Source organism: Lissotriton vulgaris, chromosome 11, assembly GCF_964263255.1.
Source record: "Lissotriton vulgaris chromosome 11, aLisVul1.2, whole genome shotgun sequence".
Lineage (NCBI taxonomy): Eukaryota > Metazoa > Chordata > Amphibia > Caudata > Salamandridae > Lissotriton > Lissotriton vulgaris.
In genome coordinates, this window is record NC_141699.1 from 745,837,934 (window position 1) to 745,910,022 (window position 72,089).

Below are 72,089 nucleotides of genomic sequence, written 5' to 3' on the forward strand. Positions count from 1 at the left end.
CAATCCTGGGTCCAGCGACGCCGACAGCTTCTATCTTCGTGGGACAGCTCGCTCCTCCATCCTGGTCGCCGACAACGCCTCCTGGTCCGTGAGATCTCCGAGCACAGCGTCACCCACTCACCTTGTCGAGGTGGCTACCATCCGGTGCCCTCCTGGTGCCCACTGACTACTGGCTAGTAGTCACAAACTTGGTCCCCTCTGCTTTCAGGTGTCATCTTCCATCGATCCAGGCTTGGATCCACCGAACTTTCTTCACTGGTCGCCTGCCAGCAACTTCTTTCTCCCAGGCTCCTGGTCCGGCAACGAGGATTCCCGACGTCTTTTGAGTCCTATGCAGCTGCAGCCCCTGGGCTAGGTAACTTCGGCATTTCGGTGCCCCAGCATAGCCTCACTATCCAAGGGTCAGAATCCACTTTCGTTTTCCTCCTACCAGGTCGGGTTCGCCCGAGAACACTAACTTTGCAATTCCTAGCTACCATAGACTTTGTCCCGCATCACGCGTGAGAGTGCACACTCTGCACCCGAGTCCCCTGGGTCTCCTAGAAGTAATCTAACGATTCTATAGTCAAGTCCTAGCGATTCCAAAGGCTATTAGTACTGTACTTACCTGCTAGTAATTTCGCATTCCACTTTTCAAGTATATGGTTTTCCGTGCCCCTCGGGCATTTGTATATACTGTGCTAACTTAAGTATTTTTGTAAGAGTTTTGGTTTGTGCTTAGTACCCTGTCCTCATAAAGAGTACAGGGCTGTTGTGATTCTTAATAAATAACTGTTTATTTTCATAACACTTGTGTGGTGTCCTTTCACTTGGTGTTCAAGGGGTATATGTGTGGTATAACAGCTGGCTTAACACGCCCTCTCGAGTCTTTAGCCTTAGACTGCTCGTATCCACGCTACTAGGATAGCTGGTCTATAAGGTTGACTTACAACCAATCATCAATAAGGGTTGCTGGACTGATACAGTGTTCACTAGAATAGTGAGCACTGCATATCAGGCCACCTTCTCACACACACCACCAGCCGTCAGTGCACGCTTCTATCAGGCGCACACACCAGCAGTCAGTGCACACTTCCACCAGGGACACACACCACCAGCAGTCAGTACACGCTTCCACCAGGCACATACACCACCAGCCATCAGTGCACGCTTCCACCAGGCACACACACCACCAGCCGTCAGTGCACGCTTTCACCAGGCACACACACCACCAGCCGTCAGTGCACGCTTTCCCTGGGCACCGCACCACCAGCCGTCGGTGCACGCTTCCACCAGGCACACGCACCACCAGGCGTCAGAGCATGCTTTCACTGGGCACACTCACCAGCAGCCGTTGGTGCACGCTTTCACTGGGCACACGCACCACCAGCAGTCAGTACACGCTTTCACCAGGCACACGCACCACCAGCCGTCAGTGCAACAGGCAGGCTCTACTCAGAGTTTCTTGGTAAATAGGAGTTTGATGCCTGGGAGGGAGTAGGTCGAGTTGCCTTAAACATGCCGAGTATGCAGGTGCAGTGCATGAACTCCTGTGTGAGTGAGTCATGCTGCCTGGGGCTCACTCACTCCACACTTGTAAATTGCACCTGCACCAGGCTTTTCTCATTTGCAAAGTTCGGCGCACAGCTAGGCAGCCCCCACGCCCCCGGGAATGACTGCTTCCTACAACCAGAATGGAAACAGCATTCAGAGCAATGAAAACAAGTTTGTTTGATGCAAAGAACCGATAACAAAAACCGTGTCCAGCTATTGTAGATCTGGCAACTTAAACAAAACAGCAACAAGCAAAAAAAATAAGCATTGGCTTAACCAATAGTTCTCGCTTTTTGGACCCTGTAAGTATTTAGTTATGCAGCAGAAAATCCTTGGTGCAACAACACCAACTGTTGCATGGCTAAACACTTATAAGGTCCCAAATGCGAGACCTATTGGCTATGCCAATGCTGGTTTTTGTTGTAAGTTGCCACTTGCTGAGTAGTTGTGCAATAGAAGTTACAGAAAGTATGTTAGTGTTATGACTTGTTTTTGTACAAAAAGGCACTATATTGTTGTTACTAAGGTAATAGCAAAATTTCAAAAAATGAAATGAGGGCAATAATAAAATGAATTGATGCAATAGCAATATTATGTGTATAGAGGAGTTCTAGCAACTTTTCGGCCTAGTGCTACTCCACCTGCTGCACCATTCAAAGCATGCCCCTGTTGTCAGCTAGGTAACTGCCCTTGTGGTTAGCTGTTTAGGAATAAAATATATTAGGTGTTTAGTGAGGTTCCTGGAGCTTTAGGTCCCAGTTTGCTGCACCATTGAAATCATAACACTAGTGCTCGCTAGATTAGTGCACTTATGACTGCCTGTTTACTCATAAAATATAGCAATATTAGGTGCTTAGAGGAGTTTGACAACGTTTGGTCCCAGTGCCGCTGCACCATTCAAATAATGACCATGTTGCCCGCAACTGCACTTAGACTGCTGTTTAGTAGCAACCTACAGCAATATTTAGTGAAGTTATGACCACTTTAGGTGCCAGTGCCACTGCATGATTTAAATCAAGCCCCTTCCAATTCCAAGGTAATTGCGACTGCCGGTTTAGTAGTAAAATATAGCAATATTAGGTTTATAGAGGAGTCCGACAACTTTTTTGGCCCATTATCACTGCACCATTCAAATCATGACCCAAGTGCCAGAAAGATAGCTGCACTTATGACTGCCTGTTTAGACGTCAACTATAGCAATTGTAGGAAGGTGGATATCTGACTATGGTTACCCCCAAACTTTTTGCCTGGTGTTTAGCTGGTTTTTGACTTAGTTGGCCTGGGATCCTGCTATTCAGGGCCCCAGGCTGATTGCTCTCTCCTTAAAATGGACTCCATGCACCTTAGGTGCATAACACAATTGGAACTGGTTCACCTTATTGGCCCCTGTAACAGTGTACCCTAGGTACCCAGGGCATAGGTGTTTCCAAGGCCTACCAGGGGCTGGAGCATGTATTGTGCCACCCCTGGCCTGGCCTCCATATTTGACACAACTGGCTGATCACTCAGCTGGGGTAAGTTGGTGTAATCACCTCTTACTTAGATATAGTATCCCTATATCTAACCCTACACTGGACACATATGTTCCTATCAGCCACTCCTATGGAAGGCCTCATCAATCCTGGAGGCAGATTGCTTGGAAATATGTGAGATGGTGCTCTAGCATGAGCTGAGCCTGTCTGCAGCTGTCGGGAACCACTCCCTGAGCTGTTCCGGGATATTGCCATACCATATACTCTTAAGTGCATTATAATCCTCGCGGTTATTAGCTAACTTTGGTTTGGCTTTATCAAAAAAGGGTCGGGTAAGGTGTCATACGAATTGGAATACTATCCCCTCGACAGTTCTGTCGACGGGGATAGCATTCCACCCTTCTAGAGGGACACGACATGTGTGTAGCCTTAACCCCGGTTAAAGTTAACCAGAGCCTCAGCATCACAAAATGGATGCTGCCACCACAGACACGAGTCTGACCTCCTGCTGCTGGGAGTCCTTCCAGCGAGGGAGGCTTGGACAAAGGGTTTCCTGCCTTGGGAGGTGCGAGCACCACCCCAGACAGGGTTTTGTGTATTGGGTAGGACAGGGCTGAATAGAAACAGACATGCCCGGGGCACACAAGGTGTCCCCGTGCGTAAGCCAGTCCAAACCGGTCCTGGGACTTTCCAGACCCAGGCCTGGCGAGGAGCTGGACAAAGGAAAGTGGGTGTAACCGCCTCCCTTCCTGGTTCCTCCCAGAGGAGGGACCTAGTAGGTGATCCACCCCTCAGATTGGGAATAAGAGTGGGAGCAGTGCCATTGCACAGCAGATAATCCGGAATCAACTTTAAACAAAGAAGAAGACTGGACTTCGACATTCTGCTGCTCAGAAGACTGAAGAGAATCTCCCTTGTGGCCTAGGAGTGGCCACCCTGTGAACACAGGCACCAACCAGCAACTCGACGTCTGCTTTACCGCCGCCTCCCGCCGGAGCCCGAGCCCAGAGCCTGACAAGACCCAGACTCCCAGACCTCTCACAGCCCGATCCACAGTCCCTGCAAAGAAGGGACCCGTGGAGGCACCGAGTGACGTGGGACCGGACTTCTTGGAAGACACTCGAAAAGCTGACTGCGCAGCAACCGAGGCATCCTCGACGTTGTGCTTTGGGGACTGAGAACCCCCACCACCAAGCAGCCCTTGCACCGAAGACGAGCCCTCCAGCATCTCCACGATCTGCGTGGGGCCCTTTTGCATTGTGCCATTCGACGCGCCATCCCGGCCACTAGCCACGGGGTCAGCGGCCATCTTGGCAACAAAACCGACGAACTACACTGCGGGTCTGGCTGCTCCAGACTTGCCCTAGCTCCTGCAGAAAGGAGCACCCGCTCTGACCTTACTGGTCCGAGTGATAAGCATTTTTCGATTCCTGCGTGGCTTGCATTAGCCAAGGCCTGTTTGTTCCGATCAAGTTGCCAACACCGCCAACAGCGAGAAGCCTGCGTGGGACAGCTCGTGACCGACTCCTGGACGTCCTCTACCCCCGGTGTCCACGTGGCTGCAGAGAGAAGCTACACCTCAACGCCTGTTTGCACCCGACATCGCCTGGTTCCAATCTGGTTCCACAGTAGTCACTGGCTAGTGACTTTGAACATTGTCCCCTCTGCTTTCAGGCCTTCACATCTTCAGATCCACCGGAACTCTTCACATCGAGTCGCCTGCAGCATCTTCAGCTCCAAGCACCAGCGACCAGCGTGACGAAACCTGACATTACTTCGACCCTGTGCACCCGCTTCCTGTGGGTGAGGTAACTCAGCTCCGCCGGTGTTCCTACACTGGTACACATCTCAAGGGCCTGTGTCTTAAGTTTCAGCGTTCTAGGTCACTCGGAAGGTTCCGAACTAACTAACTTTGTACTTTTTACGCACCATAGACTTTACATTGGTGAGTGCGTGCACTTTAAACACTGCACCCGAGTCCCGCGGGCCTTTCCCGACTTAGTCACTGCTAGTCTCGAATAGCTCCAGCGATTCCCAAGGCCCTAGGCCTGTTTCCGTTCTGATTGGTATCTCTTATACCACTTTCTTAGTATATGGTTTAGGTGGCCCCTAGGGCTCATCCATATTGTGCAACTTTTGTGTATTTTAAACTGTCTTGTGTTTAACGCTTGTGCTTCTGTGCTCATAAAGAGTCCAGGGGATACTTTTAGCTAATAAATCAATATATATTTTCTATATATCTGTGTGGTGTCCTTTCATTTGGTATTCAAGGGGGTTGTGTATGGTGATACAGCTGGCTTCACATGCCTTTCAGAGTTTAGCCTAAGACTGCTTTGTCCACGTTACCACTAGGATAACTGGTCTACAAGGTTGAATTACAACCAATCATCATAAGGGTTGCTTGGCATGGTACAAAGTGATCACTAGAACTAGTGAGCATTATATACCAGGCCAACTTCTCACAGCAATCATAGGTGTTGGCCCTGGTGTCACTGCATCTGCTGAAACATCGAAAGCATGACCCTCTTGTCTGCAAAGTAACTACAGCACTTGTGACTGCCTGTTTAATGTTACATATTAGCAATAATCTGGGTTTAGTGGGGTCCCTAGAGCTCTTGGCCCCAGGGCCACTGCACCCTTCAAATCATGACCCTGTTGTCTGCAAGGTAACTGCATTTGTGGCTGCCTGTTTAGTAATAAAATATACCAAAGCTCTTGTATATAAACTCTTTTTAACACACAATATTTATTACAACATTTAAGAAGTTAGTCATAATGACCAAACAGATTAAGTTGGGAGAAAAAATAATCCGATAATGCTTACAAAAGGTCAAAGAAAGGTACTGAGGCATGAACAGAAAATGCCACACAAGTTTTAAGGTTAAAGCATCTGCTTTAAAACAACTATGTAAAAAAGCAGGCATTCCAGGATACTGTTGGAAGCCATCTGCCTCATCCGTGAAAAGAGATCTTATCTTGACAGTGAGTGGGGCTTAAAGAGTGAACCGCTTTAGTAGAAGTATCGTAAATACATGCAGCCAGGGGAAAAGTAAAAAAAAAAAAGTTTCACACTAAAGAACACAGTAATTTGGCTATGCGAACTGATTGGTGCTCCCTTTTAAGATGTATAAAATCAAGAGATTTCGCAAGCTCTGTGCATGCAAAACCTAAAAATAAAGCCCAGATAAGTTGGCAGGAATAGCTGATCAATGAACCAACATAATCAGCTTCGCATCCGCAGCAATTACCAATTTAGAAATGCCCCTTAATGATATCTGGGACTCCCTAGCCCGGCAGCTAAACCAAATGCCCTCCAATTCTATCATCATCTTAGGTGGTGACCTCAAACTGCCAATGGATTGAACGTTAGATCTGCAGTCCAGGTCAGTACTGCATCCTCCATGGTCGCATAAATCATTTGTCAAACTAAAGTGACAGATTCAGTCTCCTTGACCCGTGGTCTAATTCTGTCGCAGCTCGACTTCGGGAATGCGCTATTTTTGGGCGCACCCGAAGCGACTTTTAAAACCCTCCAGCAGGTGCAGAACGCAGCCGCGAGGGTTCTGATGGAAGTGCCGCGAAGACAAGTCAGCTGCCCCCGCCCTGAAAGCGCTTCACTGGCTCCCTGTTAAGGAGCGGGTGAAATTTAAGGCGCTATGTACGGCCCATAAAATTTTGCAGAGCAGGGGCCCTTCTATTCTGTCCTCTATGGCACGCCCCTACAAGCCCACACGCCCATTGCGCTCGGATCAAAGACATCTGATGCAGACTACAAGAGTAAAAAGAGCTCGCTCTGGGGGCCGACGTTTCTCGGTGCAAGTGGCGGCACACTGGAACTCCTTGCCCCTTAAGATCCACGCTGAGCCCAATATCCTGCACTTTAGGAAACTATTGAAAACACACTTGTTTCCGGTGTAGGACTGAGTGAGAGCCTTCCTTTCCTGTGTTCACAGCGCTGCGATGCCCCTGGGTAACTGCGCGTGTTACAAATTTTATATAGATAGATAGATTGATTAAAGCACCCTGACACTACAGTCTATACGTTCTAATCCAACCCCCATAAATCTTACTCTAGAATCAACTACCCATTGATTTCTAAATCCCACACACACACACCTATTAGATCAGAAAGACATCTTGCCCAGGCTGATCTTGGGCACGAAGGTAAGAGCTTCTTAAAAAAAAAAAATGTGGAGATTCAATGATGAATCAAAGACGCTGTTTCCAGGGCAACTATTGAATCCGTAATAAACAACTACCTGCTATACACTGGGATGCGCTCAAAGCCAAGATTAGGGGTTGCTCAACACTGAGCATGATGCAAAGACATGAATTGCAGCAGCTCCCGAAAATCCACATTGAAATCAATGATCGTCCGGCCATAACTTTATGATGGAGAGACGATGTGAAGTGTAAAACCAATACTTAATAAATTTAAGATGATGTACCTTAATACTGGATGCATTCATGGCTGAATGAAACAATATATTACTAAACCGAACATCTGCACATGTGATTTCCATGTTAAGCACAGTACTCCACAAACTATCTGTCACCTGAAACAAGTTGTCCATCTGATTAGAAGATGAAAAATTGATTGGCTTATAGACCAGCCCAATATTGCTCTTAAATAGGACATTCCTAATACAGTTGAGACAGGAGCTGACCATACAACTCAAGTCCTCTTCCTTAAAGCTGAAGATAAAATACCACATCTGCAAATATTTTGATGGAAGAGGAACCTGTTGTTGTAGATTACCAAATGAGGGGGAAAACGTGATATCAAATAGTTGGCCTGAAGTCATGATATTAACCTTTCCCAAGGTCTCCCTGAAACCCTTCATGAATAAAATTGTAAACGCATTTATTTAGCACTTACTACCCCTGACAAGGCATCAAAGTGCTTTTTCAGAGAGTAGCACACTACTCTGGAACCCAAAAGTGGTTAGTGATGAATTAGTATAAGATATGAAAATTCATTTGAGCAGTGGACATGTGAGTTTATTTGGATTAAAATAGGATAGTGGGGGGAGATAGAAGAGGGATGGGTTTGCATTTATAGATCGCTTGCTACCCCAGATGAGGTGTTGGTGTGCTTTTTGGCAAGTAGAATGCTACCCCAGAATCCAAACAGGATTAGTGGGGAATCAGTATAAGGAAATATAAAATTCATTTGAGCTGTGGACATGTTAGAGTAAAAGGGATAGTGTAGGAATAAAAGATGCAAGGGTCTAGAAAGTGTTCGTTTTTTTTTGGAGCTCATAGCAGGTGGAGATGGTTTGGGATGAGTAAAGGGAGGGGGAAGTCATAGGGAAGGCTTTAGAAAGGTTTGTTTGGTAGCTCTGGAATGTAAAAGGTATGAGATGATGCAAGGAGTTAAGAGTCTAGAAAGGGTGTTTGGGGATCACAGTAATAGAATGGGATTTGGAATGAGTCAGAGTGGAGGTAGAGGATACACAGAGGTATAGGACGTGAAATAGGGTAACGCACTGGAGAGAGTAGTGGTGTGAGATGAGTTAGAGAGTGGAGATAGAGAACACATTGAGAGTTAATAGAAGATTCTCTGGTCACTCGGGCAATCACTAGTTGAGGTCGCGGTTTCAACAAATGTGTTCTTTATTGTACTTCCATACATCCATCTTTTCTGCCCTGGACAAGTTATTTCATCTTTTGCTGGACAGCAACAGCAGACTTAGTCAGGAATAATCAAACAAGGATGTGCAAAGAAGGATAACACCAATTCTCACAAGCACCCACTGCCTAATATAAAGCACTTGATGTGTGTAGTCTGAACAAGCCAGTTTTGTAGGAGAGTACTCCTGTGGTTCAATCTCAGTATTACGAGAGGTGTAGAATAAGAAATCGGTTAGTGCATTTGTGATACTGAATTAGAAAATAAAATATAAAGATACACAAGTACATAGAAGGTATATATGTATTAGGAAAGTAAAATATGTAGATGTAAGTTGTATTTAATAAACTCAGACAAGTGTTGTACTATAAGTTAAACTTTTTTTATAAAAATCTATAGTGAAGCAATTGTAGTTATAAAATATTTACTTATTTATGCAGTCCCCTATATACACATGTTAAATATAGAATAGAACCATAACTGATATATACATTTGTTAAGCAGAACTAATAAATATATATTTATAAACAAGTATACACATTTATACAAAGCAGTACACATCTATAGTCCAAATAAATGCTTATATACAGAGGGATATGTTGTAAATTTTGGTTCGAGTATAATGGTTATGTGGGGAAGCACCAACTCTGGAGTAGTCTTCAAAAGAAAAGGTAGTGATCCTTGGATCTTATGTTTGGGGGTAAAGAGTTCCATAGTTTGGCAGCTTGCACAGAGAAGGATGTGCCACTTGTGGTTAGGACGAGGGACCGTTAAGCTGCGAAGCAGCTTCCGGTCAGGAGATCTTATGTTGTGTAGTAGGTAGTTTAGAACCGCCTCTCAGCTCCGTTCGCTTCCATTGGCTGGCTTCCTAAACAGAGGCCAGCCATTGGAAGAGAAGTGAGTCACTCCAAACAAGCCCAGTCTTTTTTGGATTCGGGGGCGTAAGTTTTGCTGTTCTTCAGCTCGTGACGTCGTCCGTCACTCAGGACAGCAAAACATGCCCCCGAATTCGAAAAATTCCAGAAGCTTGAGGCTGCCATTTTTTTTTGTCTGTCGCCGAGTCTTCAAGTGCAGAGGAGAGCCTCCTCCTCGCAGCACCGCAGTGAAGGTGAGCAAACAGCGCTTTCAGGAGCTGCTCGCCTCCCCCCTTCCCTCTGCCCTCCTCCGTGTCAGTCGCCGAGTCTTCAAGTGCAAGGTTGTCTCAGAGGCCTGTTCGACAGGAACATATAGCAGGACATCTCAAAGCGTGTTCGTCAAGCAAGGCGTGTTTTCCCGAATAGAGTTCATTATATAAATGTACAGTCCGGCGTCGGTGGGTATAAAGTTTGCCTTTTTTTGTGCATCTTCTAATGCAGACTTGAGCTGTCAATCACCCCCCCCCCCCCCCCTGTCTCCTTTTCTGCTGGTACTTTGGCAGGCAATAGCAATGGTGGCAACTGGCTCAATGGTTGTCATCCGCCATCTGGGTAACAAGGTGTCTTGATCGGTGTGAGCCAGTCATTGTTGGGAATTGGTTGCCACTCTTTATCCGCCATCCCAGACTGAGGCAGCACGACTACTCTTTTATACCTTTCTCCCTTGTTTGGTTGTTTGGCAGTTGGAAACCATGAACGTAAATGAGGATCAAAAATAAAAATTAAAAAAAATAAGACGTGAAAGGGGAGGTTGGATGACATTAGTTCCGTTTTAAAGGTATGCTGTGATCCAGGCGAGAGCAATCCCCTCTATGCGGGCTTTGTAGAGTCTTTGAATTAGTGTGTCATGGTCAATCATCTCAAAGGTGGTTGAGAGGTCCAAGAGAAGTGCAGCAACTCCATTCTGGTCAACTGGGTTTTTAAGGCCACCGCAGATGGCAGATTCTGTGCCTCTTCCTGGATGGAATCTTGTTTGAAAGTATGGAATTATCTTCAATGAATTGTGACATCTGGGCGACTGCTGCTCTATCAGTTTGCCCAGGAAATGTTCATTTGAATTCGGTCTGTAGATGTTGGGGTCAAGCGGTCCAGGTTTGTTTTCTTTAGTGATGGGTGTATTTATGACTTATTTTCAGTTCTGCCAGAATTATTCATGTACTTAATGAATTGTTGAGGATTCTTCTTGCTGGTGTGGCAGCAGAGGTAATTAGCAGAATTTTCTTGGAGGTCTGTAGTGGACAAGGGTCAGAAGGACTGCCGGTAAGCCTGCTTGCTTTGACCAGGTACAAAAAATTCATTGTGTGATATTTGTTCGAAGGAATGGAGAGGCTGGGTTAGCGTACTTCTGGAGTATATTGATTTGAACATCAGCACTGTTCATATACATTTACATTTTTTGTGTGCTAGGAAGAAGAACATTGGGCACTCCTCCAGGGCTAGCATGAATGTCACATAAATCCTCTCACTTTTAAGTCCGAGAAAGAAAAATAAACACCAAGCTCCCTGGAAGAGACAGCCTGGCATTTGATCTCAGTCTCTGAATGCCCAACAAGATTTAAAGGCCTGCTTACAGAAAGCAAGCTTGTGGAAGAATACAGTAAACAAGGTTTTGACAATAGAACGGACAAACACAAGTTGGACAGCCTAAAGCAAATAGAGAGACATAAAATGTATGTTACAAAGCCAAATGCTAAACAAGCGGGATGCATTCTTAGGTCAACTTCACTAAATATCCCAATGATTCCTTTAGCAAACCAGACAGCTGTGCTGTAAGATAGGCTGCGACCTAAAAGGGGTCCCTTTGGAAGATGTTTTCAATAAGATGTTATAGATTGCTTTTTACTCGTACAGCCTTTTGTTTACTGTATTGACGATCTGACAATCTGCCTTTTTCTTTCAATTGGTCTTAACTCAAACACTTGTAAGCTTTTCAATTTCTAGCCCGGAGTTGGGTTGCAATCCTCAGTGTTCAGTGACAACAATAAACTAGATTTAGCAGTTTATGGTTCCTCAAAGTCTTCCTCTGCCCAGTTACAGCACTGTAAACAGTCTTCTATTCCACAGATGTCTATGAGCTGAGAGAGACTCAGTTTCTGGCCTTCTGTAGACAAAGCAGATTGCAGTTCATACAGCAACTGCTGCTCTATAAAGTACTTCAATTCTGTCAGATTATTCTTTGACTTGTATGTTTTGACCATCTTTAGCCTTCGAAGCTCTTCTTTCTCTTGAACGTTCTTCACAAGTTCTCTTCTCCTCCAAGAGATCTCCGAGCTGAACATCGGTGCCCAAGGAAATATATGAAGAATTCAACAGACATCAGATCCTGGGCTTAAAGGAAGGCTGGTCTTGCTGGGGAATGTTCTAAGGGGTGGCGTCAGCAGATTTTTCAGCAATGCTTTCTTGAGGAGCACTTATTTAACAAAAACACATCCTCACAAGCTGTAGTGTCAGTTTCTTCAGAGTCCACTTTAAGACGCTTTACCATAGTAGATACTAACACCTTAGCAGCTATGGAACGTCCAGCTCCAGTGCTGAACGTTCCATTGCGCAGGTGAGGTTCGAACGTCCAACGGCAGCACTCCCGAGGTAGTGGTGCCGTCGGCCGTTGGACTAGGCGCAGCACTTATGAGGCTAAACTAGTGTTGTGTTTTCCTCAGCCGCTATCCTAAAGCTGCACTCATAGGCTGTTTAGCAGAGAGATTAATCTGCAAAGGAGCTGGAGACACGCACAGGGGGGTTGGGTGCTGCAAACCAATTGAGGTCCTAGTAATGGGCTTTCCATTGTAAAGCCAGATGGTCCTTCACTGCATGGGGTATTTGCTTCTGATGGTTGTATTAATTCGGTGTAACCACTTCCATAACTGGAAACCGTACTTGGCACAACCAGTCTCACGACAATCAAATTCAACCTTCTGTTAAGAAAATGGTGACTGCAAGAGAGCGATTTGATCCATTAACATGGCCCAAGCACTTTAAGATCAAGTTGTCTAACAGTAGCACTTTAGATCTTTATTAGCACTTAAACATCAGAACCGCCCTTAATCTGACGGAAAGCTCCTAAATGTGTGTACGATTGTCTTATCTCACAGTGGAGGATCGGTATACAACTCTATTGTTAGGATTTACTTTTTTTAATTAAATTTTAAAAAGCGTTCTTGTTTTTTTAATCTGCTGTGGAGCTGAAGCAGAAATTTGAGAATAACCTGGAGTACTACTTCTCAGCCTCATGCGGGAGATTTTTTTTCCAGATGTAATTTTATACAGGACAGCCGCCTGTACACAAAGATGAAGAGCTTCCTCAGCTTTGTTACAACCACGACACTTCAAATTACAGGCGTTCCAGACCATAAAATCAACTTTGCTGCCTGAAGAAACTTCTATAAAGCAGGCAAACATTTATTCTCCTTCTACTGACAGAAAAAACAAGCATTGGCAAAGTCAAAAAGTTTCACCTTTGGGACCTATTGGCTTTGCAGGCGGTTTTCAGACATGCTGCACAGCATTCCAACATCAAATTACCACAAGAAAACTGCCATTATAATCGAAAATAAACCATTAATGTTCCAATTTAATGTCTGCACACAAAAAATCCTACCTTGGGCTGGCAGAAGCAAGTGTGAGTAGAGGACTTACCCCAACGCCCCTATGTGTCTATAGGTATTTATTCATCAATTCCTTTCAATACAAGAGGCAGACAAAGAAACCAAAACAGTCTTCAGGCCAGTGTGTTTGAATAAACATTCAATTAGCTTAAACCAGATGCACTAAAAAGGTAACTGGAGAGCAAAAAAAAAAAAAATTTCTATAACAAAAAACATGTCAACCAGGGCTTCAGTTAATTTATTCCTAAATTTTGGTATGGTGAGCATAGATTTTTGTCCAATTCGTAGACGATAGGATAGCATAGCATTTCACTTTTATCAAGTATATAAATCACATTTTCTGCCAACTGAAGAGCAAATGGCACAATGTAACAATTCTTCTAAAATGGACCAACGAAAGGATGTAGCAATTTACAAAGTGAGGGGCTGCCCCAAGAAACACCCCAATATTTGGCAGACCTGGGCAGATTGGGGCATGTCGCTGGAACCGGCCCGCATTCACCACCACCTGATTTATGATGAAGTCTGGTCATTCAGGCGAGATGAGTGGGTGGAACAATTCAATAAAAAAAATTGGATTGTTTTATGTTTCTATGTCAGTCTTTGGGCAGAGGGTGGTATGGGTAAAGGTGAGCAGGAATTAGTTTTATTGTTGAACATACTATGCTACAGTTGTGCATCTCAACTTCAAAACCCAATAAAATAGGTTTAAGAAAAAATTCCAACAATAAAATACTGATGGGCAGAATACGTTATGCACAGCTGGTTGTGCACAAATGTTATTTGAACTTTTTTTTTACATTGCAACGGGGTGCAAAAGTTGTACATGCAAAGGCATGTCTTTTTTACATACATTTCTGGTATTTGTAGTTGCGTTGTGAGCTGGAGTTAGTTTCCTTCATGGATAAAGTGCCCGCACTTTTCATAAAGGCAACCTTTGTGCATCATTAAAACGCACTACAAAAAAATTGTTTACTAACTCTAATACATGTGATAACCAAATACAACCATATGTGCAAATAAACAGTACAGATACCACATTTGTATCAGTTATGAAAGCATACCTCTCCGAACAAGTAAATTATATCAGATTGTTTTAAGAAAAAGGTTTCCATAATGCATTTTGCATTCAATTATCTGAATCGCTGAAAAAGAATGCCCATTTTCTCCATTGGCCAGGTAATCTTTTTACGATTATTTTGACAAAACAAATGGTCTACGTTCATGAGAGAAAACCATGGAATATGAAAATAGCTCAGTTTGGTTGACAACAAATGTTTTACAAAGTGAACATTAAACCACGCTGAAATTATAAAATATAAATAACTGCACAGCAAATAAAGACAAGAACACTACACAGCATTTTCCACCATTTACTCTTATTATCAAAAATAGTTGATTCTTCTTGCAAAAACGGAAAGAGGGTGTGGGTAAAGTACAGACTCAACATATACATCACATTGTTATTCTTCCTATGGCTTTAACCCTCCCTCCCACCAGAAACAAAATAAAACTACCGGACCACATTCACAGAAATGACACCAGGGTATACTACAAAACAGAAGGTGGTGCCATCCCATCTGCATCCAAACATTCCACCTGCAGTTTATAGAGGACACTAGTAACCATCCATGTACATGCTGTGTGCGAAATCAAAACATTTAAGTTTTCAGTGTTCCTGGGCAGGGAAAAAAGTCATTTTCAAAGAGAAAGGGTGGTGGGTGCTCAGACTCACAAATTTTGGGTTATTAGGTCAGGCGCACTAGAGATCTCAAAAAGACTGTCAACTGCACTTCGAATGATTGAGGCATAGGAACTTATCTTTGGGCATTTGAGAAACTGACTGCTTGCAAATCCATGCATCGAGCATGGCATCTACTTTATAAAGTTAGGTTTTACATAAAACATCAGCTGTGGATTAGCGCACAAAAAACAGGCAATGTAAATTAAATGTAGTCATTTCTTCAGGAGTATTGACAATCGACAACTTTAATTCCCATGAGTGATAGAAGACAAGCAATGGGGGCTGAAATTATACAAGAGCGATCCATTCATGGGACAAAGTCTACAGTACACAAGCTTTAGTTATTAGCTGCTGAAAATGTAACCTTCTACCAAGTCCAAATAGATTCCCCATGGTACTGGCAGCTAAATGGCTTCAAATCTGAAACTTTTTCAAAGGGTCTGTAATTCTTCATTTCTTAGCTACGCACGCATTGCTTTTCAGGTCAACCTTCAATTTCACGTTTATTTTAAAGCCAAAGATCCATTAAGTTTGCTTGGAGATTACAAATTTGTTAAAATGACTCACTGACCCAATTAAGAAGATTCCATTTTTTTTTTTAAAGGTGGTTAATGTATCTAAAGACGAAAGTCACACCTGCTAGGCAATAACTTCCAACTGACAAGCATACCAAGTCAACATAATTATAATGTGAAGCCAAGAAGAGGGTCAATCTGGCATTTTTTTCTAGAGCTAGTGGAGTAAGTTACCAACATTTGATCCGAAAGCAGATCACCAAAGCAGTTAATCTCTTTTCACAATGAAATGCATTGGCCCAACAAGAACTTGCTGGATTTAATTAACTGTGTCAGAATGTTTGATTGAGCCTTTACATTAACCACGAGCACACTTTGGTAGGCAACGTCAAAAAATAAAACCTCAATTTGCCTGTGTCAATCACCTGTGCGCTTCACGTTAAAAGGCATGAATAAAGTTATATGTAAAGGATGCCAGGTTGCATTGTAAAAATATCGCTATCGACCTTAATAAAAGTGTTACAATTCTTAAAACTGATTTAAAGAAACTGTTACGAAAAGTAATTGGCGAGATCAGCAGGTTCTCAAGTTAGTGTGGTAAAAAGAGCAGAGTTCATTTTGCTCTACTGTACAATAATGAAAACTATTTGCAAATGAAATTGAAATGAAGCCCATAGATCTAAAGAAAGAAAAGCTATTGTAGACGTTATCACCGGTGTTCAAAATGCCCAAGTCTAAGCGCCAATTACCGCAAATGCATTTACAAAGGACATGCTCATGGATGTTGGCTCTTACCATGCAAACTTATTCCTCAAATAGCAGGTAGACTTCCTGAGGAACACATTCTACATTACTCTATTAATACATGTTCATTGATTATGCACATAGCACGACTGAGGGTTTGGGGGTATGGAGCAACAATATTTTCCTTGCCAAAGATAGTTGTGTATAAATCATTTGCATCAGTATTTAAATATTACCCAAAGGGTTTTAAAAAAACGCTAAGATTCTTTGCAGTAGTGTAATACCGTAAAGGTCACAATACACCAAGTTTGCTGGTCATGCTTATTTAGAGTGCGCTGTGTGTAAATTCAAGACGTGTTCACTCTAGATAATTTATCAGAATATCGTAGATTTATGTAGGACAAGAAACAATACGGTAGCTCATAACCCATCAGTATCACCTCCTTTGCCTCACAGACCTGCTTTCAAACAATTCAAGCCCCAACCCTTCTGTTCAAAAATGGATATGTTCAAAGAACTAGGGACACACAGTTTATGGAATACCTCTGTTACCAGCAAACTATTCCCCACCCAAACACTAACATATAACTTAGCAATGAACACACTTGATACAAGTGATCTATAAAGCAAGAGCTTCGGCAAGTTAAACAATGAAACCATAGCTGCCATAAAACGTGTAGCTAGTTCCCCTAAAACCACTTTATCCATCCCGGGGCAAGGAAAATATGACAACCAGTTCAACAGTCATATCTCATGTCTATAGCTTCATCCAGACTCTTGTCATCGTGTGCAGTTGCAGCCAAAAACGTTGCTACTGGAGATCCGGCTGTTACGTTAATTACGCCAGAGCTAGTGCCAGCAGCACGCACTGCAATGCTGGTCACATTAATACCCAAAGTGAGCCTGGTTTGCTCAAGAGCCTTTTCAGGCACAGCAAAAGCCTCCAACTTCTTCTCCCCATTCGCCATGTACGAGTTTTGGCAGCCGCGGCATATGCAGTCCAAGCAAGCTTTGCGGTTAGAATAGCAAGGACAACGCTGGCCACGGCATGTAAGTACACTTGGATTTTGGGTAGCCCGACCACATTTGCAACCTTTTTTCTCTTGGGGCTTTTTGTACACAGTTTTGGTTGGGCTTCCTGGCATCATGTTATTGCATGTGGGAATTTTTACTTTGAGTTTATCTTTAGTCTTCAATGTTCCCGATTTGGACTTCGGGTGCGATTTCTTAGACAAATGATCTGGATTTTTCTTCAGACTTTTAGACAGAAACAGTGTTTTGCCTATTTTGGGTGTCGAACCCCCATTGGGTACAGTCATGGGCTGTAGGGATATTTTTTCCCGCTTCACCATCACAGGAGCAGGGGTGCAAGGTGTCGGACCACACAAAATTGTAGAAATAGGCAAGGGCTGGACTTTTTCACTGTCGCTTTCAGAGCGCGAGCGCTTTCGGTTCAACTTGGCTATCTTGGGTGTGGCAGCGGTGTATGAGATTCCATGAGGGGAGGTATGGGAGACGGACATGAAAAGGCTGTGATGGCCAAGTGTGTGTGAAGATAGATCAGAAAATGGCCTGCTGGTAACCTCTGCTTCCAAACTGTGATGCAAATCTGAATCGCATACGTCCGAATTAGAAACTGTTTCCAAACTACGGAGCACTTCCTCCACACTAAGCAACAAAGAGTCGCCAGATTTGATATCATCATCAAAAGCACAAATGTCCATATCCTCTGTGCAAAGGTCACTGGCTGAGACTGCATCACAGACGCTTTGCATGCCAGAAAGCTCTTCGGTTTTGATATCATCTCCAGCACTACTACAAACATCAATTGTATTCGAATGGTCTGGGGATGGGATATTTACAGAGAGATCATCTACTGAAAGCCCATTGCAGTTGGGTAAACCGTTGACAGAACAATCAATGTCTAAACTGTGGGTAATGTCGGGTAACTGTGAAGAGCTTGCTTCCGATTCACTTGTAAGTTCCGAAGTAGAGGGAAGCGGGGAATGTGACAAGCACATGGCCAACGTAGAATCTTCCGGCTTCTCCGCCTCTTGAAAGATCGAGCCATCCCTCAACAAGGCCAAAATGTCTGCAGAGCTGTCCACCGCATCCAATATGTCCTGCGCCAAAGGAGTTTGAGTAATATACTCGCACAGCTTCTTATAGCAGCTGACAAGTATACTCAACTGTTGGTTTTCTTCAAACTGATCGTAGTCTTTGCACCAACTGCATGAAGGCTTCATCATCATCTTCTTCCCTTTACAAGCCTTGCAAACATAATGTTGACATGTTGAGTTGATGGGAGCAATTGGATCTTGTAGCAGATTTCCTATAACAAAAGGGAAAAAAAAAGGTAGGTTAGATGTGGAATGAGGTTCTCACACTATGAAGGTACTCATTCCTTGAACATATATCTACAACTGAAAGTAGAGGTGCGGGCCTACGTGAGCTAACTCAGGTCAGAAAAGTATTCATACCACAGACAAGATGCAAATGACTTCACACAGACTGATCTACACACCCAATCTGATGCTCTAACATTAACATATGGGGGGGGGGGGAGAATTAAAACATTTTCATATTCAATTACCTCTCATAGCTCCACATGCAAAGTAGTAAGAGGAACAGCCTCAAAAAAAATGTGGCCCAGTGATACCCACAACTTAGAAATATGAACGGGACAGACAAGGTTGTAATACTGAACATGTTGAGCACAATTATCAGTGTGCCTCGCTCACTTAACACCTTCTGCCTGTAGTGTGCCTATTCTTTGACTAATAAGCGTGCAAGCACGGCTAAAACTTAGTTAAATAAATCGAAGTGGTGGGGGAATGTTAAATTGGTATTACCGTGCGAGAACTTAGATAGTATAGGTTTTGTTAATCCAATGAAATGCGGGAATTGAATGGTATTGCGACACGGATCCAGATCACAAGTTATATTAATTTGTTGAGACAAATGTTGTGTAAGTGCTCACTTGTGGTTGATTCTCTGGACAGTTTTTAACCAGTTACAGGGGGCAAACCCTTCTGAGAGTCGGATCGAAATTCTGATTCTGCCACTAAATCTCGATACTAGACTGTTATAACCTACCTACCCAGTTTAGCGTAGAATGTTTGTTGTCGAGGGTTCTAGCTTAGGTGCATTGCAGGGTCAATCTAACGCATGGCCTATTATGTCTCAATGTGATTGGTGTCATTGTTTTTGTTAGCCCATGTTCTACATTCCATGGAGTGTTTTAGACTAACTAAAAAAATCTTACAGACTGAGAACGGAGGGCTAAATGCCTACAGTGACACTTATATTTGCATCAAAGAATTATAAATTGCTTAACAAAGAGTGCTACTGAATAGACACCGTTTGACTGCACAAAAATGTATGGGAAAATGGTGTGATATAAACCGACTACATGATCATACAGCACGTAGGAAGGGGGAAAAGCTTTACTCTTTCTTGCGGTAGCAAGGGTAATAACGAAGAGAAGGGAAATGTTACTGCCTATGTACAAATTTAAGTGGATGGAAAAGTCGTTTATCTCAAGAGATAATGAATATCAAACAATCAATTAACGTATATGGACTGCTGGTAACCATTTTCGTGCTAATGGAGGCGACAGACCTGGGTGAGTAACGACATATTGCAAAAGGTTTTACAAAAATGATTCTACTACAATATTCATTAGCAGCCCTGACGTTACGTGATCATTAACAGTTTTAAGTTAGTTCTAGACTCAAAGCAAACCGTGGGGAGACACGGCATGGGTCCAACTGGTTCCCGCAATAACAAAACAGAAGCGCCATGCGCAAAATAGAAGCACGATTGTAAACACTGCGATTTCCAGTAGACCTTCCCAGCAGCATGAATGTATACAAATTATTTCAAGGACACCCGCCTTATAAGTCACATACAAATGAGCATTGCTGCTAAAACTATTTACCCACACACTACAGCGATGCAAACAGTTTAGAATCGGCCAACTGTGTTGCAGTGCGAATCCCCTGGATACTATTTCACACCATTCCAAGCTTTCAACTGCACACGTGATAAACATTCGCTCCCGCCCGCCCCTCTGTTCACGTGACAAACCAGCCCGTGTAATTTGTGACACTTTTGAGGACCAAAACGATAAAATGCAGACACATCTGGTGACGGGGTGCTCGCAGGGACCACTAAACGGGGTTCTCTAATGGGGCTATGTCATTATGAAACTTAGGAGAAATGCTTGTAACTGACGTAAAGATTGTATCAAATAAGTGAAAACGTATTTTTGACAAAAGCAGAACTTAAAAAAATGTACGCAAATGATCTTTAGCATAAGTGACACGAGGATTCAATTCAGTCTTGAACATTGGTCGAGCCTTCTTTTTTTTAATAAGCACTATATTTAATGTTTAAAATAAGACATTGTACTATAAAAATAATAAGATACAAGAATACGGCGTTGGCCCGACCTCCCTCTTACAGGTCAAATTGTGATCATAGTTTTATCTGGGTATTCCTTCTATACTAAATAGATGGGCAATTGCCACGGAGCCCTGACACCTAAAAATGCTTATATATATATATATATATATATATATATATATATATATATATATATATATATATATATATATATATATATATATATATATATATATTAAACGTTGGAAATCTGGAGCGTCCCGAAGGCAAAGCAGAGCACCAACATAAATACAAAGGATCAGGTGCCACGATAGCCATACCAGTATTCCCATTAGTTTATTCCCCATTATGAGACACCAGAACATGCTACATAGAAAGCTAAAACGTGATCGTTACCAGGCAAAAATATTATACGTCCATTAGAAGCTACGTGGGTGGCACTGGGTTATGCAAATGCACAACAAGCACTGGAATTATGGAAGTATTTTACAACTCAGATGGAGAAATGACGAGCAAAACAGCAGGGTATTCAACTCTGATAGGGGGGGGACTAGGAGAGTAAAATATGTAGTTCCCAAGAAAAAAAAATTATGTTTTGGTCGCTGCTTGTTATGAACAGTAAAACGTGTTTTTGCGGTAACATTCAGCAGATCTTGCTCAGGCCACTGCATAAACACAGCAGTTATGCGAGGACTTCCAAGGACCCTTCTGACAACTTACGGTATCCGGAGATCAAGAGCATGAGGAAATCGGCCTGACTAGGCCACGTGATACGAATGGGTGCCTGGCTCGTTTCCCCTAAGGAAACTACTTTGCCGATACCGCTTAGTTTCAGTCTTGAGTGCTGCTAAAAACATATATATTGGAGGAGGGGGTGGGGGGGCTAAACAGAGGAGAGAAAGGATTGCTTGAACGACACGAAGTGTAAGGGTACTTGTTTACTACGGTTTAAAATTAAGGTGCATTTAACAAATGATTCGCTCGCTGTTCCCCAGTCAGACTGCGTTTCCTGGTAAAATACCAACGCTAAATAAACGAGGGGCACGATCGGGCCACTGAGACCAGAATAATAAAAACACCGACTTCATTGCAAATTCTAAAAGATTATCTGAAAGAGAAAGGGGGCAATCCTCGCAAAAGCCGATTACAAAGGATTAAAGTTTAAAGATGGAAAAAAGCATTATAGTGCATAGCTGCAGGGAAGAAAACTCCTGTGAGAAGTGCCGCGTGGGTTAACTAACCGGGCAGGAGCCGCTCGACAGTTACCGAGGCAACCAAGCGTGCCGCTGTTCCCGGGCGCAGACACCAACACTGCCCCGTGCTAGACGCTGCGGGCACTGTGCCTCGCAACACAAGCGCCGTCCCTGCCAAGTGGGTTAAACCATCGGCCACTGCAGTTGGATTCAGCGGACATTCATTCCTCTCTAGAAAGATTCTCAAATAGTTTCACGAATGTTGGCTGGGCACAATGCGCAGATGTCAGTTAACGTGACTGGACCCCGAGAGCACAAACATCAGTTTGTTATTATGTGTCAGCAGAGCTTAGTGTGACGCGGCACCCCGTGCACAAGAGACACACCCATCTCCTGCACATCCCCCGCCACAACAAACCACAAGACAGCTCACACTAGCCACCTAGTAAGTTACAAAGCACGAAGCCCTAAATCCACCACATGCAATGTATTCTCCGCGGCCAAACCCCCCTGAACAGCTATAGCTAATTCCACCACCAGCTACAGCTTACGGACTCACCCCCGGACTTCTCTTCCTGCTCTGCATTCCCCAAAGCCGTAACCTCCTGCATCCTCCGGCACATACCCCATCGGGGCGGCAGGTGGCACAGTAGTTATAACCCTGCAAAGTGCATTCAACATTTTATAACACCATTTGCAGCAGACCACGCAGCAGCCACTTTATGCAGTGAGCTGATTCAATGCACTGCACACTCTTGCACAGGGCCCACGCCCACCCGCGGAAACCAGCGACTCCAAGCACAGCAATGCAGATTCTGTTTAACTCCAGTACGCACGCCTCAGCAGCCACCACCGACGCCACACCAGCAACACTCAGCGCCTGCCCCCAGACGAACACACAACAAGCCAACTTATGTACCGCCATGGACAACAATTAAAGCATACATTAACGTGAGAAAAATAAGTGCGCACAATCCACTCAAGAAACCCTTGCACACAGAGGCGACATGCGTGTGTAGATAAAGACATAAGACTTCAAGGATATCGATGCAGAGAGTCCAATCTCCCCCAAAACAGATTGTAAACAGTTGGGTAAGTGATCTTACCGCACACGCAGCAGGCTAGAGACTGGCGGAAGAAGGGCAGTAGTTTGTTGATGTCAGAAAAGTGCTGCGGGTCCCCGGGCTGATAGTGGAGCACCAGGCGGCTCGCGGAAATGTAGAGAGCAGTAGCATTCACCGGGTTCATTGCAGACGCCGCGGCACCGAGGGGATCCAGGGGGAAGAAGAAATTCAGTCAGGCGGAGAGCACCGGGCCCCGAGGGCAGCCCGGGCGGCGGCGCCCCATGCAGCGGGGGCGGGGGCTCAGCGCCCTCGGGGCGGCGGGTCTGCTCGATCCTTGGTCATGGCAGACCCCACGCATCCATGGTCCACAACCCCGGAGAAGGAGGCCCTACGGCCCGAAGAGTTCAGGAGCGGCCTCAAGCCGCGCATCCTCTGGGAGCAGTGGCCGCTCTTCGGTTGAGAGACGCGCCGGCCGGCAAGGCCAGCCGAGCCCTCCCCCGCGGTCCTCGGCGTCAGGCGCCCGTCACATGAGCCCTACGGGAGGAACCGCCCGCTTCCTTTTCCCGCCTCCTCAGTGGCAGCCGTTGGCCTTGGCGGAGCAATCGGCTTCCCGTTCTTTTTCCCGCTCCTCTCGGTGGCTGGGTGATGCGGTCGCTACAAATCGCCTCGAGCGGAATCCCTCCGCCGGCCTCTCCTCCGCGTTCGTTTTTACCCTTCTTTCGCTCCGTACGAAAAGGGGCGCAGTCACGCGAACAACCGATGGCCTGTGGGAATAAATATTTTTACATCCCAAACGATGAGCGTAAAAAAAACTGAAAAGGAGCCCGTGCAGTGGTTTAAAAAACGATAACAAGCAATAACCGGTTGCCCCCTCCCCCGCAGGCGCACTAGTGACCCCCCCCCACACTCCCCTCGACGCAAGGCCTGCGCACTAAAAATTTAGCCCTCGAGAGGAAGAACGCATGCGCTAAAATACGCTAGTCGCGCAGTCTTTCGAAGAGCGTTTCAAGCCTCACTTTAGACTTGGCCACACCCTGTTCTCTTTTTGTTCCCAGAGTAGGATTGGTGGTGATCGGAAACGGAACTACCTAGCTTTCGCAAAGATGTGATTAGAGTTTTGCCGAAGTGAGCCTGCCACGCCTCTTCCGTGGATGATCTCGCGATATTTCTATATATATATATATAAATTCTTTTTTTAAATCCCCTGACTCCATCGTAGATATGTACCGAACTGTTGAGAGTTAAGTGTCTCGCTACTTTTCTGCCTACATTATGTTAAGTAGGTAACTTTCACAAGGAAGCCACGAGGATTGTAAAAACAAGTATTGTTGTTATATTGATACAAGCAGAAACCCACTGCCGCATGTCCAATCTCCAGTAATCCCAACTGAATGCAAAACAGTTGAAAAACCATGGAGAAGGAATGCCGAGCATGTCCTCCATAAAACAGAAGTATATATAAAACGAAATGCAGATTTTCCAGTTTTAATGTAAAGAAAATCATGATTTTATTAAAAAAGGCACATAGGATAATATCATGCATATCCCTTTTATTACTGCCCAAACACAGCAGCAACAATACCATAGAACTTAGAATATTATCAAAACATTCCAGAACTTAGAACATGTATAAGGCACTATGTCAAGCTGCCATCTTCCTCTTTTGTGACTACGAAAAACAATAAATAACAAGTTCCAAAAATTTCCACTGACTCCAAACTTCCTTAAACTCAATTTCTGACTCTTCCTCTTCAAACTGGAACATCCTCTCCATCCACTTCTTCAGCTTCATCCTTCAAAATAAACCAAACAAAATTAATTAATTACAGGGCGGGCACAGCAGAGGGATAATATTAGCATCCGTGCCTTTTTTAATAAAATCCTGATTTTCTTTACATTAAAACTGAAAAATCTGGGTGGTGTGGCTTAGCCGGCGAGCATGGCGGTCGTGTAGAGAGTGAGCTCCGACCGCCTGCAAATATCCTGTTCGATTATCCTGGCCCTGGTCATCATGAACAGTTCCTAACGATCCCACCCGGTGCCCTGTCCTGTGGGCATTCCCCGATGGCGCGAGGAGGCGCTGGGATCGGCTCCCGCGGTCCGAGAGTGTCCCGGCAGAGTACCGCGGTCGGAGCGGGCCGGCGCGGCCTGCGAAGCCGGGGCCTCAATTTTGGCGCAGCCCGACAAGTTGGAGCGGCCGCATCGGGAGCGGAAGCGGCATGGGTCCATTGCTCCCTCGGAGGCCGGGAGCCCCGCGGACAGTGTCTCCTGCGGGACGGCGGCAAGAGGATTGGGGACGAGGCGAGCCCTGTGGAAGCCCGGGCCAGAGACCACCGGAGACGGCCGGAGAGAGGAGACATCTTGTGTGATCGCTGAGACCGGGCTGATCTGAGGAGGGGCGCGCCTGGACAGGCGAGCGGCGCTGCCACTCTCCCAGGTCAGTGCAGAGACTTGGGTGCCCGGTGAGTGGACCAGCAGACGGCCTGGCCACAGGCTGTGGGGGTGCTGCGGCTGGGGGGCCGGAACTCGGGGGTCACATCGGGCCCTCCCGAACATTGAGCCTGGGTGGCAGCCGGGGCCTGAGCTACATAGGAGTGCGCGCCGGTGGGGGGCCGCTCAGCAGCCAGTGGGGGTCGGCGCCATAGCGGACCATTTGAAACCACTGGAGACACCCTTTCCCCCTCCCCCCCTGTTTTTCTTGGACGGGAGACCGGCAGTTGGCGGCCATATTTGAGTTCTCAGCCAGTGGTGGGAGTGGGCCGTTCAAGGGGTGGTGAGCTGCTCCACACATCGAAGGCAGCATGACGAGAGGCGGCGGAGGCCAGGGCAAACAAGGGACGATTGACAAATTCACAGAGGCGGCCGGCGCAAAGGGAGCGCAGACACAGGTGCCGGACAACGCAGCACTCTTGGCGGCGATCACTTAGTCCAGGGACGCGCTGGACGCCAAAATTGGGTCAGTGGGCTCCGATGTCATGCTTCTTCGGCAGGACCTGCGGAACGCGGTGGAACGAATTACAGGCACGGAGACGCGCATATCGGACGTGGAGGATGATGTCTCCACCCTCAAGAAGAGAGTCTTGGCCTTGGAGAGAACTCAGAAAGGCCTTGCTCTGAGAGCTGAGGAGGCGTAGGGACACGCACGGCGTAGTAATCTACGCTTTATAGGTTTTTCGGAGGATTGCTAAAAGGGCAATGCAGAGCGCTTCCTGACACAATGGCTAGAGAGCTGGATTCCACCGGACGTTCTCTCCCGCTGCTTTGTGATTGAGAGGGCCCACCGGGCGCCGACACCAACAGCCCTACCTCACAACCCCCTTTTTAATAATCCCAGCCAGGGAAGCGAATAAAATTATTTTTTCCACTAGCCAGGGATTTTTTAATGTTTTTTATTCACATCACAAGGTCGCAAGGATTTTCTCACAGTGCACTAACACATAGCCTTTCACCACTTAAATAGTGCTAGTTCGTAGGTCGTAGCACGCCCCGCCCCGTAGAGGGACGGGAAGAAGACCCCCATGATGAAGCATGACACTAAGGGGTTCTTAGTGTGTGAGGGGTATTTTAAAAGCACATAGTGCCTTCATCTCACCAATCTGAGGAAGAGCCTTATTTCACACTCCCTAGAAAATTACAAAAATTATAAAATTAACACTTGCACTTTTTTGATAGAATCCTTTTGTTTATGTAGTGTATACGCCCCGCCACCGTTGCAGTGGCCCCTGGTTGAGAGACTGCTATCCCTCTGGGTGGACATGCCCACTGCTCTGTCCATTGTAGGGGGGGATTGGAATGATGTTGTAGATGTCACATGTGATAGACGACGAAGCGCTGCTGGATTTCAGGATGCGGTGGGGAGGGAAGGTCCGGCAACTAGGTTGCCGGCCTTGGTCACAGGTCTTGATTGGGTGGACACATGGAGATACAAGCACGGATCGCGTAGAGACTTTGCATATTTTTACACAGCGCGGGACTCCTTCTCTATACTCAACTACATATTTGTTCCGAGAGGGATGGCGAGTAAAGTGTTGTTCGCAGAGAGCCTGCCACGGGCGCTGTCCGACCACTCGCCGGTTTATGTTATACTTGATACTGGTCGCGCTCGGCAGCCGTTTCGGTGGCGTATGTCACCATGGCAGCTCATGCAAGATGCCTACCGTGCCCACATGACCTGTGAACTTGATCATTTTCTATCCGCTAACGTAGGCCCAGTAGATTCCCCGGCGACGCTTTGGGAGGCGATGAAACCCACGCTGCGAGGCGTTGATATCTCATGGTGCGCGGCAGCACGTAAGGAGAAGCGTAGAGACCTAGTGCGGCGCGAGGCGGACCTAGAGGCTCTGGAGCATAGGGGCCGAGAGGAGGATGGTGGGCCGGCTAGGCGGCAGCTGGCTTTGGCGCAGCAACAATATGCTGCGGTGCTGCTAGACGAAGCCAGACAGGCTTGGCTGGCTACAGGCAGTCATATACACCATTGGGGCGATCAGTCCTGCAAGATGTTGCATCGCCTGTGCCAGGGCATTATGCATGCCCAACCACTGCCCCAGATAGTGGGCCCAGATGGGGAACCTATCTTGGAGCCGGCTGCGCTGGCCGGAAGCTTTGCTACTTATTATGGGGCTTTGTACGCACCCCAGGAGTGCTTGGAGGCAGGGGTCATACAACGATTTATTGATGACCTCCCACCGAGGGCTGTATCAGACGAGGCTCGTGAGATATTAGACCGCCCCCTGACGGATGCTGAGCTGGCCACGGCGCTGGGCGAATTGAATCCGGGGAAGGCGCCGGGACTTAACGGGTTCCCTAGTGAATTTTTTTGGCGCTTCGCGATGCAGCTGAGCCCACATTTTCGCCCGGTCATAGAAGAAGCGCGGGAGAGTGGTACGCTGCCACCGGATTGGCGGCATGCGGAGGTGGTGGTTTTCTTGAAGCCTGGGCGACCTCCGGAGAGCCACGCGTCCTACCGCCCAATCTCCTTGCTAAATACTGAGGCCAAGATACTGGCTAAGGCCCTTGCCAATAGACTTAAACCATACATTACAGATCTGGTTCATCCAGATCAGGCGGGCTTTATGCCACAGCGTGCCACTCGCCATAATATTAGACGTGCCCAGGTCGCTGTGTCGGCGTGGCGACGATTGGGGGAACAGGCGGCGCTGTTTTTGGCGGACATGGATAGGGCATTCGACTCCCTGAGCTGGACATACTTGTTCGTTTTGCTGGGACGTCTGAACCTGGGCCCTCAGTTTTTGACATATGTACAGCTCCTATACACAGATCTCACAGCCGCGGTGCGAGTGGGGGGGGGGGTATCCCGCTCCTTCCAGATCGGGCGCGGGACGAGGCAGGGCTGCCCCCTCTCTCCATATTCTTTTACACTCGCTATGGAACCCCTTGCAGCTTGGGTACGAATAGACGCTCAGCTCAGGGGATTTCGGTGGTCGGCGGACCTAACCGATAGAATAGCACTATACGCCGACGACGTGTTGTTTTTCCTCACTGACCTGGGGCGATCGGGGCCCCGTCTCCTGCGAATTCTACAAATCTTTGGCGAAACCTCTGGTCTATATATGAATCCCGGAAAATCTACACTCTGGATTTTGGGAGGCCCGCAGCCAGTGGGGGACTGGGCGAGGGAGCTTCAGTTGGCCACGGACAGAGTGAAGTACCTGGGAGTATTCTTATCCGAGGACACGACCACAGCCCTGGAGCGTAACATTGCCCAGATCTGGGAGCGCACTCGGGAAGACCTTAAGGTGTGGTCTAAGATGCCACTCTCTATACATGGTAGATCGGCCATCTTTAAGATGGTGGCTCTCCCACGCCTGATATACCAACTGCAAAACCATCCAGTCTTGGTTTCGCTGGGCTGGTTCCGGCACCTTAACTCGGCGCTAAGCCGGTTCTTGTGGGAGGGGGGCGCTGCACGGGTTGCCCTGCGGACTTGCTTCCGATCAACCTATACCGGGGGCTTGGCCACATCAGATGTCCTATCGTATTACCAGGCGCCCCACCTTTTGGTATTAAATGACTGGTGGTATGCAGATAGGAGCGACCCCGCATATGCAGTGGAGAGGGCCTTGGTGGGCACTGCGTCCATCCACACACTGCTATACTCAGCGCCTCTCAGGAAGTCTTTGCCGTCTATTACGCAGGTGGTCTTTCAGATATGGAGACAGGCACTACGTAGGATGGGCTGGTGGAATGTGCTTACCCAAGAAACCCTGTTGTGGCGTAATGGTCGGTTACCTCAGATGGACACACTGATACGTTTCCGGGGATGGAACGAGATCGGCATTTCTACCTTAGGGGACGTTATGTCTGGGTGTGTGCTCAAGTCCTTGGATGATCTGCGGGATGAATTCGAGATGCCGAGAACCCAATTCTATAAATATCTCCAATTCCGTCAAGCCCTGACACCGTATATTGCGGGGCTGGAGGACCTCCCTGAGTTCAGTCCGCTAGAAGCTAAAGTTTTCATGGGGGAGCTGCCCAACAAGAAACTGTCCAGTATCTACCAAACCCTTGTACGCCACTGCTCCACTGATTTGCAACGCCTTAAAACTACATGGGAGTAGGATGTTGGGGAATTGGATGAGTAAGATTGGGTGGAGGCGTTGGAGGGCCCTAGGGGAACTGCAATTTCCACGCACCTGCGACTCATCCAATTTAGATACCTACACCGTACATATTACACTAGACAGCGCTTGTGGAGGGCGGGCTTGATTGCGTCCCCCGATTGTCTTAGGTGTGGCTCGGAGGTTGGAACATTGATGCATACAGTATGGGAATGCAGGGCGTTACAGAGATTCTGGAAGGGGGTGCTCCAGTGCCTGGATGAGGTTCTAGCCTGGGTGCTTCAGAGGGACCCTAAGCTGACACTGCTACACATCATGGCCGGGGTAGGGGGCAACAGGTACAAGAGCCACTTCCTCCTACTGGGATTAACATTAGCAAAGAGGGATATTGCACGTTCATGGAAGGCGCCCCAGGCTCCGTCGCTCACGGCATGGAAAAACGGGATGGACTTCTGTATGGGGCTGGAGCAACCTATTTATGTGGCATGGGGCTGCCCGCAGAAACACTTTAAAATCTGGAAGAGGTGGGCGGACTATCGTGGACTGGAGCTGGATCCGCCACCTGACGACAATACCGACCAGCCTCCCTAATAGCCTGACAGTCATGGCAAAACTGTTGACTTACCGGTGCACATGGTACACTGTATACTGGATGTATATGATACAAGCGGAGCAGGCAGCGGCGCGCGGGGGTGGGAGTTGCGGGTGGTGGTTTTTTTTTGGGGGGGGCTCTTTAGATACACCTTTTGTTTGTATATTCTGTTTCATTATAGGAAATGACTGCATTTGTGATAGTACAATGGTGATTGTCTCTCGGTGACAGAGCATTGCAAAATATGTGCTTACTATGCAATCAATAAAATCTGTTTAAAAAAAAACCCTGAAAAATCTGCATTTTATGTTAAAGGCTCAGAGGCCAACATTATGCATGTTCAAAGTTCTTCCAAAACCTTACTCAAAACATTTTCCACAGGCTTAAAGTAAAACTTTCTAAAAGTCGAATCATTTGACCAATCCGCAGCCTTTAAAATTCCACCCAAACTGAATCCTTTCACATAGGCTTTACTAGTCACAGCCCATCTAACTGAATCGGACCCGAAAACACTAATATCCACCCCTGCCTAGACCATCACATTTCTTACCCATCTCGCCAAAGTAGGAGTAGACACAGCCTTATACGGATTAACATAGGAAATCAAAAACTGCTTGCAATCCGCTCTCCTCAAAGCAGAAGTCCTCTCATATTCCTTCAGGCATTTAACCACACACAAAACACTATCACCCTCTAAAAAAGGATAACAAATTGTTCTTGACATAGTCTTTGTCCTTCTTTTAACTTCAAAACATACTCCTTCAGGCTGATAAAACCTAGAATTAACATCCAAAGCCCTAATATCTGATACTCTCCTAAAAGAAACCAGACATAACAGCATCGTCATCTTCCATGTCAAGAATTTCAAATCCAACTCTGAATTCGACCCCCAACTTTCAAGCTCTCTCAACACCAAAGTAACGTCCCAAAGAGAATCATATTTTGCCTTTGGCGGAATAACCATTCTTACACTTTTAACCAACCTCCTGACTAGAACATGCTGCCCAACCGGAACTCCATCCACCAAACTATGCCCTGCTGAAATTGCAGACCTACTTAGATTAACTGAATTATATGCCAAACCACTACAAAAGAGACCTGACAAATAATTTGCCACCTCTACCACAGGTGCTGAAATGGGATCCAAACCCCTCTCAACACACCAACCATTCCACTTTCTCCACGCTGACTCATACACCCTAGATGTCCCTTTAGACCATGACTTTGAGACAAGCTCCTCAGCCTCCTTTGATAATCCCTGCATTTGCCAAATTCTCCTGAAATCAACCATGCCATCAACTTCAGCTGCCCTGAGACCACAAGATCGTGAAAGTTTCCCTGAACATCCTTCAATATTTCCCTGCAATCTGGCAGAATTACCGGATTCTCCACCAACAAATTCATCGTATCCGGGAACCATACCTGAGCTTTCCAAAAAGGAGTTATCAGGACCAACTCTAACTCCTCCCATCTGTCCTTGTTCAGAACCCTCTGAATCATAGAAAATGGGGGAAATGCATAACTTCTTCCCCCCTTTCAACTCTGCAGAAAAGCATCCACTCCCTTCGCCTCTGGATCCGGCCTCCAACTGTAAAACTCCTTCAACTGAGTGTTCAATCTGTCTGCAAACAGATCCACACTCAAAGGCCCCCACATACTCTCCAGACTCAAAAACACCTCTCTCTTCAACCTCCAACTGCTCGCATCCCTCAGGTATCTTGAATACCAATCCGCTTCTACGTTGCTCAACCCTGGTATGTACTGTACCTGAACTACAATCTCCCTTTCCAGACAAAATTTCCAAAATTCCTTTGCAAGTTCCGCTAACCCTTTTGACCGTGGACCGCCCTTCTTGTTCACATATTGATCCGCTGACAAATTGTCCATCTTCAGAAGTACACAACATTGCACTCTGTCCTTCACAAAACTCTTTATTGCGAAGGAGCCTGCCAGCAACTCCAAACAATTTATGTGCATTAGTCCTTCCTCTTTCGACCATTGCCCCCCCTGTTGAAGTCTCTCCACATCTCGCTCCCCATCCGTATAAACTCGCTTCCGATTCTATCTCCACTTCTGGCATCGACCCAATATCGCTCGTCCGTTCCAAGCTTCCAGACTCATCAACCACCACTCCAATTCCTACTGTGATTCCTGATTTAACACAACCTTCTGAGAATACCTCACATCTCTTCTCGTATACTTTGCCTTCAACCTCTGTAACGCACGATAATGTAGGGGAGCAGGGAATATCGCCTGAATTGAAGAAGAAAGTAGACCCAGCAGACGAGCTAACTGCCTCAAAGTAATCCAATCTGCCAACTTCACTCTCCTCACTTCTTTCCTGATCTTTCTCACCTTCTCCATAGGCAACCTCAACACACAATCCAATGTCCGTATCTGAAAACCTAAAAATGTCATTTCCTGCTTTGGGTCCACACAAGACTTCTCCTTGTTCACTACAAACCCCAAATCCTCTATTACTCTCACTGCAAACTCCGTATGATCCTTTGCCAACTTCCTCTCTTCTGCCATTATCAAAATATCGTCTAAATAGACTATCAGACAAATTCCCCTGGATCTCAACCAAGCCGCAATTGGTCTCATCACTTTGGTGAAGCACCACGGAGCTGACGTCAAACCGAAAGGGAGACTCTTGAACCTCCAGCGCCTTCCCAACCTCCTGAACTGAAGGAAATCTCTTTGTCCTTGACACATGGGAATTGTTAAAGAAGCATCCTTTAAATCCAGTCTCGTTAACCAATCCCCCTTTCTCAACAAATCTCTTAGCATATGTATCCCTTCCATTTTGAAATGGTTGTAAACAACCCAATCATTCAATTCCTTCAAATTGATTACCGGTCTCATCTTTTTGTCTTTCTTCTCCACTAGAAGTAAGTTGCTGATGAAGCAACCCGGTACTTCCTCTGCAAGCTTTATTGCACCCTTTCTCTCCAACTCTAACACTTCCTTTGTTACCAAACTTTCCATCTCTTCTGAAAACCTTAATACCTTTGGAATTTTCACCTGAACCGGAATACTGATAAAGTCTATCCTGTATCCAACCACAGTTTCCAAAACCCATGGATCCTGTGTTATTTCCTGCCACATGGAAACAAACTGGGCTAGTCTGCCGCCCAATTTTACTTCCATAAATAAAGGGTCTTGTAAGAAACTTACCTGAGACTCCTCTTGGCCTCCTATCCAATCTTGCACCTCTTCCTCTCCCCCTCTGTCTTTGCGGGAAGAAACTTCCTTGATCGGACCTCGTAAAACCATATCCTCCTCCACTTCCATAACCAAATCTATATCCAAAACCTGTTCCATAGGGCCTCTTACCTCTCCCATAAAATCCACTGTTAACTCCAAATCCTCGGCCGGGGAACCGACCCCTTGTTCCCCCGGCCGAACCAAAAGCACGCCTCATATCCTTCTGCGCCTTCTGTAAAGAATTAAAAGTATCCACGTACTTTGCCATATCCTTTACAAAGTCGTCTCCGAACAGCAGCCCATCGCTATGCTCACCCAACTCCTTGCCAGCCAAATCTGCAAGTTTTGGATTGATCTTAAACAAGATACTCTTTCTCTTCTCCTGATAGAGTGCTGCATTTGCATTCCCCAGCAAACAAATTGCACGTTGCACCCATTGACCCATCTCACTTACGTCAACACCTGTATTATTGGTATGTGCTTCTTCGCACAAATCAAAAATCTTTGACAAAGGACCCAGAAAATCCAGCATTCGATCCATTCCTGACACCCTTTCAAGCCTTTGTCCAAACCCCTTCTTGGGTCTCTTACCCTTTTGTTATTAATAAATGTCAGCATCTTTTGATCCAATTCTGGAGTGAAGGCTACTTTACTATTTAGGGTTGGCCTCGGGCACTCTGACCTCAGCCTAGTTCCTTATCTCTTTTGGCATCTCCTTTCTGATCCAATATCGAATGTATCTCTTGTCTGAAGTTAATACATTGAAAGGTCCTGCAAAATCTAAAGCTACTTTTGACCATGCTTCGTCAGGATAATGGACTACATGTGTGCTATGAGTAAGCCAGTGTTTGTCTGATAGTAGACAGGTACTGCAGGAAGAAATCTAGCTAGCCACCAGTGAATCAAGGGATGGCCACCAAAAGTACTGTTTTAAATTTATGACTGTGGCCCAAACTCCTAAATGACCTTGATGAGCAGCATGGAATAGCTTGGATTTTAGGGCAGCAGGGGAATGGTAACATCATTGCGAAAAAGCAGACCACCAACAATAGACAACTTGCTGGCTACTCTGAGGGTAGCAGCCAAAGACTATTCCCTTGGCCAACTCTTTTTTTGAAAAATTCCATGGCCAAAGATAGAACATTATCCTCAGCTATGGCAAACAACCATTTTCCAGAGAAATGTGTATATAAACTTCCAAAATATTATCTAATGTGTCTACCACTGATTCAAACTCTTCAAAATCCTCAGTGACATCAACTCATTCAATGGGTATTCTGGACAAAAAAACGGCTCTGGAGTTTCTGCTATCAGGAATGAACTCAATACTGAAATTGCATTCCTGCAGGTGCGAAAGAAGTCTAACCAGTCTCGCAGATGCCTTATCAGCACCATTTCCATTAAGTAAACAGATTAAAGGTTTATGATCTGTCAAAAGAACAAAACTCATACCCCAAATGTAGGAGAGTAGGGTCTGCTTCCTATGGTCACCCCCTCTTTTTGCTGTGATTCTCTGTTTTTTTGACTTTAGAGTGGCTATGGGCCTGCTAATCAGACCCACAGCCCAGCTGTTCTCTCTCTAAAATGATACCATGTACTTTAGGTACATACCAGATTGGTTACTGGGTCACTCCTGTGAGCCCCTGTATAGTGTACCATAGGTACCCAGGGCATAGGTGTACCCTAGGCCTACCAGGGGCTGCAGCATGTATTGTGCCACCCCTGGTTTGCCCTCCAAACTGACACCACAGGTCTGTTCACAAAGACTGGGTAAGGTGGTGTAATCACCCCTTACTTAGATATAGTATACCTATATCTACCTTTACATATAGACACATATACACCTATAAGCCACTCCTATGGTAGGCCTCGACAATCCTGGAGGCCGAGTGCTTGGTTTTATGTGAGAGGGTGCCCTAGCATGAGCTGAGCCCTTCTGCAGCTTTCGGAACCATCTCCTTACAGCTGTTCTATGATATAGCCATACCATATACTCTTAAGTGCATTATAATCCTCGCGTTTAATGCTTTCTTTGGTTTGGCTTTATGAAAACATGTCGTGTAAGGTGTCAAACACTTTGAATACTACCCCCCACCAATTTTGGCGGTGGGGGTAGCATTCCACCCTTCTAGAGGGAAAAGACATGTAAGTTACTGCTTTACCCGGTTAAAGTTAAACAGAGCCTCAGCATCACAAAATGGATGCTGCTGCCACAGACACGAGTCTGACCTCCGGTTGCTGGGGGAAACTCCAGCAAGGGCGGCCTGGACAATAGGTTTCCTGTCCAGGGAGGTGCCAACATCTCCCCAGACAGGGGTTTTGTGTATTGGGGCAGGGAGGGCTGCATTCAGTGAATGCATCTAGACACTGCCTGGGGCACACAAGGTGCTTCATGCATTACCGTGTTCAAACCAGTTGCTGGTGCACTCCAGCCCCAGATCTGGCATGAAACTGGACAAAGGAAAAAGGGGTGCAACCACCCCCTTCTCAGGTCCACCCATAGGAGGGACCTAGTCAGGTAATCCAGCCCCCATCCTTAGTATAAGTATAGGAGCTGTGTCCCCAGGACTTTAGATTATCCTGGACGAATCTTTGAAAGACATATCTTGGACCTTCGACATTCCATTCTGACTGGAAGACGGAAGACATCTCCCTTGTGGTCAAGGAGTGACCACCCTGTACAAACAGGCATCAACAGCAACTTTGCCGGTCTGCAGTTTCAAGGCTCCCGTTGGAACCCGAAGACTCTGAGACACAAGAACTGGGCTTCCAGACTTCTCTGACCCCGACGCACATCCACAGCAAAGATGAGACCCGTGGCAGACACGAGAGACTTGGGACTGGAAATCTTGGACATCCTGCATTTTGCTACCTGCACTCTTTTCCTGAAGCCCCAGTAAGTTGTGCATTGGGGTATGAGAAGCCCCAGCCCGAGCACCATTTGCACCGAAGCCCAGGCCCCCACACTCCGCGAGTGTCCCGTGGGCCCCCCTTTGCATTTGAGCTTGACATGTCTTCCTGGTTTCTTAGCCGTTGGCTAGTGAGCCCCCTGAAGACACCATCTTGAAATTACTTTGCTTTCTTGGTTGCTCCAGGCTTGCTCCAGCTTCCCTAAAAAGGAGAAGCGCCACAGACCTTGCTGGTCTGCAACAGAGCCAATCTCGATATCCTGCTTGGGTTGCGGTTGCCAAGGCTTGTTGGGTCCAATCCAGATACTGACACCGCAGTCATCTAGATCCATCATGGGACAGCTGGAATGCAGTGCCTGGTCATCGTCGATGCCTCCTGGACCTCGTGGCTGAAGAGACAAACTCACCTTCTTCACCTTCAAGCACACAACTTCGCCTGGTTCCTTCCTGGTCACTGGCTAGTGACCCAGACTCTGTCCCCTCTGCTTTCAGGTTCTTCACATCACCGATCTACCCTTGGATCCACCGGACACTTTTCCTCTGGTCGCCTGCAGCACTTCTTTGCAGCTCTCCATTGAAAACGACGACGAAACCCGACGCATGACCTTCCCTGGTAGGTCGCTCCCCCACCGCTGCAGCTCCGCCTGCACCCCGCTGTCTCTACTGCCGCCGGTGAAATCAAGGCCCTCCACCACCCGCCGACATCCACCTGCGTCTCATCCCTGGTTGCCAGTGGTGGCCTTAGGTTCGTTGCCGCTTGCTGCGTGTGCCTGTAACTGTCTGCCCGCTCCTCTTCTGTGCCCCCCCGCTCGCCGCTTTGCTTCTGTGCCCCCTTTTGAATTCTGTACCCCTCGTCAACCTCTGGGCCCCCTTTTATTTTGTACCAACTGACTTCTGTGACTTCTGTGTCCCCTTGATTTTGTACCCCTTGTACTGACTGCTGTGCCCCCTTCCCGAGTCCGTGTCCCGCGCCTGTCTCCTTTCCCCGGTCCCCGCCGCTGCTTCCCCTGCGGCTGTGCCCCATCCACGCCCATTCGCTCCACCCGACCCTCGCCTCCCGCCTCCCAGCTGCTCCTCCCTCCCCACCTCCCCATATATGGCTGCCGCTGTGCGGCTGCGCGCCAAAGGCAAGCCCGTCTGCACCCGTCCGCACCTGGGCTGCGCCCAGCGCCAGAACCCCTGCCCCCGCAGCAGCCACAAGGACCGCCGCCGCTACGACGCCAACACCCTCGTCGCTCTCAACCGAGGAAGGATCCACACCTGCTGCAAGGCCGCCCGAAGCGCACCCACGGTCCCTTCACCTGCCTGAACTGCAGCTTCTCCTGCCTCGTAAGCGCAGAGATGCCTGCTACGACGGAACACAAACAGCTTAGATGCATCCTGATCAACACCCGCTCCGCACACAAACACACCGTCGAACTCTGGGACCTACTCGACACCGCATCACCGGACGTCGCCTTCCTGACCGAGACCTGGATGAACGAAGCCTCCTCGCCAGACATCGCCATAGCCATCCCAGACGGGTACAAGATCACCCACAGAAACGGCACCAACAGGGCCAGAGGAGGAATCGCCATCTTCCACAAAAACACCATCAGGGTCTCAACAAACACCAACGACACCCTCAGCACCGCCGAACACATGCACTTCCAGATCCACATGGATCCCAAGACCACCCTAAGAGGCACCCTTGTCTACAGACTGCCAGGACCCCGGCCTCAATTCTGCGACTCCATCGCCGACCTCATCAGCACGCACGGGCTGACCTCCACAGACTACATCCTCCTCAGAGACCTGAACTATCATCTGGAGAACAACAACGACAACAACTCCTCCACCCTGATCGACAGCCTCGCCAACCTCGGACGGAAACAGCTCATCACAACGCCAACCCACATCGCCGGTCAATCGCTAGATGCCATCTTCTCCTCAAGCCCCCACGTCACCTTCAGCAACGCCTTCCGAACTCACCTGGACAGACCACCACTGCATCCACTTCTCCTTTCGAAAACCCCTCACACACCACCACACCCTACAGACCCCCCACCGCTGCTGGGGCAAAGTCACAGAAGAACAACTACAGACAAGCCTCGCACTCAACCCTCCGACCAACCCCACCAACCCCGATGATGGTGCACTCACCCTCGAGCGCTGGATGAACGACTGCGCCAACACCGTAGCCCTGCTGAAAAAACCCACCAACAGAGACACCGGCAAAAGAGTCAGCTGGTTCACCCCAGAACTCCTCGACTCAAAGAGCACCTGCCAGAAATTGGAGAACATATGGCACAGCGACAAGACGCCAGACAGGTGCGCTGCCCACAAAGACGCCATCCGCAACCACCACCACCTCATCAGGACTGCCAAAAGGACCTCCTTCACAGACCCTCTTGACAACAACACACACAACAGCAAGTAGCTCTTCACCATCGTGAAGGAACTCTCCAACCCCAGCTCCAGCACAAACGACATCCCACCATCGCAAGCCCTGTGCGACTCCCTCGCCACCTTCTTTCACCGGAAAATCACCGACATACATGACAGTTTCAAACCCTGGACAAACCCTGCAGACCTCGCCGCACTGGACCTACCGCACCCCACCGCCCACGACACCCTGACAACCTGGGCCAACGTGAGCATCGCGGACACACTCAAGACCATGGCACAATCCACTCTGGATCCTCGTCCGACCATCTCCCACACCACACCTTCAACAAAGCCAACAATTCCATTGCACTCCACCTGCACAAAATCATCAACCTCTCCTTCGAGACCGTCACCTTCCCTGAGAACTGGAAGCACGCAGAGATCAACGCCCTACTGAAGAAACCCAAGGCGGATCCGAGCGACCTCAAGAACTTCCGACCCAATCCCTGCTTCTGTTCCCAGCAAAGGTCATCGAGAAGATACTTACCACCCAGCTCACCCGTCACCTCGAAGACAACAACTTCCTGGACCCCTCCCAATCAGGATTCCGCAGCAACCACAGCACTGAGACCGCCCTCATCGCCACCACAGACGACATCAGGATCCTTCTAGACAACGGAGAGACGGCAGCCCTCATCCTCCTCAATCTCTCCGCCGCCTTCGACACCGTCTGCCACCGCACAATACACACACGACTCCAAGACGCAGGCATCGGGAGAAGGCCTTGGACTGGATGACCTCCTTCCTCTCCGGCAGAACTCGGAGAGTCCGACTCCCCCCGTTCCAGTCCGAGGCCGCCGAGATCATCTGCGGCGTCCCACAAGGATCTTCACTCAGCCCGACGCTGTTCAATGTCTACATGGCACCACTAGCACGCATCACCCGACAGCACGACCTCAACATAATCTCCTACGCCGAAGACACGTAGCTGATCCTCTCCCTCACCAAGGCCCCTCTCACCGCCAAATCCAACCTCCACGAAGGAATGAAGGCAGTCGCCGCCTGGATGAAGGAAAGCCGACTTAAGCTGAACTCAGACAAGACAGAGATCCTCATCCTCGGGTCCAACCCCTCAGCATGGGATGACTCATGGTGGCCCCCCCCCGGCCCCCACCGACCACACACGCAACCTGGGAGTCATCCTCGACTCAAAACTCAACATGATCAAACAAGTCTCTCCTCTGCTTTTGACTGTTTCAATCGTGGGAGAATGTAGCAATCCATGAGGGCCATGGGGGTGGAGGACAACCTGGTGGACTTCCTGAGAGATCTGCATAGTGATACGAGGGCAAATATTAGGTTTGCTCAGGACCTTGGGGTTTTCAGTGATCTATACATTGGTTCTTTTAATTGTAGTACTGTCAAGGTGTTTGACGATGTAAACGGCTCCAGAAGAATTTGTCAATCTATTGGGATAATCAAAGTTATTTTTTGATATTGGCATTTGAATACATGGATGTATTATTGTGTCTTGCAACAGACATGTTAATTGTGCATCATTTGTTCGTGTTATCAAGGTTGCTGATGGTTTATCGAGATCAGTTCATTGGATGTAAGTATACTTGTGTAGCATGGAAAATATGAGGGTATGAACAAGGGTCTAAGGGATAGTATTTAACAACCAACTACACTCCATACCCCTAATTCAAACACATATATAACACAAGGGAGATAGTCAGTTTACTTAGTCAAACTAAAACTCTAATAGCTCAGAAGGAGTGTTCACCAAACTCAGATAACTTTCCTAGCACTTGGCATGAGTATGAATTCCATCAGCCCACCACTTTGGCGGAGCCTCATCATCTGGAAAACAATGGAGTATAGTCTATGCCGCCAATGTTCCTCATAGGCTAACAGTGTTGGATACTTGACCTCTTACTCCTGATCAACTCGGACAAAGAGCTTTTCAAAATATGTTAGTGCTGGTGGTGTGCAGTGCTATGTGAAAGTGAAGGTAAAAATGACTATGAGGGAGAAAAATATGTTTATTAGAGATCGTCCAAATGTCATCGATAAAACAACCTGATAGTATGGAACATATTTACTATCTCATGGCAATACGTGAGGTCGACATGTTTCAGCCACTATGGTAAAATTACCCGGCTTTCTTCAGGACCTAATAGATGAAATGTGCTACTGCATGAAAAACTTTTTATATACAAATTTGTAATAGGAACGAGTGCATCAGTGGTACAGGACCACCCTACCAGAACTGGATCACGTGTACGTTGGACGGTAGGTAAGTATGTACTCTTATTTCTCCTAAAACAAAAAGGAAAGTTAAACTGATAAGCGAAGAACACAACCTTCTGAGCAAGAAGACAAGTCTGATGTCGATTCTGAAAAATAATCGACAATACTGTCCCTATAAGTGGCTCCATCTGTGGATAAGCTTGATATATTAATTTTAAAGTTACTCACCCAACTTTCCGTGGGAGTATGCCTCACCTCACCCGGCAACTGCTCGGTGGTTGAGGCCCCGCTCTATTTGTAAGTAAAACAAGGGAACATAAGTGGTGCAATCATAAAACATGGTCCCTTAATTCTATTTTTGTATCAAATAAAATTAAATTAAATCTAAATCAAATATAAGATCTTGAACATTCAAACACTATGCTGGAAAGCAGGTAGGCCCCTACAAACACTCTTTCTGCCTGATAAGGGAATGATTTAAAAAGGATTCTAACAAATGAGATATGATAGCCACCCAAAACGGATCTAGATGGCTATTTTTCAAAAGCATACACAGGTAAAACAGTATGACCTTAGTTTAGGCAGATTTTCACAAATCTGTGCATACATAGTAAAAAAAACACAAGTATGGTTGCTTCGAACTCATTGAAAGCCATTGAAGAAAAATAAGGGGAGAGAAGTTCTCCAATGGTAGTCAATTACAAGTTGTAACAAGCAGAGATTAAGTTCTACTGGCTTCATTCTGGTGTTATAGTAAGCTCAATAGGATACAGCTAAAATAGATAATAAAGTAACAAAATGAGAAACATAGAGACCTGTTAATCTGATTCCTTACCTGTCTGTCGGTACCCCCTGTCGTGCTCCGAGACGAAGGGAAGGTACCTGGCGGCAGGGCAGTGTCTCTATTTATAGTATCCCTGATTGGAGTGGCGCGCACTCATTATTCAATAATCCAATGGGGGTTCGGAATATTAGGACGCCCGCCCGCCACTAAAATGCTCTTGACGGCAAGCCTCCCAACGCGTGAGAGAACACGCGTCAAACGCAATCACTACATTGAGATCGAAACACGCATGTACGCACGGTAGAGTCCTGTGTACCGCGCATACGTGCCCCACACAAAATGAGCTGTATTAGGGCAGCGACAGCACAGGGCCACATGCAATGCAAAAAGTCGGGACTGCAACTGTTTGAAGTTTACAGTGACTGCAACTCTTGTAAAATGCTTTTAAAGACATTGTTCAATGTTACATATAAAATGCTGATGACTCCAAGAACGAACTACTTGAGTTCTGGGCTGTCGCGGCAGGAACTAATAGATGGATCTAAATTCCAGTTGGGCTCGATATACAGTGTTTTAAGAAAAAGCCTATTACGGGGATTAACTCAGAGATATTTACTATGCTCCATTAATAGGTCTATCTCAGTCCGCTACTAATTTAGAGATCGTTGAAAACCCACGCCAACAAGGATTTTGTTGGTTTTGCAGGTTTGGTTCTAAATTGAGCCTAGAGTCTTGAAAGGACAATTAGAGGAGGCCGTAGTATGTCCCTCACTGCCTAGAGAATTGGTGGCAATAGAGTCAGTGGCACTCCTACATCAACTCGAGTTTAATCAGTGTAGTTTATATAAAGTGGATTATATAAAGTGGAAGTTTCAGTTCACATTGGATCTTGACTAGAATATATTGTGAATATTAGGGAGGGCCATCACTGGGCTCTGACTGGCTTTTGTTACTCTCTGTATATGTATATTCTAGTCCGTGTCTCTCGTGAATCGTGCACACAGGTACCTTTATGACAAACAATATAGCACACTTGATTCAATATACTGATTAAAACAGCTATATGTTTGATTTAACAGGAACCATGCATTGTACAAAAATGTTCACAACGACACCCAAGGAATGTTGTCGTTGAGACCGTTCATATCACTTTTAAGTTTAAAAATCCACTTCTGCTCTTTGATGAACAGAAATCTCGAGATATCAGTCACATGTGGTGGAATAAATGGACGTTCTAGAACCAGCCATCTCATGTCATCCGCTTTGTGTTTTAGCGCCAAAAAGTGATTCGTCAGGCACGTAGATTGGTTATTGCAGTGCACTGTACTCTTATGCTCGCTGATACGCAGTTTTATTTTGCGTGTGGTGTGGCCTATGTATTTCAGCGAACACGGACATGTACTCATGTAGATCACTTGGTCTGAATTACAGTTTGTGTGAGCTTTTAAGATCCATGGCCTGCTTGTGCCTATGTCTACGGATTCAGTCTTAACAGTCTGTGGACACACACTGCACGAGCCACATGGATAGTGGCCTCGTACTGGTGGAAGGTCCCAAAGGGTGTTGGTGTCATTAGTTGACTGATACTTAGGTCGTGTATGTATCAAACTGTCACGCAGACTTGGGCCCTTCTTAAATGAGAACAGAGGCATAGGAATAGTCTCTGTCGCAACATTTAGGATCCTCCAGTGCCTCCGCACAGTCTTTTGTACTTTATTGGAAAGTGTGCAAAAGGTGTTGACAAAAGTTAGTCTGTCTGTCATTGGTTTAATGATGCTGTGTTCTAGTAAAGCATACCAATTGCTGTTGGACGCCCACTTCCAAGCACGCCATACAAGACGTTTAGGATAATCACGTGCCTGTAGTTGCGATGATAATTCTTTTGCATGTTGCTCAAAGAGTTTCGTAGTTGAGCAGTTCCTACGGATCCTTAGAAACTGGCCTACCGGAAGGTTTTCGCGCAGGGCTTTGGGATGAAAACTGTTGAACGCCAAGAGAGAGTTTCTGGCCATTGGTTTTTTTTTAAAGTTCACAGTGTAATTTCCCATTCTCTGGAAAAATGGAGATATCAAGGAATGAATGATAGTTTGATCTTGCTAAACTTGATAGTAAATTTAAAAAACTAGTTTATTCCCGGTGCAGAGGGCGGGTGGTCTGGTGGCGTCCCCCGCAGCTCTCTGGTCCTTGGAGTCCTTGTGGCAAGTGCGGGGCCAAGTGCGGGACCAAACAGGTATGGCGCAGCATCTCGCGCGAAGCGGGAGACCCAAGAAGTTTAAACCCCGGTGCAGAGGGCGGGGCGGTCTGGTGGCGTCCCCCGCAGCTCTCTGGTCCTTAGAGTCCTTGTGGCAAGTGCGGGACCAAACAGGTATGGTGCAGCGTCTTCCGCAAAGCGAGAGACGCAAGAAGTTTATATCCCGGTGCAGAGGGCGGGGCGGTCCGGTGGCGTCCCCTGCAGCTCTCTGGTCCTTGGAGTCCTTCTGGCAAGTGCGGGGCCAAGTGCGGGACTCAACAGGTATGGCGCAGCGTCTCCCACGAAGCAGGAGACGCAAGAAGTTTATTATTGAAATGCCAGATTGCAACGGGCTGAGACATGTCCTGGTCAAGTTCAAGTTCCAAAATTTGTATAGCGCACTACTCACCCAGAGGGTCTCAAGGCGCTTGAGGGAGGGTGGTGATTTACTTATCGAATATCCAGGTTTTTAGTTGCTTTCTGAAAGAGAGGTGGTTCTGAGTGAGGCGGAGGTGGGTGGGGAGAGAATTCCAGGTTTTAGCCGCTAAGTAGGAGAAGGATCTTCCCCCCATGGTGGATCTGTGGATGCGCGGAGTTGCGGCGAGGGCTTGATTGGACGATCGTAGTTGGCGGGAGGGGGTGTAGAAGGATAGGCGCGTGTTGAGGCATTCGGGTCCCAGGTCGTAGAGGGCTTTGTGTGCGTGGGTGAGGAGATGGAACGTTATTATCTTGTTGACAGGGAGCCAATGGAGGTCTTTCAGGTGGTCGGAAATGTGGGCTTGCTGAGGGATGTCTAAAATGAGGCTGGCAGAGGCGTTTTGGATGCGTTGGAGTTTTTTCTGTAGTTTGGCTGTGGTTCTGGTGTAAAGGGTGTTGCCGTAATCCAATCGGCTTGTGACCAGTGCGTGGGTGACTGTCTTTCTTGTTTCGGTGGGGATCCAACGGAAGATTTTTTTGAGCATTCGTAGGATGTTGAAGCAGGATGATGAGACGGCGTTGACTTGTCTGGTCATCGAGAGGGAGGAGTCCAGGATAAAGCCCAGGTTACGTGCGTGGTCCATAGGTGTGGGTGCGGTTCCGAGGGCCGGTGGTCACCATGAGTTGTCCCAGGCAGAGGGTGATGATCCTAAGATGAGGACTTCGGTTTTGTCCGAGTTTAGTTTTAAACGGCTGTTCTTCATCCACTCGGCTACTTCTTTCATTCCTTCGTGTAGGTTGGTTTTGGCGGTGTTTGGGTCTTTGGTGAGGGAGAGGATCAGCTGGGTGTCGTCTGCGTAGGAGATGATGTTGAGGCTGTGTTGGCGCGCGATGGATGCTAGGGGACTCATGTATACGTTGAAGAGGGTGGGGCTGAGTGATGATCCTTGTGGTACGCCGCAGATGACTTCAGTGGCCTCGGATTTGAAAGGGGGAGGCGGACTCTCTGGGTTCTTCCGGTGAGGAACGATATGATCCAGTCCAATGCCTGTCCTTGTACAACGATGTTGCTAAGGCGTTGTATGAGGGTGCTATGACAGACGTGTCGAAGGCTGCAGAGAGGTCAAGTAAGATAAGAGCAACTGTTTCTCCGTTGTCCAGTAGTGTTCGGATGTCATCTGTAGCTGCGATGAGGGCGGTTTCGGTGCTGTGTTTGGCTCGGAAGCCTGATTGAGAGGAGTCGAGGGATTTGTTGGATTCGAGGAAGGTGGCGAGTTGACTGTTGACGGCTTTCTCAATGACTTTGGCGGGGAATGGGAGGAGCGAGATGGGGCGGTAGTTCTTAAGTTCGGTTGGGTCAGCCGTGGGTTTCTTCAGAAGGGCGCTGAGTTCGGCATGTTTCCAGTTTTCCGGGAAGGTGGCGGAGTTGAGGGAGCAGTTGATGACGTCTCGGAGATGTGGTGCGAGGATGGAGTCTGCTTTGTTGAAGATGTGGTGGGGACAGGGGTCGATTGGCGATCCTGAGTGTATGGAATTCATCAGGCGGATGGTGTCTTCAGTGGTGATTGGGTTCCAGGCGCAAAGGTTGTTAGAGGGGGGTTTTGGTTCGGAGGTGGGTGGAGTGGGCTGGTCTTCGGACTGGTTTTGAAAGCTGTTATTTATTTCGGCGATTTTGTTGTGGAAGAATGCTGATAGAGAGTCACAGAGGTCTTGAGAGGGGGTGATGTCATTAGTGCCTGCGGAGGGGTTAGTGAATTCTTTGATGATGTTGAATAGTTCCTTGCTGTTTTGGGCATTGTTGTCAAGTCGATCCTTAAATGCTGATTTCTTGGTGGATCGGATGAGTTGGTGGTGTTTGCGGGTGGCGTTCTTGAAGGAGGCCAGGTTGTCACTGGTTGGGTTTTTTCTCCAGGTTTTCTCGAGAGTTCGACAGAGCTTCTTGGATTTCTTAAGGTCATCGTTGAACCAGGGGGCTTTTTTGTTACCTTCCTTGATTAGATGGTTTTTCAAGGGTGCTAGTTCGTCTGCGCTGTGGGTGATCCATTGTGTGAGGTTGGTGGCTGCTTGGTTAGGGTCCGATGAATTGGCAGGGGGGTTTTGTTGAAGCGATGAGAGGAGCTGGTCAGTGGTGATTTTGTTCCAGTTTCTTCGGGGGATTGGTTTTGGGGGGTTATAGGTCGTGGATTTTTTGTAGTGGAAGTGAACGCAACTGTGGTCTGTCCAATGGAGAGCTGTGGTGTGGTCGAAGGAGATGTGCTTGCTGGAGGTGAAGATAGGGTCAAGCGTGTGTTCGGCAGAGTGGGTGGGGGTGTCAACGAGTTGTTTGAGTCCGAGATTGGCCAGGTTGTCCAGAAGGGTGGTGGTGTTGTTGTCGTTTTCCTTGTCCAGGTGGAAGTTGAGGTCTCCCAGTAGAATGTAGTTCTCGTATGGGAGGGCATGTGGGCTGATGAAGTCAGCGATGTCTTCGTTGAATTGTGTGCAGGGTCCTGGGGGTCTGTAGATAAGGGTGCCTCTGAGTGTGGTTTTGGGGTCGGTGTGAATCTGGAAGTGGAGGTGTTCGGCGGTAGTGTGGTTATCGTCGGAGCTGGTCGTGATGCGGATGGTGTTCTTATGGACGATGGCGAAGCCTCCTCCTGTTTGGTTGATGCGGTCTTTTCGGATGATCTTGTAGGTGTCCGGGATGGCTATGGCGATGTCGGGGGCTGATGAGGCGTCCATCCATGTTTCTGTAAGGAAGGCGATGTCCGGCGATGTAGTGTCAAGTAGGTTCCAGAGTTCGACGGAGTGTCTGTGGACTGAGCGGGTGTTGAGCAGTAAGCACTTTAGGTGGTTAGTGTCAGAGCTCTGTTTGGAGTTTGTGGATTTGGTGTGGCTCCTGATGCAGTCGAACTTGCAGGAGTGGCAGGTGAAGGGTCCATGGGTGTGTCCTGGAGCGGCTTGGTAGAAGTTTGGGAGTGGGCCGGGGTTGAGTCCTGTGAGCGTTGCGGCGTCGTATATTATGCAGATAGAATGGGATTTGCCAGGGGGTCTGGCGCTGGGCGCGGTCCAGGCGCGGACGGGCTAGACGGGCTTACCTTTGGTGCACCTTCGGCGCGCATGCCGCGCGACCGCTGCGCGTGAACGCTGCACGCAGATGCATCTGTCATAGGTGGATAGTTGAGGGGGGAGGGGCGAGGGAGGGGCAGCTGGGAGGCGGGTGCGGGCGGAAATCCAAGCAGGGAGGCACAACAATAACAACAAAATGGCAGCGAGCCAAAGCGGAACAGGATTGGGGCACAAACAGAAACAACGCAATGCAATGTTACAATCAGACACAGAAGAAAACAGCAGGCAGCACAGCACAAATGTAAAAGCGCACTTTGGCAATCTAGCGCTACGATATGTTCAACCAAGCAAATTAAATTAGGCAACAATCAGGCAATCTAGCGCTGCGGTCTCAATCGGATAAATCTATTTTGCAGAGGCGCTTGTGGGAGCAAGGCGAGGATGCGGGTTGCAGTCAGGCTGTATAGCGCTACGATACCAGGCGGTCAAGGCAGAGCCGGGAGCAGTGTGAGGAGCGACCGCGTCTGAAAGGATCAGGACGGTCACAGCGCAGCTGTGGGAGCGCAGGGCTTACAGTATCAGTGGGAGGGAGGGGCAGCTGGGAGGCGGGTGCGGGGCGGAAATCCGGTCAGGGAGGCACAACAATAACAACAAAATGGCAGCGAGCCAAAGCGGAACAGGACTGGGCCACAAACAGAAACAACGCAATGCAATGTTACAATCAGACACTGAAGAAAACAGCAGGCAGCACAGCACAAATGTAAAAGCGCACTTTGGCAATCTAGCGCTACGATATGTTCAGCAAAGCAATTTTAATTAGGCACCAATCAGGCAATCTAGCGGTACGATATGTTCAACAGAGCAGATTTAATTAGGCAACAATCAGGCAATCTAGCGCTACGATATGTTCAGCCAAGCAAATTAAATTAGGCAGCAATCAGGCAATCTAGTGCTACGATATGTTCAACCAAGCAAATTAAATTAGGCAACAATCAGGCAATCTAGCGCTGCGGTCTCAATCAGATAAATCTATTTTGCAGAGGCGCTTGTGGGAGCAAGGCGAGGTAGCGGGTTGCAGTCAGGCTGTATAGCGCTACGATACCAGGCGGTCAAGGCAGAGCCGGGAGCAGTTTGAGCATCGACCGCGTCTGAAAGGATCAGGACGGTCATATTGTGTCATCTGGGGATTGGTGGAAGTCTATCCAACCAGAAGAAATGACAGTCTCACTGTAGCAAAAATGTTATTGCGAGAATTGATACCCAGGTATGGCATGCCAGTTTTTCTGGAATCCGATAGGGGGACACATTTCTACAATGATATCCTGAAGATGATATACACAGCATTACAGATTGATCAAAGACTACATTGCAATTATCGACCTGAGGCTCAGGGATAGTGGAGCAAGTAATTGGGACTATCAAGTCTCGACTAGCAAAGGTTTGTGCCTCAGCCTCGCTGAAATCGCCAGATACCTCACCTTTGGTGCTGATGAGTATTTGAAGTATTCCTGATAGGAAGACCGGGTTAATGCCTCAGGAACTCTTGATGGGATGTGCAATGGGGCTGCCTGCTGTACCTGCAATTGCATTGTTGAACGTCACAGACACAATACTAGACTACTGCAAAGGATTGGTTGATGTGGTGCATTCTATTTCTTACCAGGTTGCAGCTGCCGCTAAAGATTCACACAAAGAACAGTGCCACGATATCAATCCTGGTGACTGGGTCGTGATCAAGAAGCATGTTCAGAAGAATTGTCTGTAACTGAGATAGAAAGGCCCCTACTTTATCCTCTTAAGTGCTCCCGTCAGCCAACGGCCTCCGCGAGCACTACCTTCGTAGTGCTGCGCATGTTCGTTGGCCGATGCGGTCCCACCCACTCATTAGAACCGCGGGGATATTCACGCCGCAGTTATAAGCAACACTTATTCGTAAATGTGAAGAGCTTCTTCTGTTCTTAATGCAATTTAACTTTGTAAGGCTTGATTTGCTATTTGACTCCTAATACGATATTCAAAGGTCCAGCACCTGGGGAGAGAAGGATCTAGCATGGAAACAGGTCTAACCCAGCAAATGATGGATAAATAAATGATTGAACCATATTGTTGTGATTTATTTCGGGCTCAGTCAGTGCTATCACTCTATTTGGAATTTGAAGGAGCAGCGTTTAAGTGGGAATCACACAACCATTCTGTAATTAAGCAGCAGCATCTCCCCCACTGTGCATTTTATAACTCAAAACCTATACCAGGCCTAGCAATAACAACATACTTGGGAAGCTAAACCATCCATGTAATACAACAAATGTAGGACCAGCACTCTAACACTGCAGCTTTTACCAGGCCATACATAATTTCTCAGTATAATATGCAGCCTTCCGAGGGTACTGCTTGGAACAAGTCAAGGGGTGGAGTAAAAACGTGCTGACACTGATGACACCTCCGTCTTCAAGACAGCAATTTGCAACTAAGTTGATAATGTTTTGCTCAATCTTCAGCGGTCGAAGTGCATTTAAGAAAGTATTGGAACAGTGACCCTGAGTGCAATGGGGGGAGAGGTCAGTGAGCATGGGGCGGGATCAAAGACGTGGCTGAAAATATTACATAACTGTTTTACTGGTCTTTCACTTTCAGGTAACTGCTTATAAAATAACAGACAGCCGAAATGAAAAATAAATGCAAGTTAAAATAACCAGTGAGAGAGGCACCATTTTATGTTTTGAAACATCTATTGAATAATGCAATCACTGCTGATATCTGTGTCCGTAACCAGGGAGGAATAGAATTGAATTCTGGTTGGGGCAATGGGGAATAGTGACTTGTGGACCTTGGCATGAAGCCTGGAATTATACTTTTGATTCAAAGATAAACCTTTACTTTAGTTCGCCTCACCCACGAACAACCAATAACTCGGAATGCCACTTTTCTTCGTAAAGTCGGTGTTTTTAAGGCTAGGCTATACTTTCGAGCTACCGAAACAACAGGCTGACTGGTTAAAAGCAACTTGCAGTTTTAGCTTTCTGTTTCAAATTCCGCAGAAGATTTCTTTAATTGAATGTTTGACATCAATATTATTAGGTTTTTTTGTTCATTGTACAAATCCATGTTTGTTTCCTGCATCTTAGTGCCATATCATGTCTTTGATCAAACCTGTGTTACATTTACTTTTATCAGATAAAAAACAGAACAAGTTTATTTTGCTGTCTTTGCAATACTGAATGCCACCAACAGATTTAGCACAAATCCAGATTGCATACAAATGTTTGCAGCTGTATCACAAAGGAAGAAATATATTATCAGACCACTTAAAATATATTTATAAAGGGCACACTCATTTTTTTTAAATTGTTTGTCTGTTTGAGATAAGAATTTTTAACAAAGAAATCTGAGTCTATGATTTACTACCATCAAGATTCGGGGTTGGGGTATGGAGATCGGGAAAGGTTTCTTAGGCTTTGCTCGTTGAACAGCCTATGTGAAATGGCTGAGCAGTTGACAGGCGTAAAGTCACATGTACAGCCTGTTTTACAGCAGCGGTCACTGTAATAGGGGCATGAGGGGCAGCCGCCTTTGAGAGGTGAGCACTCTGGGAAAGTTGGGTGGATGATGTAGTCCAGACTGACTGCAGGACAGCGAATGGTTGGTTACTGAGTGGTGGTGGGGTTTTTAGTGGCCATTTTAGGTTTAGTCTGGAGAAGGATTAGTTACTTACCTGTAATCCTAGTTCTCTTCCAGGGGTATCCTCATCAAAGTCATAAGCATTAGAATATTCCCGCCCATGCGCGGGACCCCGGAAACAATATATTATATGTGCCCCACATATACATATACATATATATATAAATATATATATATAAAAATAAGCAATTGCAGCCAAATAAAACAGTAGAGCTGGAATATGCTGTGAAGAATTTCCACCATACATGTGTATTAGCATTAGAAACATGATAAACAACACCAATGCTTGTTTAGAAACTGTTTTAATGCTTAGAAAACAGCAGAAATTCTTATAAGACACTGTAAGCATATACAGCTCCCAGGCTGCATTGCAAATACCCAGTCTAAAAAGACTGAAAAGCTAACCCTGTGGCTGCATGTACCAAAACTGACGCTGTGCCTTTAAGGCACCTCTGCCCCTAGCTTCCCATCATGCCTCAGGGGTTACAGTTAGGTCAGTTGTTCTTTCCGGCTCCTTCAGGAAGGACCCTGGATACACAGCTCCACAGTTTTTCTGCCTTTTTCAGTCAGAAAAGCTTCTAAAGAACATTTTTTTGATTTACTTTGACTTTTTACATCAGGGTCAAGTAAATAACTGCTTAGCAGTCGAATTTTTGTGAGGTTTTTCCTGTCAGGATGCCTTCATTATTCGATGATTGCCCTTCTTGTGGCCACAAGAAGGCAAAAACGGACTCTCATGAGGTCTGTATTTTATGCTTGCCAGAAGATCATGATCCAAAGGACTGTTCTCATTGTCAAAACCTGTCTGACAGAACTTTAAAAGACAGGGAGAGGAACAGGCTCTATGGTTTGGCCCAAAGATCCATGAGGGGAAGATCTACAGAGAGGAAGAGTTCAAAGAGACCCAGAACTCCCTCCAAAGGCAAGTCGGAGCGTCCATCGACCTCAGCGCCGGGCTCGGCGCTGAAAAAACAACATCTGATGGAAAAATCGAAAGATAAAGCTCCGTCGACGTCGGGACCGGCGTCGACGAGGAAATCGTCGTCGAAAAGAAAATCACCGACGACGAAGAAAGCTCCGCCGTCGTCAACTAGGCGACGATCGGCGTCGAGAGAAGCCACGAGATCTCCGTCGACGAGAAGATCGACGTCAAGACGTAAGTCAACTCCGCCGCCGTCAACCAGGCGACGGTCGGCGTCGAGAGACAGAATACACTCGCCGTCGTCCCAACGTCGACAGGCTTCGAAGAGTGTGACACCTCCGCCGAAGTCTCCACGGAGGCGCTCGGCGTCGAGGAGCAAGAGCCCCCTCGGACGATCGTCGTCGAGGAAGGGATCATCGTCGAAGACGTGTCGGCGCTCGACGTCGAGGATGTCCGATCCTCCGCCGTCGCCACATGCCAGGTCGACATCAAGGGCTTCGTCGACGACAGGACGTCGAAGGCCATCTCCGTCGCCGACAGACCAACGTCGGCCGACGTCGAGACCTCCGTCGACGGCAGGGCAACGCCGTTCGACGTCGAGACCTCCGTCGACGGCAGGGCAACACCGCTCGACGTCGAGACCTCCGTCGACGGCAGGGCAACGCCGTTCAACGTCGAGACCTCCGTCGAAGGCGGGACGACGCTGTTCGACGTCGAGGGAGAAGACACCGTCAGCGGCTCGACATCACAGGTCGACGTCGAGAGAACACGGGTCGTCATCGAGGCGTTCGACGTCGAAGATTATCACTCCGTCGACGCCGCAGAGGCGTCCAACGTCAAGGGAAAGACTTCTAAGACGTCCGCCAACACCGGTGAGACGAAAATCCCCTTCAGTGCCTTCGACTATTTTGGTGACCCAATCGGCTTCTCACCATTCCTCCTCAAGGGCCTCTAGCTCATCGAGGTCCAGTTCCAGGAGTAGAAGTCCGTTGCCCCAGCGAAAGATAACACTCTCGCCAAGATGGTATGCTCCTTTGCACACGTGGAAGGATTCTGGAGCGACGGAGAGGCTGCACAGATATGTAAGCCCACTCCACAGGTCACCTCTTCAGAGACTGGTAGAAGAGGCAGACAGACAGAGTCCTATCAGGCACCAATCACACTCTCGGGAGAGGAGAGCGGAAAGGGCGCATACCCCCAGGGTCTCCCGATCACCGCGGAGAGAGCATCCCAGATCTCAAACGCCGAGAAGGGAGAAACGAACTGAGAGGTCGAGATCTCCACGAAGGGAGCGTCGGAGAGAATCACGTTCTCCTCGAAGGGAAGACCGACCGAGAAGATCGCCAGTGAGGAAGGTAAAATCTCACCACAGGAGAAGGAGAACACCATCAACCTCCTCCTCATCCTCTTCAAGATCTTCTAAAAGGGATTACTCCCCAACGCTGGCAGACAGCCCTCACTCCAGAGCTTCCCCGCTTGACGACGTCAACACATACCTAGACGTTCTTCAAAGGGGCGCTCAAAAACTTCAAATAGAAATGGCTGTTCCAGAAGTTTCCACTACTGTAATTTTTGAGACCCTTCGGCACAAATCATATTCACGGCCTTTGCTCCCATTGGTTCCAGGGATAATGGACCCAATCAAGGAGGTCTTCCTCACGCCAGCGGCAATCAGGGCGGTTCCGGCACGTATCCAGAAAAAGTATAGGCCGGCCGACTCGGACCCAATCTTTGTTAAAGGGGAGCCTGCGGCGGACTCTGTTATCGTAGCCTCAGCTAGGAAGAATCACGCAGTCGCACCCTCTTCTTCAGTTCCTCCTGACAAGGACAGCAAGACCCAAGATTCTTGGGGACGCAGAGTGTGCAGCACAGCAGCTTCATCACTGAAAGTCTCTAGTGCCTCAGCACTTCTCGGCAGATATGATAGAGCACTGTGGGACTCCATGGAACGATTCAAAGAGAAATTGCCCAAGGAGGACCAGAAGGACTTTGAGGAGACAGTGACGGAGGGCTGTTTGGTGGCAAACCAAATGATCAGTTCGTCCGCAGATAACGCACTCCTAGCAGGACATGCCTACTCGCATGGGGTTTGCGCGAGAAGATCTTCTTGGTTGCGGTTGACGGGTCTCAAACCAGATGCCCAGCAACGCATCCTCAATCTGCCCTTCTCAGGATCTTCACTCTTTGGGGAGCATGCCGATCAGGAAATGACCCGCATGAAAACCGAATTGGACACGGTGAAGGCGGTTGGTCTGGAAAAGAAGAAAGAGCCGTTCAAGCGACGCTTCAAGACCAACAAGAACCGGGGAGGCCAACAGAGGGTTCAAACCCCTCAATGGTCTCAGAACAAGCCACAAGGGAAGACACAATACAGAGGAGGAAAATCAGGCAGAGGCAGAGGCGGACATCATCAGTCCTCTGCCACGCCCAGAGGAGGCAAGGCCTGAGCAGTGGCTTCCTCTGGCGCCGTTACCCACTCCAGTGGGAGGAAGTGCTTCGCAACACCTGGAAGAGTGGGTCAGCATCACAAAAGATCAGTGGGTGCTGAATATACTGCGCAATGGATATGCGCTACGTTTCCGGAAGAGACCACAACCGATTCCTCCAAAAAAGACTCGCTCGTACCATCTAAACCTCCTCAAAAGGGAGGTGAGCGTCCTCTTGCAGAAAAACGCAATCGAAGAGGTACCGCCATCCCAAAGGGGGAGAGGAGTGTACTCAAGGTATTTTCTAGTCCCCAAAAGAGACCAAGAGGACAAGTTCAGACCAATTCTAGATCTTCGGTCCCTCAACAAAGTGGTGGTCAAAGAGAAGTTTCGCATGCTGGCACTTCATCAGATATGTCCTCATCTACAAAGTGGAGATTGGATGTGTTCGGTGGATTTACAGGACGCGTACTTCCACATTCCTATCACACCAGGTCATCGGAAGTACTTGAGGTTTCTGGTAGGGAACAAGCATTACCAGTACAAAGTACTTCCGTTCGGTCTGAAATCCGCACCAAGGGTGTTCACCAAGTGCATGGCAGTGGTAGCGGCATGTCTACACAAAAAAGGTCTTTTTGTGTACCCATATCTGGACGACTGGCTCCTGAAGAGCCAGTCCCCTCATCAAGCCACCAAAGACTGTCGTCTGTGTCTTCAACAACTATACAGGCTTGGGCTCCACGTGAACACAGAAAAGTCAGTCCTGCATCCCACGCAAACCATCCACTATCTGGGAGCGGTCCTAGACACAAATTTAGGAAGAGCGTTTCCTTCGCAGGAGAGACTATCTTCCATGGGGCAGAAATGCAGAAAGTTACTTCAGTCTCCTCGTCCAAAGGTGCGAGAAGTAGCGTCTCTACTGGGCTCCATGGCGTCCTGCATCTTCCTAATTCCAAACGCCAGGTTGAGGATGCGTCCTCTTCAAGAGTCTGTGGAAGACCAGTGGGACCAAGCGACTGGAGATTGGGAGGATCGAATCATCCTATCTCAAGCAGCACTGTCCTCAATACAGTGGTGGACTCGCCCTCGGAATGTCTTGCAGGGAGTCCCTTTTCAGCAGCCTCTTCCTTCGATGTCTGTGATAACGGACGCATCTCTGGAAGGTTGGGGTGCTCACATGGGTCGTCTTCAGATTCAGGGTCGCTGGTCGACCAACCTTCAGACTTACCATATCAACATGCTGGAACTTCGAGCAGTACATCTGGCGCTCAAAGCGTTCCTTCCAGCAATCACAACGGACAAGATCTTGGTTCAGACGGACAACACTACAACAATGTTCTATCTGAACAAGCAGGGAGGAACACGGTCTCGCCCTCTGTCTCAGGAGGCCCAAGCCATATGGCACTGGCTTCTGGCTCGGGGACTGTCGGTGGTGGCAGTACACCTTCCAGGCGAGCTAAACACAAAGGCGGACGCACTCAGCAGGCACTTCGAAGATCAGCCAGACTGGGTGCTAAACGACGAAGTAGTCGAAGAACTCTTCCGTTGCTGGGGCCGTCCAGACATAGATTTATTCGCGGACGACGAAAACGCCAAATGCCACGCCTTCGCGTCCAGGTTCCACCGACCAGGGACACAAGGGAACGCTCTCCTGCTGGAGTGGACAGGAATGTTCGCCTATGCGTTTCCTCCTCTGGCTCTGATTCCGAAGGTGGTGGCCAAGCTCATCAGATCGAGCATGGACATGATCCTAGTTGCTCCGGATTGGCCGCGACAATGGTGGTATCCAGACCTATTACATCTGTCGCTGTGTCCACACAGACGTCTGCCATGCAGACCAGACCTGTTGAGCAAAATGAACGGGAGGATCCTGCATCCCAACCTCCCGTCACTGAACCTGACTGCATGGCTCCTGAGGTCTTGCAATACGGACACTTAAATCTGCCTCCAGAATGTATGAATATTTTAAAAGAGGCAAAGAGGCCTTCCACTAGGGCGTCTTATGCATTCAAGTGGAAGAGATTTTTCATTTGGTGTAGGGACCATGGCTTTGATCCCACCACAGGACAAGAAGAGGTAGTCCTCCCTTACCTCCTTTACTTAGCGACATCAGGGTTGAAATACGCTTCTATCAGGGTTCACCTATCTGCCATAGTAGCGTACAGAAAATCACCTACACAAACGTCGTTTTTTCAGGTCCCAGTGGTTAAGGATTTCCTTCAGGGATTGAAGAAGGTCTATCCCCCTGTGAGAAATCCTTCTCCTCCCTGGGAGTTGAACCTGGTTCTCTCCAGGCTGATGTCTACACCGTTTGAACCTATACACAAGGCCTCCTTGCAGCATCTCACTTGGAAGGCGGCCTTCTTGGTGGCAATAACCTCTGCTCGCAGGGTTAGAGAGATTCAAGCACTCTGCACCAAGGAACCCTACACGGTGTTTCACCACAACAGAGTGGTAATGAGAGCTCACCCCTCTTTCCTTCCAAAAGTGGTATCGGATTTTCATATAAACCAAACGATTACCCTTCCTTCGTTCTTTCCTAACCCATCGACCCCAGCTGAGAGGTCGTTACACTCGTTAGATCTTAAACGGGTGCTAAAGTTTTACCTAGAAAGAACAAAGGGCACCAGAAAGACAGACCAACTCTTTGTCAATTATGGGTCAATGAGGACCGGGTTTGCGGCAGCCAAGAGGTCCATCTCCAGATGGATTGTCTCATGTATCAAACTAGCATACCAGCTGGCTGGCAAACCTTTGTTACAATCACCCAAAGCTCATTCCACTAGAGGGAAGGCAGCCACAACAGCATTTTTACATGACATTCCCATGTCAGAAATTTGCAAGGCTGCGACATGGAAATCAGTCCATACCTTTACAAGGCATTATTGCCTAGAGTCTGATTCCAGAGCGGATTCTCAAGTAGGGCAAGCCTCCTTGAGAAACCTATTTGGGTAGAATAAGGCCTACTGTTTGGGCCTACGAATGTGAATGTTACCTGTTGATTCCTTTGCCCGCAGGGATGAGGTGAGGCTCGCTACTCTATTCTAATGCTTATGACTATTGATGAGGATCCCCTGGAAGAGAAGGATTAGTTACTTACCTGTAATCCTAGTTCTCTTCCAGGGGTATCCTCATCAAAGTCATAAGCAACCCTCCCGCCTCCCCGGGCAAAGGACTTTGTTTATTAAGTAGGAGATGTTTTAACCTGTTATTACCATGGTTTTGTTTTCAGTCTCCGAAAAGAACAACTGACCTAACTGTAACCCCTGAGGCATGATGGGAAGCTAGGGGCAGAGGTGCCTTAAAGGCACAGCGTCAGTTTTGGTACATGCAGCCACAGGGTTAGCTTTTCAGTCTTTTTAGACTGGGTATTTGCAATGCAGCCTGGGAGCTGTATATGCTTACAGTGTCTTATAAGAATTTCTGTTGTTCTTTCCGGGGTCCCGCGCATGGGCGGGAATATTCTAATGCTTATGACTATTGATGAGGATCCCCTGGAAGAGAACCAGCCAACTTTTTGCAGGAAAGCAAGTCAGTGGCTGGTCGTAGAGGCAAAGACCGAATTTTGAAGTATCGCCCACCCGCTCTGTTCTACAGAAGTTTAGGGTGTGCTTGTGTGAGGTCTGCTATTAGGGTGGGGTGCTCAAGCGATAATTTTATGTATTAATGGATGTAGCTGATGGGGCAAATGCAGAGTGTTGCCACAATGTTTGCCAAGTTGAAATAGTTGTATTGACAGATGGTGTGGGCATAACATTTGGAAGGCGGTTATAAGTAGATATTTTCAGAAGACAAGACGTTGCGGTGATACCTAGTAGATAAGGTATAGGATGTAAGGAAGAAGTCAGGGAAGGCCAGCTGAGTTGGGGAGTTGTTCTTAGGGGTGGTGATTAGGGGAGAAATATATGAATACCAATGTATAGTGTTGCGATTGTAGCTTATACAGCATGATTGCCTAGGTTGTGGTTTAAATTGTAATGTGCAGCTGCTTCATTAAAGTGGCCTTTTTCACACTGCACTCTTGCCAGTGGTCTGTGCTGTATCCTCTTGCCCAATGAAACATACCACTCTAGTGCTGTGAGAGTCAGACAACCTGTGGTGGAGCTGGCTGAGTGTTGGCATATGTAGGACTTGGCGCTCATGCACTAAACGAACGAGATACTTACCTTCGGTAATGATGTATCTGGTAGAGACAGTCTAGCCTCAGATTCTTTCTGCACGCCGGGGGGCGGCGTCGCCCGGCTCCATCCTGACATCGTCCCCAGAAGTGACGTCAATGGAGCCATACAAGACCCCCCGGCGTGCTGACATCAGTTTTCTACAGTGAAACTATTCTGCACCACAACGTGGAGCCACGACAAAAACTGCGAGAGTATAGGAACAGGGTGTCAAAAAAGAGCAAAAAAAACCCTTAGAAAACAACAATGATAAATCATAAATCATAGAATGAGAAACAACATCATGTTGAAAGAGTACTCAAGACATGTAGGGACTGAAGTGGGCGAACAGAGCACTCGCCCCATCAAAAGCCCCATCAAAATAAAGAGCCGTGCCCCCCCCCCCCCCACGCCCCCCCCAAGAGGCAACAGCTGTGGAAACTAATGGCATGACGGAGAACAGTTTGTGACCACAAGATGGAAAGCAGACTATAACCACAGGATGGAATTGTAAGGGACCGCAAGACTGGAACTACATGACTCACTGCAAGTGACCAGAAGGGAACAACCACATAGAATGTTCACCACACCACCCACAGTGACCTATGAACTGTAGCATAGTCAAATAGAATCTCAACCTAATCGACTGTAGCATAGACAAGGAGACCCCAAAGAAATGGGGAGAAACAGATGAGGATGGAGGGAAGGTAGACAAACATGAAATCTCCACACTAGAGGACTCCAGGTGGAGCAGCATTGCAAAGCACAGAACCTAGCCACCCAAAAACGAGAATGAATGGAGGGCCACTGGCACACAACAGAATGACACACCCTGCCCCAGAGGTAGGTGACCAGAGAACCCCTCAGGAAGACCAAGGCCACCTGTAAGGAGGCGAAGTGGTAGAACCCTACGTGGAAAGACCCTCGCAGAACGGGGAGGATGGGTGGGCATTAAGGAATCTGCAGCTAGACTGTGTCTCTACCAGATACATCGTTTCCAAAGGTAAGTACCTCGTTCATCTGATCGAGACATCTGGCTGCAGATTCCTTAACTTAGAATAGATACCAAAGCCATACCCCATTGGAGGAGGGTCTGCGACTGAAACCCACCAAGTTCCAAGAGAACTGATCTGTCAATAACAGTGACTAAGCATGGTGAGAACAGCAGTGCCAGCGTGGCTGACACCCGACCTATGAAGCCCTGGAAGGGAGAATGAGCAAGGGGAGGTAAAGGCACCACAATCCATCAGAGGGGGGTGCGAGAACTCCCTCATCCAGACAGGGACGAAAAAAGACACCAGAAATGGAATTGCAGAATAGAAGAAAGTTCATAAACTTCATCAAAAAGACGGTAACTGAGCACCGGATCCCATGGACCCGCCAGAGACCGAGTCCCAGAAAAAGGGACAAGATAGTATGCCATCGTCAGACCATACCCACTGAGCATACAGCCAAAAAGTGAAATAGGAGGGGATGGAAATCACCATGCAGAGATAAACTGAGTCATGACTACCAGGAGATACAGGTATTTCGATGAAGGATACACAGAAGGAGACAAGCGTGTACCGTGAGAACCACACCACAGCTAAAGAAAAGCCCAAGGAATAAGATTACCAACAGCACGCATGCGGCGGCAAAGCGAGGTGGGCACATCACCAGGTAGTCAATCTGCCAACCGTACCCAGGGGGACGAATGGCGAAGGGAAACTGGCACGCCGGGGACCCACAAAATACTCTGCTTCATATTAGAGAGAGAAGAGAGAGTCCGCGGTGAAACCCCCGATACTAGGATAAGGAAAACCTAGTATGCATACTCTCTCACGGTGTGTATAAATTATGATATCTATACCTAAGATAAAGACGTATCTATATCTATATAACAAATGAAGGAAAATTTAAAAAGAAGGGGAAACTCGAAGAGCATGCCATAGATAAAGGGAAGTCGCACAATAGGTACCAACAGCACCGGTGTGAAGCATAGCAGGTCACAGCAGTATCAAAAACACCCAAAAACGACAACATCCCCCTTGACACGGATAGAACAGTGGCCACCCGCGAGACAGGTGGGGACACTGACCACCACACTCACAAGGAAGGAGTGCAAAATACACAGACAGAGATCGGTCTCAAAAAGGGTAGAAACAGTCCCGTACAGACACTGTATAATGACAGCGAGTATCCTGAAGAAGAATACTTGCACCGTAACCTAGCCAAAAGAAAGAAACAGTCCTTTAGATATGATTGGCGACTCACAACCGGTGAAATACCTGGAGCGTAACACAGAGCTGTGGAAAAAGATTGACAACCCTGAACCACTAGGCCATAGTGAATCAGAAAAGATCCTCAGAGGCCAGGAGCGGAAGGACCTGAACCCCTGCACTTAAGAAGCCAAGTAACCGAAGTCCCTGCCAGGTAAGTGCACAAAGAAATAGATTGCAAGGTAACACGCAGCAGAAAAGTAGCTATTTGAAACTCCACTGCCCATAGGTGCATGTGCATGTGCTCCATAGAACACGATTATATACAAATGAAAACAATTCATAACATTCAATTCTAGATCATATTACACAATATTATACACGTTTCAAGTAGGGTTATTTAGTGGGGAGAGAACCACCAAGAACGTGAGACTGAAATACAATTTGATTTGTTTCTATTTAAAGTTATTTATTGAAGTCCCACCGGTTCGCCCACGAAGAGCACTGACCAGCCGGCTTGGATTCCTGCATGAATTGACAATCTCAGCAGGAATCCACGTATGCTGTGTCAATTGCAAACACAAGGATTCATTGTATTAAATTGTGAACAAGTAACATCACAATAAAGAACAAGGTGCAATAAATGACATCACACAATATTACTTTACTCCCTCCCAAAAATAGGAAATACAGATTAATGTATGGAATTACACAGCTGTGGAACATTTCAGAGGGGAAATGCAGTCGAAATTCCTACCAACGGTATAAAACGTGGGTGGTCAGGTATTGAGAAGTAAAAGCAAAATCTGGGCCAGTAGGAATAAAGCCTTTAGTCGTACTGGCCTGTCCCGGTTTTTTTGTACCTATATTATCTCCTGCCGGTCACCAGTAGGTAGCTATAGTTAGGACCTAATTTCCATAGGAGAAGCATGTTTTGACTTGCCTATAACTTTGGCGTTGTTTACCAATCTTTATGGCCTTTTTCCCAAAAAAGTGTCAAAGTAGGTTCCAAGTGTCTTGTAAAGTTTGGGGGTGATTGTGCAATGAGGACTGAGAAAAAGGGGCGCAAAATAAGGGTGCATTTGTAACCATAGGATCGCGTTGTCGAACCTACAGCCCAAACTGTTGGACGGAATAACATCAAATTTGGAAGAAAGGTAGATGTTGTTACGCAGATTGTTCTTTTTGGTGCAAATCCGTTCAGTAGTGTTTGAAAAATGAAAGCCGAATATTCTAGTGCTATCTCTGACCACAGATATTTTGTGACAGTTTTGCGATGGTCGTGAATATTTAATAATAATTTCACAGTCAACCGCGAATGCGCGTGCCTACAGGAATGCTCTGATTGGCAAGATGCAACCTGAACAGAATGTTGTGGCCACCGGTTTTTAATCAACCGGAAACGGTTCCCGCGGCTGATCATTTCTATGAAAGCTAACATGTGGGGTCAGGGTGCAGGTACTCTGACCCTATGTTTGAGAAATGGGGGTGTTAGTGACACAAGTTATGTCTCCCCCCATGTACCATCATAGGGACATCATGACTATCGCAACATCTTCAAGAATATTGGTGAAAATATTACAATATATATATATTTGGACACACTCGCTGATGACTGTCACAGACTCATATGCACACCCATTTACAGACTCACTTGGAGAGTGACGCACCCATGTACAGACTCTTTCAGAGACTCACACACCTATTTAGAGACCCACTCATTGACTTATGCACAGTCTCATACCCACTTAGACACTCTTATACCCCCTTACAGACCCACCTGTGCACCCACTCACAGACCCACTCAGATACTTAGGCACCCACTCACAGACTCACTTGGGAGAGTCACGCATCCATGTACAGACCCACCGAGAGACTCACACGCCCACTTACAGACCCACTCACATATATACTCACAGACCCACTGAGACACTTACACACCCACAGACAGACCCACTGATATACCATACACCTACTCACAGATCCACCCAGGTGCTCATACACCCACTCACCCACTCATACAGTCATGCACACTGAGTCACAGACCTCTCAGAGACTCATGAACTCAGTCACTAACTCATACATTCAGAGACTCACACACCCACTCATATATATATATATATATATATATATATATATATATATATATATATATATATATATATACACACACACCCACTCAAAGACTCACGCATCCACTCACTCACCCACCCAGTCACAAACCCACTCATGCATGCACTCATTCACTCACCCACTCAGAGACATATGCTTTTACTCACAGATCCATTGAGACACTCATACACCCACTCACAGATCCACTCAGACACTCCTACATCCACTCACAGACCCACTCAGACACTCACACAAATACCATCCCTCACACACCCACTCACAGACCCACTTACAGACTTATGCACCCAGCCAATCATACACTCAGAGACTCACAAACCCACTCACAGTCCCACTCAGAGACATATGCACCCACTCAGACACTCACACTCCCAGTCATACACTCAATCAGAGACTTATGCACGTACTCACAAACCCACTCAGACAGTCATGCACCCACTCTCTCACCCTTTCAGATACCCACTTAGACACTCATGTATCCACTCACAGATCCTGTCAGACAGTCATATACTTACAAATGCAAAGGCACTCATGCACCTACTCACAGATTGCCTGACAGACTCATGCAACCAATCACAGACCTATTGAGACACTGGTGCACCCACTCATAGATGCACTAAGACAGTTATGCACTTTGTTACAGAACCATTGATAGACTGATGCACTGTCTCACAGATCCACTCAAATATTTATACAGTGAATGAGAGATTTACTGATACAGTGACTCATGCAGTCACAGATTACACTGAAAGGGTTATACACTGTGTTATAGACATATTAAGGGAGTTGTAAATGTAAATAATGTAGTATTTTGTATAGCACCCGAATCGACCCCCGAAGGGGTATCTCAGGCGCTTGTACGCATACCGATGTGGAACCCATTTGGCTTTTCCCTGTGAAGTGCCCACTCCTGGGCACCCCAAGGTGAAGCCAGGTATCCTAGCGTTGTTGGGGCCGTTGTGGAGATTAAGCAAGCTATTGCCCAGAGTTGCAGAGTTGTAAAGGAGTTACACCTGCTATTATAGAGTCATTTAGATAGTAATGTTTTTAGTGTGCTGTTATAATCCATTTTGCAGTTATAAGTTTTGAATTTGGTGGTGGCTGAAATTCACTTTAAAAACAATAAAAGTTACAGGGACATTATAGTTAGGAATTAGCATTTAAAAAACCTTAGAACTGTACTGAAAAAAACATAAGGTTACAGAGAAGTTATAGTTAGGAAATAGAAATAAAAAAACCTTAGAAATCCACTGAAAAAAACAAAGGTTTCGGGGACGTTATAGTTAGGCTGACATTTCACTCATACAAAACCAGAGAAATTCAGCAGTTATAGTTACCTGAGCTAACTATAACTCACAGTCCGCAATGGACTGCTTATGACCTCACATATTACATCACTCATGACATGGTGAGTGACGTCTCTGATGACATCATTGATGACATCTCTCAAATGACATCTTTCAGTGAATTTCTAAGTTTTTTAAATTCTATTTCCTAACTATAATGTCCCTGTAACCTTTGTTTTTTCAGTGAATATAAATCCAGAATGATACCTGTAGTACACACAAGGAGAATGGTACTGATATCAGCCATTTTACTAATGCTGATATACTCGTTTTTACTATATGAGCCTTTATCAATATTATTATTTATATTAATATTTGTAATTTATGGTGGAGAGGTTCAAAAATTGCCTTTCACTTGCATTTTAGATTAAATTGCATTTTGTACTTTCTATAAATTTGTGCACATTAATAATTACATTGCATTGGTTAGCAATAGTTATTTTCTATGGATTAATTACAATATGTGCATTCCCCAAATGATAAAATCACTGTCTGTCCTCTGTTAAATATAGGCATTTTGCCAACCTAGTGTCTTTTGTTAATGGCCACTATTACACTGTAATCACATGAGCGCTACTTAAAGAGATGTTTGAATTTCAGAGCATATGTAAGCAAGGTCAGGCTTGGCTGAAGCGCGCAACAGGGAACACGTTGCATTAAATACTTATTTACACAAAGAATTGGAGTCTGTACCAGAGTATGATTCAACTGAGAGGGATGTTTGCAGATAATTAACACGGAGACGGCCGCCTTACTTTCTACAGACCCCCCTTCTTGAACCTGAGGTCGAGTGGCATGTAGCATCCACAGTGGGGACGTTTTTGGTTAAAAGAAGCAACCCCCTGCCATCACGAAGAAGCAAACGGTACTGCTGTGAAGCACAAGTCTGAGGACACACAGATGGAGCAGACACACTGTGGTAAGGCCTGTGATTTCTGCAGGTTGGGAGGTGCGCAAGTATCGGCTAGTTGAACAAAGTGATATTGCCACGCACGAAAATTAATTGTAAAGTACCATAGCAACGATTATGTCTCCTGATGCGCTGCAAGAGAGAGAGGCATCTGCCGACACACTGTTGGAAAACATACCTAGCATAGAGAATACTAGCCGATTATCTTTGACTACTAACACCAGAGGAAAATTCGACATCAGAACACAACTACGAGCATTAGAAAAAACCATGAAAAGTGAGCAGGCGAAGTGGTAGGAAAGAAAGTCACTCCAATAATAGAAGCAGGACGTATACCAAGAGGTTTACAGATCATGCTGGCTCCATGCTTCGAAAGTCCTAATCCTTCCATGCTCAAAGAATAGACAGGTTGGTTCAAATCCTAGTTAAATATGCCAAGATTGACCGGGAAATACTACAAAAAGAAATTGAACAAATTAACAACTAACTAGAATGTTCTGATGAAAAAGATCTGTTTGGGAAATGGTACTGATATCAGCCATTTTACTAATGCTGATTTACTTGTTGTTAATATATGAGCCTTTATCAATATTATTATTTATATCAATATATGTAATTGATGGTGGAGAGGTTCAAAAATTACCTTTCAATTGAATTTTAGATTGAATTTAAATTTGTACTTTGTATAAATTTGTCTACATTATTAATTACATTGCAATGGTTACCAACAGGTATTTTCGATGGATTGGTTACAATATTTGTATTCCCCGAATGATGAAATCGCTGTCTGTTCTCTGTTAAACATAGGCATTTTGCAAATTATAGTCTTTTGATAATGGCCACTATTGCTCTGTAATCATGTGAGCACTACTTAAAGAGGTGTTTGAATTTCAGTGCGTATGTGAGCAAGGCCACAATAGATATATATATTTATATAAAAAAAAACAAGTTTGCCTTGAGAGAAGCCGCACACGCAGGAAACAACACACCACACCGCAGGCGGCAGTGTCAACAGCAAGTGAAACGCTCGTACCGGCAGCCATTCACTGGCAAATAGAGGCAGAAAACAGAGTATGTTGAAGAACACCCATTTATTCTGTCTATAAGAGTCCCGCCCCAGTGGGAATACCTGATGGCATGCTGGTTGATGTAGTCCTGAATGCTGCCATCGAAGGACTCCGAACCGTTCTTTAGCCTAGTGGCTCCTTTGTCGATGATTCCGAAAGCTGTCACTTTTCCCTTCAATCCTCTCCGACGCACTCCCTCTCGGGACTCCTGATCTATCGGCCCCCAGGTACGCTTGGGAAATTTCTCAATGCAGTCACTGAAACGGCTTCGCAACTAGCCGCCTCCGTTTCTGACTTTCTCATCGTTGGCGACCTAAACCTCCACTTTACAGATCCCACTGACCGGTCTGCCTCGGACCTACTAGCGGACCTCCTGTCAATCAATATCAGGTTGGTCAATAATGAGCCCACCCACGATAAGGGACACCTGTTAGATCCCGTCCTCACTAATGCCAATATCACTACCGGCCCTCCTCTGCCACTACCATGGACTGATCACCTTTTAATCCCCATTTCATGGGAGGCCCCTTCTGTTTCCACCCAGTCGGCGAAAATCAAAATCACAGACAGACGATGGCATAAACTCATACCGTCAGAATGGTCGGACATCCTCTCCAACACTACCCCAGCGCTTTCCTCCGACGCCATAACGGCCGATGAACAGTTTCGCTCCTGGATCACTTCCTCTCTGGACACCCTGATCCCCAAAACCTCCACCCTCAGACACAACAAACGTATACCCTCTGCCCCATGGTATACTCCAGAGCTCAAGTCGCTGCGGCAGGACTGTAAAAGAGCTGAACGATCATGGCGAAAGGAGAAATCCAACACTAACAAGGACGCCTATTCCACCTCCTTATCAGCCTATAAATCCTTGATCGAAAAAACAAAAAGTCAATTCTTTCAGGAACGAATCGAAAAAGCTGCATGTTCAAGCAAAGAAACTTATACCATCCTGAAAGAACTCCTTAAGGTCCCCGACCCCGCACCCAGAAACTCCCCAGACCCAAAGGCAGACCAGGAAAAATGTCACCGGCTAGCCAGCTTCTTTCAAGAAAAAATACAAAAAATTCTTGATTCCATCCCTTCAACCAATTCGAGCGAGGCGGACGATCCCCCCGATACTTCGATCGCCCCGCGCATAACTTCCTGGGGACAAATAACCAACGAAGAAGTTGAAAACACGCTCAAATCCATCAAAAGCGGTTCTCCTAGGGATCCCGCACCGCTACGGACCCTCAAGGAAGTTGCCCCCACCATCATCCCCCCCCTCACCCATCTGATTAACGCCTCTTTTCAACAAGGAGTTGTTCCCCCTAGTTGGAAAGCGGCAGTCGTGAAGGCACTGTTAAAGAAACCATCCCTGGACCCAGCTGAATTGGCCAACTACCGACCAATATCCCTCCTCCCCGGGACCAGCAAGGTCGCCGAGAAACTGGTGAATAAGAAACTCTCCCAGTTTCTTGAAACCAATAATCTGCTAAAAAATTCGCAGACAGGTTTCCGCCCAGGACAGGGCACCGACATCGCCCTCCTGGCAGCAGTGGAGGAGGCCAGAGCGCTCTTGGACGAGGGAGGATCAGTGGCAGTGATCCTCCTCGACCTAAGCGCGGCCTTCGACACCGTCAACCACCAACTCCTGGTCAAACGGCTAAAGAAGGTAGGAGTAGAAGGCACTGCTCTATCCTGGCTTTCCTCCTTTCTGTCCCAACGCTCCTTTCAGATCTGGGAGAATAACACCCGCTCCTCCGACACACCCCTCCAATGTGGCGTGCCTCAGGGCTCCTCCCTGAGCCCCACATTGTTTAACATCTATATGTCCCCATTGGAGGAGGTCGTCACCCCGTTCGGAGTGAGCATTGTCAGTTATGCGGATGACACACAACTAGTTGTCTCCCTTTCCCACCCTAGTCAACAGCCTGCGGACTTATTCAACTGCTTGACGCAGATCCAAGGGTGGATGAATAACTCAGCATTAAAGCTGAATGGCTCTAAAACTGACATTCTCCTTCTGGGTCAGAAAGGAATCACCTTCCCTTTGAATATCTGGCCACCCTGTTTGGGACCCCCCCCTGACCCTAAACAGGAAGTAAAAAGCCTTGGTGTATGGATCGAAACAGACCTCTCATTCACCACGCAGGCCAAAAAAGTGGCGGGCACCTGCTTCGGGCTGCTCAAATCAATGAGAAAGATCCTGCCCCTTCTTCCACCCACATCGCAGAGACTCCTCATCCAAGGCCTCATACTGTCCAGGCTTGACTATAGCAACGCTATATACCTGGGCGCACCCGAAGCAACCCTAAACAAACTACAGAAAATCCAAAACGCCGCCGCCCGGATCCTCACGCACACCCCTGCCAGAGCGTCAGCCAAACCTGCTCTGAAGCTCCTTCACTGGCTCCCGGTGAGGGAACGAGTAATTTTCAAGGCTTTGAGCCTGGCCCATAGATTAATGCAGAATCAGGGCCCTCCCATCCTGAGGAAATTTATACAACCGTATAAAGCCCCTAGATCCCTTCGATCGGACAAGGAGTCCCTCATCATCTTGCCCAGATACAAAAAAGCTCGCACGGGCGGAAGACGTTTCTCGATCCACACAGCTCGCCTATGGAACGCTCTCCCCCGAGAACTAAGGAAAGAACCGAACTACCTGCGATTCAGGAAACGACTCAAAACTCACCTGTTCCCTTGATTTTTAACCACTTCTGTTTCAAAAGGAAAAATTTCTGTCCCCCCCTTCTTCTCACCCCGACCCCACAGGTGTAGGGATCTTTAGCGCTGGGATACCTCAGGGTGACTACGCGCTCTATAAAAATTTTTAATAATAATAATAATAATAGACAGAATAAATGGGCTGTTTCCAGTGGAACCCTCGTTTATAAGAAGTATGTCCTCCTCTAAAGTGGGAAACCTTTCTTGTGGATTATTAGCGGCCCGTCCAGGTCGCGAGGAAGGCCCGCCGCGCAATTGCGGATCCAGGTAACAGAACCCTGTGTACCAGAGTGGATCGGAGGACTTCGCAACGTAGAGGTGACATAATCCTACGGAACAAGTTTTTAACTGTACATCACCCCACTGTGGATTTTATTTGCATAAACTAAGAACTCAGGCACCAGCCACTGGGGTAATATAATAAAGTTTGGACTGCTAAGACCAGAATGCAATTACATGCACATGCCAAGTGAGGCATTGAGACACGCCCAGGGAGGCGGCTACGATTTGAATAAAGCAGGTGTTCCACATTTACGATTGCCGTGTTGCTGTATGCTGTGAGGCTCGTGAGCAAGGGGAAACCCGAAACGCGCTGAGCCGCGCATCCTGATGCCAGTTACAGGCTGTTTCCAGTGGAACCCTCGTTTATAAGAAGTATGACCTCCTGAGTTGGCCTACTCTAAAGTGGACAACCTTTCTTGAGGATTATTAGCGGCCCGTCCAGGTTGCGAGGAAGGCCCGGCGCGTAATTGCGGATCCAGGTAACAGAACCCTGTGTACCAGAGTGGATCGGAGGACTTCGCAACGTAGGGGTGACATAATCCTACGGAACACGTTTTTAACCATACATCACCCCACTGTGGATTTTATTTGCATAAACTACGAACTCAGGCACCTCCCACTGGGGCAAGATAATAAAGTTTGGACTGCTAAGACCAGAATGCAATTACATGCACATGCCGAGTGAGGCATTGAAACACGCCCAGGGAGGCAGCTACGATTTGAATAAAGCAGGTGTTCCAAATTTACGGTTGCCGTGTTGCTGTATGCTGTGAGGCTCGTGAGCAAGGGGAAACCCGGAACGGGTTGAGCCGCGTATCCTGATGCCAGTTACGGGCTGTTTCCAGTGGAACCCTCGTTTATAAGAAGTATGTCCTCCTGAGTTGGGCTCCTCTAAAGTGGATAACCTTTCTTGTGGATATATATATATATATATATATATATATATATATATATATATATATATATATATATATATATATATATATATATATATATATATATATATATATTCACTGAAAAAACCATAGGTTTGACACCAGTTATAGTTAGCTGGAAATTTTACTGACATAAAACCAATGAAATTCCACGTTATAGTTAGTTGGACTCACTATAACTTGCGCGTGTAATGCACTGCTGATGACATTACATATTACATCACTCATGACATGGTCAGTGACATCACTTATGACACCATCCAGTGAATGTGTGTCTTTCTAAAAAATAAATATGTTTTATATATGTATATGTAAAGGTGGAGGGAAGAATAAATGTTTAAATTATTGTCTTAATGAATGTTTTATTTTTAAAAGAAATGATTGGATAACTGGCTTATTAAGTGTATCTTACTGAATACATATATTAGCGAGTAATCTTTAAATATTTCAATATATGTATCAGTGTTTCACTTTGTGAATAAGTGGCTGCATGGGTTGATGAGTACCTACATGTGTGTGTATATGGGTTATTAGATGTTTTTTAGTATCAGTATGAGTGTCTCTATGGTTTGGTGGGGGTGTTACTTATGATATAGATCCATCAATGACTGACTCACTGTTTCTATGTTTTTTGAAGACAACATATGTGCAGGACTGTATGGGTGGATGAGTGTGTATATGTTTGTTTTAGTAAGTAAATGACTGTCTTATTATTGTGTTTATCAGTAACTACATATGTTTTAATCTAGTATATGTGATTATTGATGTATATAAGTGAGTATATGTGAGAGTGAGAGATTGAAAGAGTTTCTGTTTAAATAAATATGTGTTTCTATAAGTGATTGTTTAAGAGAGTAAGTATGTATAAGTTTCCTTAGAAGTAACGTGGTAGTGTGTGTATAGTTGTATATGCAAATAAATGGATGTTCAATAGTTTATTTGCATGTGTGAGTATGTGTGTGAGTAACTTTTCGATGACTGTCGGTGTGTAACAGAATGTATAGGTGTATCACTACATATGATGAGTGAGTATATGTATGAGTGACTATATAGAACTGTTGGTGAATGACAGAATGTGTATATAGATGGTGGAATTACTGAATTGGTTGCTGTAACTGGTATGGGTATCTCCATTTTTTGGAAAATGTTAATTTCTATGTTCCAATATGTGTTTTAAGGGTTACATTACACTTAAAGGAGGTATGTCATCAGTGATGTCATAAGTGATGTCACTGACCATGTCATGAGTGATGTAATATGTAATGTCATCAGCAGTGCATTACACGCGCAAGTTATAGTGAGTCCAACTAACTATAACGTGGAATTTCATTGGTTTTATGTCAGTAAAATTTCCAGCTAACTATAACTGGTGTCAAACCTATGGTTTTTTCAGTGAATTTCATAGGTTTTTTAAATGCTACTTCCTAACTATAACCTGTGTAAAACCTATGGTTTTTTCAGTGAATTTCTTAGGTTTTTTGAATGCTAGTTCCTAAGTATGAAATCACGTTCGTAACTAGATAGTGTCACCGCCTACACGTCCTAAGAAGCGCATGTAAAGTCATGTGACTTGAAAACAACACTTGCAATTGGTTCTTAGTAGTTTCTGTTCTGGAATTTACACGAAGCACTCCACCCACTTTCCTCACAATCTTTTCTACTCTGAAGAGACAACAACGTCGAGCATCTTCCGGAAAACTTTGCTGAAATGGCTGCCCTTCCGCATTCATCTTCAGAATCTGAAGGAAATGAGCGACCACCGTTAAGAAGAAAAAAGGAATCTTTCATTTGGCAATTTTATACTTATCCTGAAGATCAAAAAGAAAGTGAATGCGCCAAAAGTAACCTGCACGATATGCAATTCGGAGCTCTCAAGGGGAAATCCAAATAAAAAATATTCCTTTTCTATACACACCATGCAGCGGCATGTTAAACAAAGGCATCCTTAAACAAAGGCATCCTGAGCATTATGCAAAAGCATCGACAAGAGCCCTGGCCACGCTATTACCATCAGAGGTGGCCAGCACATCTTCTGGTGGACGACCTGTATCTCCACCGAGTGCTGAGATGGACTTGAGACCATATCTTGCGAAGGTGCATATGAAATGCAACTAGTGTGGAGAA

At 46.7% G+C, this 72,089-nt stretch overlaps 1 protein-coding gene and 1 pseudogene across 1 annotated transcript; both read right to left on the reverse strand.

Annotated features, from left to right (window-relative positions):
* Positions 1–11,122: 11,122 nt before the first annotated feature.
* LOC147683438 (swi5-dependent recombination DNA repair protein 1 homolog) lies at positions 11,123–12,333 on the reverse strand (annotated as a pseudogene).
* A 2,179-nt stretch (positions 12,334–14,512) lies between these two features.
* MSL2 (MSL complex subunit 2) lies at positions 14,513–23,777 on the reverse strand. Its single transcript, XM_086943864.1, has 2 exons — positions 22,863–23,777; positions 14,513–18,488 (listed from the first exon to the last, which is right to left on the reverse strand). The coding sequence occupies exons 1-2, from the start codon at positions 23,002–23,004 to the stop codon at positions 16,894–16,896; spliced, it is 1,737 nt and encodes a 578-aa protein (XP_086799990.1). The 5' UTR covers positions 23,005–23,777; the 3' UTR covers positions 14,513–16,893.
* Between the last annotated feature and the right edge of the window lie 48,312 nt (positions 23,778–72,089).

What these genes read in the sequence shown, in the direction of transcription:
- MSL2 (XM_086943864.1), bottom strand. Translation starts at nt 23,004, where the DNA reads ATGAACCCGGTGAATGCTACTGCTCTCTACATTTCCGCGAGCCGCCTG. An exon ending in TCTAGCCTGCTGCGTGTGCG is followed by an intron (nt 18,489 to 22,862) that starts GTAAGATCACTT and finishes CTTTTGTTATAG; the next exon opens with GAAATCTGCTACAAGATCCA.